Source organism: Lygodium microphyllum, chromosome 15 (genome assembly GCF_053477565.2).
Source record: "Lygodium microphyllum isolate KBCC chromosome 15, Lygodium_microphyllum_v1.1.10, whole genome shotgun sequence".
NCBI lineage: Eukaryota > Viridiplantae > Streptophyta > Polypodiopsida > Schizaeales > Lygodiaceae > Lygodium > Lygodium microphyllum.
Genome location: NC_141149.1, coordinates 64,154,515 through 64,226,603, shown reverse-complemented (window position 1 = coordinate 64,226,603; position 72,089 = coordinate 64,154,515).

Genomic DNA, 72,089 nt, shown 5'->3' with positions numbered 1-72,089 from the left:
CTTTCTTGAGTTGTTTCTTCAGCTCAATTGCTTCTGGTATGGACATTCTATAAGGTCTCTTTGCAATTGGCGCAGCTCCTAGTACTAGCTTGATCTCATGATCCACTTCTCTTTGAGGCGGGAGTTCTATCAACTCTTCAGGGAATACGTCTGCGTATTCCTTTAGCCAAGAAGGTTCTTCACTAGGCTCTTGCTTCTAATATAACTTTTTGAGCTTAATCAAGTAGACAGGAAATCCTTTTCTCACTCCTTTTATGATTCGCGATGCTTTGGCCAATTGAATTTTTGGATTTCCAGCCTCACCTTGAGTTGTAACCAATTCCCTTTCAGAGTTTCGAAAGGAAACTTGGCCAATCCATTCTGAGGAAACACTCATGGATGCCTAGGCTCATGACTCTGAATTTGACCGAAGTCGTTTTTCCTCCCAGAAAGAATTCCACCTTAGCAGTTTGCCTGGTATAAGTAACCTCACGACCATTTGCCAATTCCACAAGCAAGATAGGTGCTTCTACTGTGACTACTCCTAGTCTTTTTGCACAAGCTGGTGAGATAAAGGAATGTGTACTGCCACAATCAATCAAGGTCTTGAAACCTCTACCTTGATAGTCTGACAATATCTGAATCACCGAGAGCTGGCAATTTGGGTCTTTCTTGTGTAGAGCGGCATGGACTGTCGCCCTTTCAAATTCTGCTTCCATGGTCGAATCTTCTTCTTCTTCTTCTTCGCACATTTTCCTATTGGCAATGCAGGTGGTTCTTTCTCTACCTTAGGTAGCAACTCCTTGACCACGGCCCGTTCCCTGGAAAGGTGCTTGGCGATATCCTCCTCCAAGTTTGGGACATTGCCTCTTGAAGTGACCGGGCTCTTTACAGTGGAAACAATGGAGGTTTCGGCCATTGCTTTCAGTAGGAACAAAGTTGTTGATGTTATTAGTCCTTGCTTTATTTCTTTGTCCCTGATTATGACCTTGAACTCTCTTCATTTGAGGCCTGAATGCTCCTCTATTTGGGTCATTATAAGACCAAGTTTTGTTACCCCTTGGTCTAGCCTGCACCTCTTGAATTATAGGCGTAGCTCAAATGAGAGCGTCTTGAAGATCTGATGGATGCATAGATTTGAGATGGATATTCACTGGTGGATTTAAACCAGCACAAAATTTGGACACCTGCTGTGTCATGTCCATCTGTGGTGCATACTTTAGAAGTGAAATGAATTTAGAATATTATGCGTCAAGAGTGAGCCCCAGTTGTTTTAGCTCGTAGAACTCATTCATTTTCTGCGTGCGATATGCAGGTGGTAAATATCTTTCCTGCACGGATTTCTTCAGCTTCTCCCAGGTAACGGATCCTTCCTCAATCCCTTGATCCTTGCACCATTGCTTCCACCAAAGCCTGGCTTCGTCGGTGAGATTTAGCTTGGCGAGCATAGCCTGATTGGCAGGTGCAGTATCGGCTACTTCGAAGTAATCCTCCATGGATTCAATCTGAATTTCAGCATCTGTTTGGACAGACCTGCCTCTCCCGTAAAATTTGGGCGGCTTAATCTGCTTGAGAAGAAACTTCTTCTCCTGGATTACAGCAGTACTTGATGTAGGAGGCGAACTAGGAACCTGTACATGGGGTTGTGCCTGGATAAAGGTTTCTTAACATTATTACACAATAATCGTTATTGGTTTATATTACATCTCCAATTCCGCTATCAACCAAGCAATCTAACCACTTAACTTTTTATCAATTCTTATGCACAATCAAACATTGATAAAAAGAAGTCTTTTTTTGTATTTATATGGGCATAGCCCTTTTGGAATACAACACATCCTGGGATGATAAGCCAACTGTTTAGATTTAGATTTAGTTTGGGGAGAATAATGTTATATTACATTTATCTACAGGAACTATATAATAGTATGGTTTCAGGTCATGGATCTTCAGGAATCAGTAAATCATTGGAAGTTTAGGGTATCCTTTCCTTTGGTACCCATTCTTCTCATGGCGCCCCAACACTTTAATCCTGTCGACGGGGATCACATGGGTTACTTCCTCATATACATATGAGTTCACTTCAACCCTCCTACCTCGAATATGTAAAGTTGAATTTACGTGAGCTTCCACAAAAATGGACAGCTTCACGACTTTTAGGTCTTCCAACCACTTGATCCTCTTTAGGCTGGTCTAGAGGTATGCGAACCAGTGGGCAACTATATAGTAGATTCCTGAGGCACCCACCCATCTTCGTTCCATGTACAAAGGTGACGGATTATAGATTCGCTCTAAAATATTCATCATCTCAACCCTTTGTCGATAATGCGGAGAATGCATTGCAGTCATAAACATGGCGCGGAACACCAAGAACGTGTTCCATGCTTCATAGTTCTGCAAGACAACATTGGAAGTAAGGAAATATTTGGACAACAACATTTGCTTTACTTTATCTTATTACGATTTCATAAAAACAAATCCTTCATTGGTTAGCTCTGATACCAACTATAACGTGTCCACCTGTTATCTTCAGGACACCTCTTAGTAGTCCATTAGAAAGTATATCTAGAAGGCTCTGCCCAACACTCCCATGGAATGTTACGAGGTTTGCGATCTGGGACTCTCCGCATCTACCACGTAGCAGCAGTATTCTAGTCGTTCCCCCTTAGGACCGACTTGAATTAGGGTTTTTCTTATTGGTCATTTCCTAACGGCAACTAGCGTCGAACCCAAGCGAACTACTTTACGCAGAAACGCCAGGTCCGAAACGGATTCACACTGCACTTGGTTCAAGGAGAATGGGAAATGAGAGGGATGCGAAGCTCAATCTCTCTACCATAAGGCATAGTCCCATTCCGTTCCCCTAAAACAACGTAAATTGGGATCAATCATAACTCTAGGTCAACGCTTTTATTGTTTAACAAAGCAAACAATAATTCATTGATCCCAATTTATGATTGACCTAAAACAGCGTAAATTGGGATCAATCATAACTCTAGGTCAATCATAAATTGGGATCAATCATAACTCTAGGTCAATCATAAATTGGGATCCTTTAATTCATTGATCAAACAAAGCAAAACAGTGCTCTTAAATCTGTAACAAGCACAATCATTTCCATTGGTTGTTAATGTTGGCCAACTGCTAAGGAGCAAATCCTTCTTTTCAAATGCTTTAGCACTCGATCTGGGATGACTTGCGACTTGGCAAGATCCCTTATATCCTGGGTTAGGGCCGTACCCTATTAACCCGACTTGGTCAATACCTTAAGTTCATATGTTATTCCAATTTATTGGTCTGTCCTTTGCTTCAAGCAATTATCTGTACCCCAGAAAGATACAATATTAGGATGATTATTCATCCTCTTGCAAGATAACTTGCGTAAGAATCTACCAACCTCATTCCGAGAATTGGCCATTTCCTTGTGATCCAATCACAAGATCCTACGACTCTGCACTTATTGCACAAGTGTCGCATCAAACTATGGGACTATTCTACCCATCAAATGGAGTCACGAAACAATCTGTTCTTGATTACATTAGGCTGACGTTGTCAGTCCTAGGGTTCCAAGTTTCATCTTTTTAGCGTAATATTCTTAGGGACAAACCCTAGATCACTTCCCAAGTATGTTCCACTGTCCCTACATTCGGTGAATGTGGGCAAGTATTTAGGGTATAGGAGTTTCGATTTTAGCAGTACGTGCGACTAGGTCACGTATTAAATCCTAGTGAGTTCTTTGGAATTGAATTAGCTCTTTCTAAAACGAGTACTCCGTGGGTTTAGGTGTTTAGGTTTATGCAATATGTTTAATTCTTAACGATAATTATGCTATAATTTCCATAAATACATGACTCATTGTCTACGCGTAAATTGATTTTCAACCCTAACTTATCGATTTAAGATCAAGCATAGGTTAGGTTATACCTAATTCCAACTAATTATCCTATAACTTGCCAACAAGATTCACGCTAAACAAGCAACCTTTTACTAGTAGTTATGCTGTTGAAAAACGATAATTGACCAGAGTTATGCAACGTTAGAATCATTTCATGCCTTGCAATTCCCTATGGGTTATTAGCATTTCCCATGATGACTTATTGCAAAGAATATATGGCCTAATAATGTGACATGCAATTTTATACTTCCATGCCTAAACGGAGTGCACTATCTTAATTCTGTTTTTGTAAATATGGACTAAATGCATATCAATTTTCTAAAGCATTTAAGACAAAAAATGCATCATATTTCCAACAATTAACCTTGCACGATTATAAAAATACCAAATAAAAATTAGGAAGCAAAACTTGGACTTGTGGTGAGATGTCCACGTGGATGCTAGGAGACGATCCTCCCACGGTTGCGCCTTGGGCTTTCTTAGGAGCCATCGGAAATGTAGCCTTTTCGCCTTGGGCGCGAAGTTACGATCTTGTCCGTCTCCTTTGTATGTGAACACGGAAAGGAATTTAGGTGGACTTCACACGAAATTGGATAGAAGAATCTCGAAGAGTAGGAAAACAGAGGGTATAAAAGAGGTACACGGAGGGCCTTGGATTCCCGGGGCAGGGGGTGTTTTAGTAAGCCCACATGACCAGAGCTAGGAGGCTTTTCTTGAATCCCAAGGGGGGGGAGGGGATACCAACCCTCGTAGTTAAGGTTTTTGAATGAACCTCGAAAAGGGGGAAAATGGGTGTAGAAGACTCTTAAGAGTGGATTTTTGTGTGGGGGACAAAGGGTATGAAGGGCTTTAAGAAGGACTTTGTTTGTATGCAAAAAAAAACTTAAGGCCACATGAAGGCCCCCTCAAGTCAAATTTCAGGGGGGAAAGGGGCTTATGGAGCCCTTGGGAGGAAACTAGGAGAGGTAGTTTTAAAGGCTATAGGAAAGGGGGCCTAAGGGGGCCCTTAGGGGGATTTAAAAATATGGGGGGAAAAAGGCCTTTAAGGAAAAACCTTTTTGAAAGGGGGAAAGGGGGCTTATAAAGCTCCAAGGTTTAGGGGGGAAAAAGGGCCTAAGGGAGCCCTTGGGGAAAAGGGGGGGGGTAGTCTTAAGGCCACAAGAGGGGGGGCTTAGGAAGCCACCCTTGGAAGCTTCCAACGGCTTCTAGAAGCCTCACAAAGGCCACGTGGGGGGAGGATAACTCCCCAGCCATTTACGACGGCCAGGAGGTGGCCGCAGCGAACTAGTGCAACAGTTCTGAGTGGCCCCTTCTCTCCCAGCCCAGCTCTTCGACAGCACAGAGTGACGGAGATCAAACTCCTCCTTCATGACAATGTATGGCTTCAGGCGGTGCCGCAATCTGACAGCCTTTGGTCTCTCTCTTCCTCACGATGCACACATAGAGCCTCACTCTCTCCCTCTCCCTCGCCCTCTAGCAGCTGCAATTTAAATAGGGGAGGGGATAAGATCCTCCCTCCCCCATGCGTCGATGGGCATGGGTCTCCCCCCCTCCAAGCTCCAGCAAGGAGCTTAGTGCCCACCCTTCCCTCCCTCAACCCCAGCTCGATAGTCGACTGGGGGAAGGAGGGAATAAAAAAATTTTGCCTAATTAAAAACAAAATTATTATCCCTAATAATTATCCTACCCTAAGGGGGGTTTCATATGCAAATTGCATATTATCATTTCGAAGTTGTTACATTCTCTCCCCCTTGGAGGAATCGAGATGTCCTCATCTCGAGATAAGCTAGGGATATTGATGGTTGAGAGTGCCTTCATCTATCCAAGTGGCATCCTCTTCGGGATAATCTTTCCACTGGACGATGCATTCTCTCAAGGTTCTAGATCTCAGTTGTCTCTCCCTAACATCTAAGATCCTGTCAGGCCTTAGTTCAAGGACTCCTTGACTAGGAATTACAACTTGTTGGTCATCAAGTACATGGTTAGGATTAGGTACATACTTCTTCAATAGGCTGATATGGAATACATTATGAACTTTTAGGTACTTAGGGAGTTGCAATCTATAAGCATTAGGTCCTAGGCATTTGAGGATCTTGTATGGTCCACAATACCTTGGACTTAGCTTCTTGTAATCTCCTAAGGATAGGGAACTCTTCTTAGGGCATACGCGAATGAAGACCATGTCCCCTTCTTCGAAGATTCTATCTTGATGCTTCAAATCCGCGTATGCCTTCTGTCTATCCTTGGCAGCTTGGATGTCCTATCTTATTGACTTTATTTGGTCATCCAACATCTGCCTTGAAGCTTTAACTCTCAAGGTTGGATCTGAGAAGTTTAGGGGACTTCGACAGTCATGACCATATAATGCTTGGAAGCTTTCAAAGTTCAAATTATGTTTTTCATATCAACCTCCAATAAACCCTCTTGCCACATGAAACATGCTTTCAAACCCCAATGGAAAGCACCAAGACAATCTAGGTATAGAGCTCCTAGTTTTATTTTAACTATTTCCATCGATACCTTGATTTTTCTTACTCTTTGTTCTCATACTATATGTTTACTTGGCTGAAGTATTAGGCATATGGATTTACTAGTTACTGTCATGCACTAAAAGATACACGCCTTATACCGACGTTTAAGATGACGAAAATATTCATAAAGAAATTTGCCCCGTTGTCGCAAAAAATGTCGTTATTGGCAATTCCATAGAATAGTTGGTATTAGCGTCATTATCCATGTCGCTATTTGTGTCGATATCAACGTCGCATTTGTGACCCTGATACCAGCGCAAATAGAAATGCTGATAATGACACTTTGCGATGCATTTTGCCATGCTAATAGCGATGCATGCTGTAAATTTGTGATGCTAATAGTGAGGGTAACATGGAAAAAAAATTATGGCAGGGTAGCAAGCTGCCCTGCCACATATAGCACTATGTGCTTTATTTGGGCCATACATAATAGTTTCAGTAATGTGTACAATGCTCCTGTAAATAAATGCAAAGTGTACTTGAATCATAACATTAATACATAAAATAAATACATGATCACGTAATGAAAGCAACCGATACAATCATGGCAAGATACTACTACTACATAGAAAATGTCTACACAGATCATGTGAAGAGTATGTGAGCTCCAAGGATTCAAGGGCAAGCTATAGATCCTCGCCATCCGAAACCTCGTCCCGCCGCAAAGGAGCATCGAACAGACTTTGCAAAAAAAGAAACAACTACACATCAATCCACCATACAATAATGCATTTTAATTAAACTTAGTAACTATGGACAAGAAAGATGAGTGACTTACAGGGCCGTTGCGTCCATACAACTGGTTGATCAATGTAGTAAGATCGTGCCTCTTTGCATATCAAGTCTCAAGGCTGGTTGGATCAGAGTTTGTAATGGAGTGCTATAAAGAAAATAAAATACAACTGTTAGAAACACGATTGTTAGTACGAAGGATATTGCAAAAAAATAAGCAAGCAAAACAAAAGAAAACTTACAAAGTCCTCCAGATATGTCATGTGGTCGCGCCACTCCCAAGATAATGGACCACTCCGGCCTCCAATCATGCCCTCCCCACGTCGTGATGCTGTCTCTAATGTCCTGGAGAATCTGTAGCCTTCTCCCTGAGTCAGTGCCAGTCATCCGCATCTAGCCACTCTCGGGCTTTGAATCCCCACTCTTGAGTGCCTTACGTGAGTCTGATTGTCTATGTGACATGTACGCATGCATGCACTCCATCATCCAGCTTATGGAAAACCTATCTAGAGTGGCTGGTACCGAAAACTTCTCATGCAAGGATGCTACTATGTAGTCCTTGCTCCCCTCTGTTATGTTCTTCCAATGATCCAAGACGTTGTGCCGGAAAACTTGTTGGCACAACTCTCTCATATGAGCCATCACCCTCATCCCCTCATCATTCATGATGATGGCTCCTATCCTATCATCTACAAGGTAGGTATACCCCTCTAGGATATGCCTAAGATGGGTCCTCTCCTACCTAAGACCACGCTTCTAGGCATATCCAAGAGACCCTTGTACATCTTGTGTACCTACGGGGGTAGTATCTCTTGGAGTAGCACCCATAGGGGTGCCACATGTAGACGGCTGGCAAAAGCTGGAGTGACTAAAGTAGACGCCCCCACAGGTGTGAAAAGTCCTACGGGTGATGCAACTCTAGTAGAATGACGAGACGGAGACACTGCATCGGTATCTCCACAACAACCACTTGAGCCACGCTCTCTCGAAACCCCACGAGAGCGAGGAGTAGCACATGTATCCCAAGTGGACTGCGGGCTCACTGCATCTAGGTCTCCGTAGCATCCCCTTGAACCACTCCCTCCATCCGGCCCAAGTCTGGAGCGTCGACCTCGTCTGCTGCATCAAAGTGTGCCACAATAGATCTAATAGAATGGACTGATGGTGTCTGAGACAGCTCTTGGTCCGCCATATCTTTGAATCTCGCCATCTGATCTGGAGACATATGTGTGAAGATCTCCTGTAGCTAGTCATCGCTCATCCCTCGACTCATCATGATGATCTAAATATCCACAAAGGTCACCTGCACAGACAAAAATTGATGTTAGCACAATCAATATAAATCATACAAAGCATGGTAACATAAATCTTAAAAAAATGATCTTACTTAAAATACATATCATATGTACCCTTATAAGCGATTCGTCAATGAATTGAATAAGTGGATGCTCCAAGTATGAAGTACCCTATGGTCCCATGTCAATCTCCTGACACAACTCCGCATACATTGGAAGTTTGATAGACATGTCACCACAAAAGGATGATTCCACCTCATCCTCAAAGAATTATTGGACTCTTGTATTTCCATCATTGTTACTTGATGCTGGCTCCTCTACATACTCCAAGCTTTTGGTGGCATCCACCCCTTGCAATATTGACCCCTCTATTTGCATATTGTCCTCATCTATGCTCGGAACATCGCTTTGATCATATACTCTCGCACTTCGGGGAGTTGAAGGTATAACGTACCACCATCGAGGTTGTCGGGGGTTTGGATGGAAAATTACATGTTCACAATCACGTACAAGGGAGATTGAACTATTGTGACATGAACCATGTTGTAATACAAATAAAAAACACATGAGTTCATGCACATGTTCACAATGGGCTGGCAACACAAATGTATCGCGCAAATCCATCCATTTTTTTTCAGAATCTATTTTGAGAAATCCAAATCGACCTCGTCGACTATTACTCCAACTCCTTCAAGTACCACTTTGAACTGCTGCACATCGAATAGGATCATGGAGAAGCTATGGTAATCTACCATGATAATACTTTGCAAGTTCCCAAAATATTCCATCTCATCTATAACCGTGTTTCGATCCATTGCTCATCGTCAGCTCTCTTGCTCAAACCTTGCCATGATACCACAATCTATTGAGGAGTGCATTTTGTCAATACAATCCATGCGGAGATGCCATCCATGTGACCATGCCGCACTATATATTTTGTACTATACATTGACACACTCAATTAGTTGTCACATATACAATATATATACAACAAATCCTAAACATGTCATCACCTTTGGACTACATCCCCTCAAGAATTCTCACTCCTCGGTTGAGACCTCCGCCCCTTCGCAAGACACTGCGGTCAAAGCTCCATGCAACCATCGCATTGACATAAACCGCAGCATCTCCTCCATGCCTTCCGGATATTGAATTGGTCGATGGCATGTACTACATCCAAATTCAGATCACACTTCCTCTCAATCTTTCCTAGCTTGCTCTGGTACCTAGCGAGCCACGTCTCCATAGAGGCACAGTGCAACATATAAAAGTGATTCACTTTCTCCTATTGCAACATCCATTCTTTTTTCTACCCCATTTCCAACCACCACATCTTTGGTTAGTCTATCATCATCCTTCAGCAAGACCATAGCATACTATTGTCTGAATCCATGGTTGGTAGCCATTGTGAAATATGCATTAATGCCTCAGATACCAACCAACCTTCAACCATGCTATCTTTTGGCCGAGCTCATTGTCGCACAAAGCCTTTTAGGGTTTTCATAAAGCGCTGCAAGAAGAACATTCATCATATATGAACAGGTAGGGAGCAAATTCAATAGAGGATATCTTAATCTCCTTTTGTGAGATCCATTGCACTAAAGTTGACAACCTATAAATCGCCCTGCACATTTATGGAGTAAGGCACGATCGATAGTACAAACTGCCACAAACGAGAAAGCATTCCGTGTGGACCATTTTCAGCCGTACCAGATTTGGGCATTCATACGTGCTGGAGGTTGCCTAAGAAAACCTTCCCTGAGTTCATGATCCTCTAGCAAGAAAGCGGTGTGTCCTTGATATACCATCTTCTTCATGGTTTGTGACCTTCGAGAGTCTAACTGTAGCCCACACAATGGACATGCATGATAACTCAAGATAACCAGACCTGTCCCAATACCTCTATCCAGTGAATACAAACTTGAACGAGCTATGATAGATATTACCAATGAGAACAGAAGCCTACTTACCTGAGCACTCTCCAAAACTCGAAAAGTCATGCATGGTCCACACGAGAATGGCTCAAATATTGGCAGACTGTCAACCATCACGTTTGCTCATATCTTGCACGGTGACCCCCTCCTCCCACAAAATATTAAGCTCATTGACTAATGGACGAAGATACGCTTCCATATTTTTGACTAATGAACGAGCAAGCTAAGGATGAGATGTCCTTTCTTCGTAGAAAGCCATGGAGAGGTATAGTAGTTTATAAGGACTATCGGCCACACATTGTAAGAAGTTGGGTGTAGACTGAATGGGTTCACACCATCCATAGCAAGACTAATCCAAAGATTCCTTGGCTCTTGGGCAAAGCCTAGGAAGGTAGAGTCAATGTGGCTCCATGCGTGGGAATCCGTTGATATTCATTGAGCTCCATCTGTGGACCCATTCTGCGCATGCCACTTGTCAAGCTTGCCATGCCGGACGTATGAAACATGTGGTTTATGCAGGGGATAAGCGGAAAGTTTCTAAGAAATTTTTGAGGGATGGTTTGCCCTTGCAAGTCCTGTCAATACTTGTGAGCATCACACTTTGGACATGTCTCCATAGTCTCGTATTCTCCTCAAAACAATATGCAATCATTGATACATGCATGCATGCTGTTGTAGTCCATGCCAAGCTTTCATAAAACATGTCGTGCATCATCACGAGACTCAAGCATGGTATTTGCCAGTGGTAATATATGATACTTCGGTAACCTGAAAAAAATCATAAAACACCTTGAAAAAGCACAAATGTTTCTTATGATAGTGTCGAAAAGAAAGCAACGAAGTGTATGTATAAGGTACCTGAACAACTCGGTCACACTCACATCACTCCACCCATATTTTTCTTGTACACCTAGGAGCGCAAGCAGTGTCTTTAGAAAAGATACTCAGCACCCATCATATAATGGCATGGATGCTTCCTGTTTGAGCAAACCAGAAGTCTCAACATCAATGGGCATCAATGCATTGATCATTGCCTCCATCTCAGGCTCCAAGATTGTAGGTAAGTTTGGAAGGCTGCTTGTCTCCTCTGGATTGGGTAGTACCTTCCAAGTGGTGGATCGGCTCAGGCACTCCATCCATTGCATGTCCACAAACTCTTTTAACTGGCCGCAAACGGCGAACTCCTCCTTGGGATGAGACGTCACCTCTGGGATAGAAATTTTGCTAGCCACACCCAATGTTTTTGTATATGGTATTCAATTAGCTTTCGAATACAGTGCATGATTGGTATACACTTTTCTTACCATTTGCTCAAAATCTGAGATCGTTTGATCAATGATCTCAAATTGAAACTCGTCGAAGTGTTGTACATGTTCTATAGACAATCGATGTTTTCGTCTAATTGCCAGCTTACATTGAGAGCAAGGATATGGGACACGCTAATTAAGATACACCTTGCAATCTTGAACATCAAGACCTTCATCGTTTTCCATTTGGTCTACATTACGACAAATAATTTGTTTGTGTTATCATTCTTTTTTTCTTTCTTAAATATTTTGAGAAGGGATTTCTTCTCTTGTAACTCAACAAAATTAATGTATGTAAAGTCTCCACCCACCCACAAATTAACGTATGTCGGAGTGTTTCCTGTCTCGTAATATTGCATCGGACCTCAGCGGACGTCACCACCACTCTCTTTTTGTTTTTTATCCATTCATTCTCTTCTCTCCTTCCATCTCTCTATCTTCTTCTCTTTCTTTATTATGTTGTATGTTTATTTCCTCTCTCTCGTTCCTTCTTTCTTTTTCTCTTCCGGGGCCTTAGCTTTCCCTTTCTCTGGTGTGTCCTCATGGGACATAGTTGCGACCTGCTAGATAGCCTTGCTAGATTGTGAGGGTACAATTGCCTCTCTTTTTGGAGAGTCTAGCTCTTCAGCTAATTCCCCTCTATTTAGCTCCTCAAACTTAGGCTTCAGGTGCTTTGGAAGTGTTGGAGTTGTCAAGGATGTTGGTTGGGACACCTCCTCCACAGGCGAATGGCTAAAGGACATGTTCTGTAAGGGGCATTGTCATGGCCAAGGGCTGTGATTTCTATGATCCCTGATTGGGATTAGTAGCAGCTAGTTCAATGGGCTGGCTACTATTGGTGGATTGCGATGTCAAGTCCTTAGACTGATCGGAAGTGGTCATGTCTTTTGTTGCCCTTTGTGCATTCACTTGTGTGGATCGCGAGCATCAGCCAATCTAGTCACATTAGGTTGCACACACATATCCTTGGGCCGAGAACTAGGGACGGTGTCATGTCCCACCTCTTGGACATCTCGAAGCTTAGACGGAGATAGAGGTTGGGATTGAGCAACTACACTCGACAACTGCTATTGTGCTTCCTGCGTCCATTTAGGGAAAGAGGGTGTAGGAGATCTGGGACTCTTAGGTGGACTTGGCAGTGGCTAGAAGATTTGCTCGCGGTTGTTAGATGATTGTGCCATTTGCTTTGTTGAGCAATCAACCTTCTTATGAGCAGTGTTGTGCCTATGGTGCTCATGATCCTCTTGGGAAGTCAAAAGCTCCTTGAGCACTAGTGGTCTTTGTGCATGCTCAATGATTACATCTGACATCTTCTTATTAAGCATGCTAGGCTCTTCCTTTTTAATACTCATGTTTGGTTTCTTACCCCGAGACCTGGATTTTCTCATAGATTTTCTCCTATGCCTCTTTGCTTTTGATGCAATCTGGCCTTTAGCTGATAGAGGTGGTTTAGCAGGGGGTTTTGGTACCCAAATCTATCGGTTACCTGAGTAATACCCTTGAGCACGTAGCAACACTTTGGATATCCATCGACGTTGTGCTGGCTCTCCATCAATGCCTTCCTCTATAAGGCTTGGGCTTCTTTTGTAGCCTTCCACGATATTTGTAGGTCCAAAGCTTGTCCTTGGCATTGTCTCCTGATCTTCTTGTTTCAAGCATGGCCTCCCTCACTGGTTCTCTCTATTCGGCATGCGCTTGCATCAACTCTTTCACAAGTCCTTACTCTTGTTAGTAGGCTTGACTGTTATGTCAGCATCTTCCTTGCCTTTCCCTTGAGGTTCAATGAGGTCACCCTTGCTAAAGGTTGTGACTATCCTCACACCTAGTAGTGTCCAAGTGTATCCTCTGTGCTACGTAATCAGCCTCACACTTGGTCACCCTTTTGAAGGGTCTTCCTAGGAGGGTTTCCTTCCTGCAATTAGCACTATTTGGAGGAACATAAAATAGGATAGGCAAGCTTTCAGTTTCAATTGTCGCAAGGATTTTGCACTTCCCTATAAGTGCTTGTGGGTGTCCCTCGTGAGGGCTAAGAGTTGCCTTAGTCGATGTGAGCTCTGGTTGGCCTAGTCGGGTCCATGCTTCATAGGTCAAGATATTAAAATTTGCTCCTTCATCAATCAGAGCATCAATAGTGTGCTCTCTTTTCGCGGTGAGTTTGACCCTAAGATAAGCAGGCGGTACTATGTATTCATCTTCCGAGTCTTGGCTCATAAATTTAAGCCTTCTAACAAATGCCCTTGAGTCCCCAACTGCACGACTGGATGTGGATTCTCCACTGTTGTCTTGGATCATCTGTGCAGTGCTATTCAAGGTGAATCTATTGTTAGGACTATCATATCTAGTCATTCTCGTAATGAAGCCTGGAACTAGTTCCTTGTTTTTCGCCCTGCCCTAACCCATGCTTAGCAAGTTTTCAAATGCTTTTCCAAGTTTGTTTAGACCTTAGAATTTGTATCGACAAATTCTTATCAATGTCCAACAAGTCCTACAAACTTCCGATATTTATTTAATTTCCTAATACTGATAGTTTCAGGGTTGTCGAGTATCTTATAGTTGTTTTTGCTTCAACATTCTTGATATTTTAGGTTAGGTTTTCTCGTTGATTCATACGTGGGTCATCTCATGTTATTGACGCTCTCACTAATATAATCATTAATATTAACATTGTGTGGTTTCAGCAAGAAAATATTTTTTATTTTATTCTACTTATTTTCTATGGTTTAATGGACAATGTCTAACAATTTCCACCTTCAATGTTATCTAGAAAGATCAATTTTCTTTTAGCTACGTCCTAAGTGCAATGTTGATTGTTTTTCCGAAAACTTTATTCTAGGCAATGCAAAAATCATAAGTGCAATTTTTCTTTCATCTTTCATATATCGAATTAATTTTTCACGTACCTAATGTATATGCATCTAGTATATATTTTCCTATACAATTTTCTGTTGATTTAATGCATTGATTATTTCATGATATTATCTAAATGATTTTTCATAAATTATTATAAAATTCATATACATATGTTTATCATTAGCAAAATTAAATATAGATAGTTACTTTCAAGGAAAAATTATAAAATATTTCCTTCCCTAACAAGGTCTACCATTTTTCTGTTATTTTGATCACATACATCATTAATCAAATGGCAATAAATATCACAAAATAAACCATAGTTAATATATTTTCTTAATGATAGACATATAATCCTTTTCCAAGTGAAATAGTCTTTTCATTAAATAGCTAATTATTATATTACTTAGGTTATTTTCTAAGCGGCAATTCATATGCATTTTCTTTCGAATGTGTTTATCATCATTTAAAGCCAAATATAGCGATAAGCTTATAAAACATTAATTTTTTCCAAACCGACGAGATGTTACCTCTCTTAGGTTTGCTGTAATGGGGGTTTCTCCAATTCCTACCGCGTCATTTTCTCCATCGGCCGCGTTCCTTGCTTCCCTTGCTTCAAATGGGCTTTTTGAATTTTTGCGATCTCGCGGAGCCAACGGATATCAGGCCAAATTGACGTGGTAGTTCGTCGAAAAAAATTTCGCCAATGTTTCGCTTAGTGATATGGTCGTATAGAGTGAAGGCGTAATAGGGGGTAGAGAAAATAAAAATGAGATAGAATTTTAGCCAGAGGGGATCAAAATGGCCACTGCCCCTGACGTTTAAGAAGGCATATCTCTCTCCTACACTCTCTTACTCTCCAATTTCCACAATATGATGGCCAATGAATCTCTCTCTCTCTCTCTCTCCATAAAGGGGAGGGAGGGGATATTTTTCTCTTTCAAGATTCAAGGCTTCAATGGATAAGAGAAGTCGATAAATTTTTCCATTATCAAGGGGTCTTCTTTCTTGCTTTTTTTGTGAAGGAGAGGGGGTTTATTTATAGGTATGAGGGGGAGCATGCAGTAGACTCATTCTTTTGGCTACTTGTCAAGAGCCAATTGAGCTTTATTAAAAATGCATTTTGATTACCTACCTGTCGGATGGTGGCATGGGGATGATTATTTTATAATTTCTCTCCCTCCAACAATCAATGACGTCATGAATTTTAGCCTATTTTTTCAAAAACGTTTTTTTTTCTTCAAAATGACTTCATCTGGTGGTCTTTGGCCAAGCTACCTCGTGACTTATCTAGTTTATAAAGTCATGTCATACTCTTCGATACTTAACTTACTTAATATCATGCTCGTTCTTGCATGTTATTCGTCTACTGATTAAGGCTTTTGCGATTTGTCTTGCATTTATGAAATCAATCCAATCTTTGATGCATTAAATGAAATCGAAAATGCTAAATCAAATATAATACGAAAAAAATTATGGTCAAGCCATTGTAATATTATTTACAAGGCATCTTTGCTTTTTATTAGCTGGGAACATTGAGGCATCTTCTTCTGATGTTAGATTGTGGAATTGATTTAATGCAAGACTTGATATTAAGAAAATTACATGTAGTCACTTATGTGATAGCTCAACGAGTAAATTTTAAAACGCCTCAAGCCCGAATTTGTTTCCTGATATGAAGTGCTGTCGCAGGAATATTACAATTACTTAAGTAAAAAGTAAGGAAGATATACTAGAAAGTTCTTACTTGATATATTAAATGTCTATAAAATAGAAATGACTGATTATACTCAGGATAACCTAGCTATTATACATTATAGGGCTTTACCAATGGTACATACTATGGATGCTAGGGAAGAAGCACTAGAATCGAGTGCAAGGCGGCATGGTTTACTTGAAAATGTTTCAATGGAAATATCTAAGGATGTGCCTATAGTTAAACTGCGGAAAATAACTTCCTTATTTGTTGAAGAGCCTAAGGTGGAAGTAGTTAAAATGGAAATGGCAGAAGGAAAATACTTAAATCAAGGGGCTCAATTGGAACCTCAAGATCGAGAAATATTTGAAAAAGTATTGTGAGCACATGTTAGTGGATTTGCTTGGTCTTATACTAACCTTAAGGGTATCAAAGTTGAACTTTGTCAACATTATATTGATCTAGAACCAGGCACACAAAACCCATATGTCAACGACAAACAAATTCTGTGTATGTAGAACCAGTCAAGGCTGAGATTACTAAACTTCTAGATGTAGGATTCATATATCCCGTTGCATGTAGTGAATGGGTATCTCCCATCATGGTAGTGCCAGAGAAGAATAGCAAGAAAATCCACATCTATGTTGATTATAGAAAGCTTAATAGTAAAACATGAAAAGATCATTTTCATTTGTCAGATACAGATCAAGTGCTGGATAAAGTTGCAAGCCATGAGCTATATTATTTTATGGATGGGTTTAGTGGCTATAATCAAGTATTATTTCATCCTGAAGATCAATCTATAAAAACTACTTTTACCACTAAATGGGGTACATTTGCTTACAAATAATGCCTTTTGGTTTATGCAATGCACCTGCAATGTTCTAAAGATTATGATTGTAGCCTATCAAGATTTTCTACGATAATGAGCGGAAGTTTTTCTAGACAACTTTTGTGTCTATGGGATGGTAAAAGAAATGCCTCGTCTATTGGCACAAGTATTTGACCATAGTGATGAAGCGGATATTTTGTTGAATCCTGATAAGTGTGTTTTTAGAGTTCAAAATGGGACTCTATTGGGGCATATTGTTTCCAAGGAAGGTAGTATTGCTATGGATCCTACTAAAATTGCTACGATTTCTACACTTCCACCACCTAAATCTTAAACAACTCTGTAGATTTTGGGCATTTAAATTATTATTGGTGATTCGTTTTTTATTTTGCGAAAGTAGCATCACCTTTAACAAATTTGCTACGAAAGGACAATCCTTTTAATTGGGATGATGCTTGTTAGAAAGAGTTTGAGTTTCTTAAATAGAAGTTAAATGAATGACCAGTATTATTACCCCTAGATTGGATAAAGGAATTTCATATCCATGTAGATGCATATATGTATGCTATGGGAGTTATTTTATGTCTAGCAAATAACAATAAGGTGGATCATCCAAGTTATTATGCAAGCCATAATCTAAGTGATGCGGAAAGGAATTATATCGCCACTGAGAAATAGTGTTTGTCAATGGTTTTTGCCGTGAACAAATTTTGTCATTATTTATTGGATAATAAATTTACTATCTATGTTGATCATGAAGCATTAAAGTATTTGCTTAATAAAGTAAACATTTCAAATGTGTGATTCATTGGATGTTATTATTTCAAAAATTTGATTTTCAAATAGTTACTCATCCTGGTAGAGGTCATGTTCTAGAATATCATCTTTCTCAAAGGAGGAAGGTGTGGAAGATGATTTGCCTTACTATGGAGACACAAATTCCATGGTATGCCGATATTGCTACTTTTCTTAGTACTGCTCAGTATCCACGTGGTGTAAATAAATGAAGAAAGCGACAAATATTAATGCAAGCACACTTCTATGAATTATTAGGGGGTTATTTATATAAATCCTTTCCATGAGAGGGTATTTATCTTTGGTGTGTAAGGAAATATGAAATCCTAGTGGTTCTTAAGGCATTATATGATGAACCTTGTGGTGGCCATTTTGTTGGCGAATTAACAGCAAGAAAGGTTCTATTAGCTAGTTATTGGTGGCCCACCTTATTTAAGAATGCTTACTATTATTGTAGAAAATGTGACGTATGTGAAAGGATTGGTCAACCTTCTAAGAGTTTTGCTCCACCTTTGATACCCTTATTGGCATTAGCTCCTTTTGAAAAATGGGGCATTGATTTTGTGGGTCCCATCGATCTACCTACAAGATATTTATCTAATCAGCATATCTTGGTTTGTATTGATTATATCACTAAGTGGGTGGAAGCAAAAGTGCTTAACACAAATAAAGCCATTGAGGTGGCTAAATTCATGTATGAAAATATCATTACACATTTAGGTTGCCCACTACAACTAGTAAGTGATCAAGGTTCCCATTTCTTGAATAGCCTGATTAACGAGTTGACAAAACTAAATAAAATTAAACATCACAAATCAATGCCTTATTATCCCAGAGCTAATGGCCAAGTGGAAGTATCTAATCGCAGTATTTGCTAGATTTTAACTAAAATGGTTGCTTCTCATAGATGAGATTGGGATGAGTGCTTGCATGAAGAACTTTGGGCCTACAAAACCACCTATAAGGTGACCGTGCAAAATACACAGTTCAATTTGGTTTATGGCACTAATGCTATATTTCCTATTGAGAAAGAGTTGTCTACTTTACAACTAGCCCTCTCAATAAGATTAGGTGAAGTTGAATCCTTGAAACATAGGATTTTTCAATTGGTAAAGTTAGATGAGGAGCGATTATTAGCTTTAAAAAGTTTGGAAGCAAAGCAAAAGCATTGCAAAGCTTGGCATGATCAAAATGTCAAGGTGCAAGAGTTTGAGGGTGATTTAGTTTTAGTTTATGACAGTCGCTATTAACATTTCTTGGGAAGCTTAAAATTCACTAGTTGTTAGGATCTTTTAAGGTTATTAAAACTTCTTATCGGGACTAAAAATGGGCTTGACACTGGCTCTAGGGCTCTAGCTAGAGCCTCCTAACCACATCAAACAATCCCACAACCTTGCAGCCAGAAGTGTATAAACACTATGAATTGATTTCACCAAAGAATGTGTTTGTAGATACTATTTCTAAAGTGTAATCCAACATGTCACCCATCCCGACTCCAAGCAATTGGAGTTCCCAAACAAATCGGCGTCTAGCACCTCGTATCACATACATAGGGAGCACCCCCAGTAGATTGTTATGGCCCCACTACGACTCTACTACACCCCAGGGATTAGCCCCAAGATGCATTGTCCAAACATGTAGCACATAGTACGAAACATAGTCCTCTCATTATATTCCTTCCAGGAGATAGTTCAATCCTTACCCATTCATGCCCCAAAGGGAACGAACATACTATCCCATAGCGTGGGACTCCTTACACTCTCAATGCGGGTCAATTATTTTAACAATCAAGTGCAATGCATCCAAGATTTATTTTTCTTAAAGTAATGCACAAATATGTAACCATATGTATTTGTAGCCATATTGTAACCATATGTATTTGTAATGTAGTGCAAAGGTGAATGCCTTAAAGTGCACAAATATATAAACTTATAGATCAAACAAGGTGAATTGTGCAAAACAATTCTTTTCATGATTTTACCCTAATACAATGTGTCATTGCTAAGGCACCACCAAAGTAATTCGTGCTACTGCCCTTCTTTAAAGACTTAAAATGAATGAATCCTATATGTCAAGATATGCATAAAATCATATTTCAATGGATTCTTAGCTCCCCGCAACCCTTTCCCCCTACCACTTATAGTTTTGCATTCATTGGTAGGTCTAAAGAGTATTTTTCATGTGTTTTTTGTATATAAAAACCAATAAGTATGCACTTAAAGATAAAAATAGGGTTGGATCTCATGCCCTAGCCCCACCGTGCATTCACGAACATATCCATAATTTTTTCGTAAAATTTTCATGTATAAAATCTAGTTTTTTATATTTTTATTGATTTTTATATTTATATTAATATTTATTATTGTATTTTTTATTTTTAAACATGTAGAGCTTGCATGAACCAAGATATAGTATTATACTTCATATGACCCCATGTGAACACCAAAAGAACCATGAAAATGCATAAAACCCTCAATTTCTCCAAAATCTTGTAATTCTCGTATTGTAGATTTTCTCGATTTTCATTTTACTTATATGAATAGAAAGAACCAACTAAGAATTCTAAATTTTTAAGCACTAAAAATAATATTCAATCATTTGAAACCATTTCTCAAATTATATGCGAAAGATTCATCATAAAACGATAAAAATGAGCACTTACGTGTTAAATTTAATACGAATTTGCACGTATTTCAAAGTTGGAAAGTTGCTGACGCTCTTCCATGGCCACTAACGCATCCTCAACCTTTGATTTATGCTCCATAATACTTCAACATCATCACACGACCAAAATATATCGCTTCAGTCCATCCTCTCTCTCACATAGAGTAGCCATTAGAACACGGTGCTGAGAGGAGAGAGAAAGATTGAAATCAAAGATTTCTATTCCTCGTGTCATATTGCACATGCATTAGTCAAATGGAAGACCTCAATGTGTAGATTGGGGATATGCCTTCCATCTCTTATCAATCGGCTTGGTTGAAAAGCCATAATCATCCAAATCGAGGGGGCATAAAAAAAACGGTGCCCCCTCCCTCCACACTAAAAAAACATTTCTTGTTGAATCCCTTAGCTTAATCATTAAGCTTAGAAGTTAAACGGTTCAACTTTTGCATGTTCACACTGTCTAAAAGTGGTTCTAACCTAGACAAAGAGCCAAACTATCTCGGAATCGCGATCCGAGTGGATGGCTAGCTTCATGGCATCGAAATCTATCAACTGGCCTCGATGACACACTTCCAAGCTCTCCAATCCAATAGTTGTTTCACAATGCCAAACCTTGCGGGGATTAAATGGGGGACCAAATGACCTCCGATTGACAAAGGGAGACTTGTGTTGGGTTCCTGGCATCAAACTGCATCTGGGAAAACTCCAACTCCTTGATCCACAACCATTTTATTTTCCATGAAAATTTGCTCTTTTACACCTCTCGGGACCACTTTTATGCTCTAAATCAAACTCCAAAAATTTGCTCTCATTTACAATAATGGTTCTCTAGATGTATAAGATATTAATGTTGAAAATGAGATCTTTAGAGTTAATGGCCTTCACCTTAAATATTTTGTAACCTAGGATAGTTAGGTACAATTAGGTTAGTAGTTACAATAATCCTTGACTAATCTGAATTTGGATTTCTTTTCTTTTGGGATGCAGATATGGCTATTCTATGGAAGGATTGCTTTACCCTCATCTTGGTGTTGATAGTTTTGATCCTATTCATGTCGGGCCTTATAGTATTCCACATTTACAGATGCATGATAGGTTCTTATATGCACGAAGGGGAGAGGCCTATTACAGTTCTTCTTTTATAATCATTTTTTGTTTATAGTATCATCCATCATTTGGTTGTAGACCATGTTAGTGGTATCTTTATGTGCATATGCAACTCCTGTGTTGGCAATAGCATACATACTTTAGATGCTATGGTACCATTGCCATGTAGGATGCTATCAATTACACTTATTAGCACCACGATTATGATAGCATATTTTCACTTGAGTGTGGCATTGCCCAGTATAGGATGGGTAGAGAGCAGGAAGAATTTGCTAGATATCAAGCTAATGTTTACTGCCTGTCTCCATCATCTCTTGACCTTCAAGTCAATGATAACTATTCATGTTGGGATTATATATATTGGTATATGGATGCAACCAAGGGTTGTTCTTTAGGTTGTTTATCAGTGGCGCCTATATCCTATTATGATGATGTAGCCATGGCTCCGCTTCATGTTATGTCATCGGTAAGACTTGAGATACCTTCAAGAAAAAGGTTTTAGTTCGCCATAGTACAACTTATGCAGCATGGATACAGAAATAGCCTAGGCCTGAGGATGCCATCGAGCCAAGATGGGAACAAAGAGGGATGTATCTAGTTTTGCAACTGCTAATAGTTCTTCATCTAGAAATGCCAAAGGATGCTCACATTTAGATTCCCATTTCCATTCAACCACTTCAAGGGCTTGCTCAAAGGCATGTGTGATTGAGGAAGAAATGTAGTCTTTGGCTTGCTTCACAACAACAACAATTTCAGTTGTGGAAAAAAGCTTATTGTTCCCAGCTTGTTCAATTTCATTTGCTATAAGTTTACTTGCTATCATTGCAATAGTCACAAATGCATCCATCTTGGCTAGTAACTACATGAAATGAGCATGATCTTACTGGAATACACTTGAATTTACTCCATTCAATTGAAGTGGCAGAGTCATAGCTTCTTTGAGTGACTTGGCTACTTGATCCATTCTTTTGATTTAAGTCCAGATTGGCAATATATTGAGATGAAGATGATTGTAATCCAGGTATCTGTAAATCCTTAGAATTAGATACAGATAGTTGATGATGGACATGTTGTGCTAAGATGTCTCCACCATTTAACTGTTGCATATGATGCAATGAAGATAGCTAAGTTGCACCTACTGCTGTGCTGGTTTGTCTCTTGTTGAGATGCTAATTGTTTGTACATATGGCCTCTGATTTCATCTATCATCTCTCATTTCCCTACATGTGAAAAAGAATTGGAGTTAGAAAAGAGGAAAAAAACACCAAAGATAAAACTTTTAAAAATGTAACTAAAGCTTACTTGTCAATGTGCTACCCCATTGCCATTCACCGAGTCATGGCTTTTGCCGCCACCGCTCCGTGTGTTGCTACTGATTCTCCTACATGCCACCATGTGAGCTTATCTCCACCATTGTGTATCGCTGGCAACTCATTTCCTCATGTGGCCCATGCCACCATACAAGTAGACGATGAAGTAAACGAGAGGGAGAGTGTGATGATGATAATGATGAGGGGGAGAGAAAGAGTCACTCCCTAAGGTTATAAAATCCTTAACTAATTACCATTAGCTTAGTCTTTTTGGCCACCATCTTGCATGATATTTTAGAGAGAAAGAGGGAGGGAGAGAAGAAGATTGTGTGTGTGTGTGTGTGCGCGCGCGTGCGTACACACGTGCATGTGCGAGTGTGCGTGTGCATGTGTGTGTGTGTGTGCGTGTGCATGAGCATGTGTGCATGTGTGTGTGTGCGCACGTGCGCATGTGCACGATCAATTCTCTATCGGATTTTTAACCTAGCAAGCATGTGCAATGTCTTGCTAATTATCTAGAATATATTGAGTCAACCTTATTATTTCTATCCTCGTTAAACTTTCTTGACTTAAAAAAAGACAATTCTAGTAAATCTGCTTGGCTATGCATTGTAATGTGAAATTTAACTTTATCTTTTCCTAGTGCATTGCTTTATATTTCTTTTGTCTACTGCAATGCAAAAATATTAGACTTTTCCACCTAATTGGAATAGGAGTAACATTTGACTTCTTTATCAATTACAATGCATCGCAATGCAATTTTTTACTTTATCTTTGCATAAGGATGAGTGTTGACTAACTTAAATGCAACCTTTTAAAATAGTACTAGATATTAACCTAATCTATTAGATGCACAAGCTAGTCTTCATGCAACAAAGATCGATTTATGGAAGAATAGAAGAACCTAAGCTTGCATGATGGGGACTGGAGTATTATCTCCACTCGTATTTCCAAATGTAGCTCTTGTGGCTTCCGCTTTCATAGCTCTCAAACTTCTCCTCTTAGGGGCCATGATGGATGCATGTTTCTTTGAGTAGAACTTTGGTAGTCTTGATGATTGCACCATCTAGATGGAGATGGTAGAGCCTTCACAAGAGATGAGAGAGAGTCCGATTCTGTAAGAGGTGATAGAGGAGGGCCTTGAGATGATAGGGTCTTCTTGTCATCTTCTCTTCATTTTTCTATCCTCTTCTCTTCTTCTCTATGCTCTTCTTCTCCCTATCTCTTCTTCTTCTCTTCTCCTCTATCTTCTTCTTCTCTTCTTCTCCGTATGCTCTCTTCTCTCCTATTCTGATGCCAGGAGGCATATTCCACGGTGGATTCCGTGAGGTTTTACGGTGGATTCCGTAAACTTAGATGACCGGGGCTCATACGCAAAGAGGATTCTTTGTGCGAGAAGTTGATGGGGACGCCTGTCCTTTTCGGGCGTTTCATTAATTTAATGTGTACATGGGTGATTCCGCAAAATGCATATTAAATTAATAAACGTTTATGAGTTTAGAGTGCGCACTCGTAATAAATTAAGGTTAGGATTTATTTCTAACCAGTTGATTTATTTATGTAGCTGAAGACTGCTAGGTATTCACTTTTGTCGGTTTAATTGTATTATTTTACTAACGATTGTGAATGCTTCAGTTGATGTGTAGAGATAGCAGCAGTGGCGGAGGAAAGCATTGGAGTCTAGCGGGTTTTCGACTTTTGGACTATATTTTGATAGGCGCCACGCTTATATTTTGTTATGTCTATAGAGACATCGATTATTTATTTTTATTTTGTATGCGCTTATGCGCCCGGATATGTTATTTCTATTTGGACATTGAGATTGGGCGTGCCAGACTCTATGGGCACCGTCCATTAGCTTTATTTTCCTATTTTTGTAGAAAGCAAACTCAAAAGCTAAAAAGCTTGTCATATTTTTGTAATTGGGCTATTATTGAGCATGAAGATTGGAAATATACATAAAATACATGCTTTGTGAAGCGCTCACACAAGGCATGGGGGAGATTGAACCCAATTTGTCTCTTGCCTCTTGTCGTGCATGCTTTTACATGGTTTTTTGTGCAAAAAGGTAGAGTACTTTGTTCTTGGGGACCTTCCGGGATTCACCACGTGAGCTATCTGCGACCGATCTGCGCACCAGTGGTATCAGAGCGGAGCAGAGATCAAGAGCTTCCAATCGCTACCAATCTCGGGCGAAGGCGGAGCTCCAGGGACAAACGGGCTCTACAGTCAATCTCATCGCGAACCGTCGATACAAGCAGATTTCTGGCAATCAAGAACCCCTGTTTCTATTGCCAGATCGCGAAGGACCAGGCTCTGCAGGCGGAGGACCACGCATACATCTCCATCATCAAGTCGTGGAGTTACAGAGATAAGCTTCATTGTTTTTATCATAATTTCTTTCAATAAGCTTAGAGAAAGCTTAAGAAGCTTATTAAGCTTCAAAACTTCACGTCGATCTGCAAGAAGAGGCCCCCGAAATTTCCGCGTGGAGAAAAAAACGCCCCCCCCTCACAAAAAAAAACGGCGGCCTGCTAGTCCTCCTTAAGCTCATAAGCTTAAGCTTAATTACTTAAGCTTAAGGCTCTCTGCAAGTTACACAGATCCGACAAGTTCGCAAACTCCGGGTCTCGCACTTTTGAAGTCAAGTTCCGCAAGTCGACGGTAATCAAGTTCTGCAAGTTCAGCAAGTCGGCCTAAGTTCAGCAAGTCAACAACTCTGCAAGTCTGCTAAGTCTGCAACTCTGCAAGTCAGACTAAATCAGAACTGACTAGTGCTTAAAACTCATAGAAGACTTGTTCGTATGCAAAAACTCTGAACTGGAAAGTTGTTCGCAGCAAGCTGTTCTACCTATCTACAAGTTCGTTGAAGTACTTTCAGCAAACGGATACAGAAATATTGCAGAATTTCTGAAAATTGAAGAAGAAAATACCCAAAAATACATAGCCTTGTAACCCCAAATTTGAGCTACGCTCATCCCGCTAACTGATTTTGAGTGAGAAAGGTTTGTTGAGTTTTACAGGATGACTACTTCACATATGGATGATCCTATGGCTGAAGACGACCTACTCGAGCCTACCATGGAACAAAAGCTGGATCTAATCATGCTACAATTGGAAGAAGAGCGAAGAGCTAGGCAAGCCTTGCAAGCGCAATTGACAAAGCTACAAAGAGCGTCCACTGATAAAGAAGAACCTCAAGTTGAAGATTTGATTCGTCGTACCATCGACGCCACTCTTGAAGCACAAACCATTCGCAAGGAATCCAAGATAAGTAAACGAAGTTTCAAGTTTCGCACTTTCAATGGCATAAGAGAAGGAAAGACTGTTTTATCATTCATTAGCCAGTTTGATGGCTATTTCCATGAGGAAACTTATCCCGAAAAAGATAAAATCAAGTGTGTTACTAATCATCTGATAGACAGAGCATCACTTTGGTGGACTGTAGTCCGCAAGAGCATAGAATGTCCTGCTACATGGGAAGATTTCAAGAAGAAGTTCATGCAAAATTTCCTTCCACCGCAATTTCATGAGAAGGCCATCAAGCAATGGGATTTACTTCAACAGCGCGATCGTGAGCCTATTCCACAGTATACAGAGCGTTTTTGGAATGCACTCCTACAGCTACGCATGCTTGAAGACGTACCAGAGACGACACATAAGCGGAAGTATATGTCTGGACTTCTTGGACATTACTACGCTGAAGTGAACATGTTCAAGCCTGCTACCCTTGAAGACGCTATCTCCTTAGCTCACGACACTGAAGATAAGTTACGCGGAAGAGATCGACGACCACAGCAATTCCAAGCAAACGGTAATTATGGATCTAAACAATTCAATTCCAATTTCAGAAGGTTTAATCCAGGTCATTTCTCATCACCATCTTTCCACAAGAATTGGCCTAAACCACCTGCATTACCATCCACTGCCAATCCAAATCCTAAGCCTATTCCACAAGCAAATCCAAATGTACCCAGACTCCCAGCCATTGCAAATAATGTGACCAAAGCCAAGCCAATCGTATGCTACAAGTGTCACCAGCCAGGGCATCTCGTAGCAAATTGTCATTCAAAGAAGCCATCAGCACATATCAACTACCTTGGAGCCATGGACAAAGAAGAGCATGAGGATATGCCAGATTTCACTGAAGAAGAAGATGATCCTACTACTACTTCCGACACTTTACCAAGTATGCCTACTCCACATTCATTATTGACTATGAAATGTATGGTGCATGGAAAAGAAAGAACTATATTGCATGATACCGGTAGTACCCATGACTTTATTTCAGCAAAATTGGTAAAGGAATTGAAATTGCATACTGTACCTACGCATTATCGCATAAAAGCTACATTTTTAGGTACTAGGTACAATGGCACACAAGAAGTTCAAGATTTAGAAATTCAAATTGGTCCATATATTGAAAGAAGAAATTTCTTAGTTGTCCCATTACAGTCAAGCGACATTATTCTAGGAATGCCATGGAGACACCAACATAATCCCAAAATAGATTATTCTACGCACACAATGAATATTAATTTTCAAGGAAAATCTATTACATTATTTGGTATGCATGCATCTCATATTTTTCCACTGCTTTCGCATACTCAAGCAAAACGTGCACTACGCAAGAATACTAAATCATATCTCATTTGGATCAATGAATTGCACGCAAAGGAAAATCATCTGCACCCTAGGCATAAGGAATTTCTCGCATATTTTAAGGACTGTTTTGCAGAAGACCTACCACCAGGTTTATCTCCATCACGTCCAGAAGACCATAAGATTGATCTAATACCTGGCACACAACCACCTTGCAAAGCCCCATATAGGCACAATCAAATAGAGCAAAAAGAAATCCAGAGTCAAGTTGAAGAATTACTCAATAGAGGCCTAATTCGACCTAGCAGTTCCCCATTCGGTGCACCTGTGCTCTTAGTCAAGAAAAAGAATAATACTTATCGTATGTGTATTGACTACCGAGCATTAAATAAGATCACTGTAAAGAATAGGTATCCTATACCTAGAGTTGATGACCTTATGGACAAACTGCAAGGATCTTCTATATTTAGTAAAATTGACCTTAAGTCTGGATATCATCAGGTGAGGTTAGATAGATCCGACATATTTAAGACTGCATTCAGGACACAGTTTGGCCATTACGAATTCGTAGTCATGCCATTCGGATTAACTAATGCACCTGCTACTTTCAGTAGAATGATGAACCGTATTTTTCTAAAATATCAGTATTGTGTGATTGTTTTCTTTGATGATATTTTAGTGTTCAGTCAAAGTGAAAAAGAGCATTATGAGCATTTATCATTAGTTTTTCAATTACTGAAAGAAAATCAATTGTTTGCGAATCTTGACAAGAGTGAATTCTTTAAGACAGAAATAGAATATCTAGGTCATATTGTATCAAAAGAAGGAATAAAAGTTGATCCTAAGAAAATTGATGCAATATTGCATTGGCCTGTTCCTAACAATGTACATGAATTACGCTCATTCCTTGGTCTTGCTAGTTTCTATAGGAAGTTTGTACGTAATTTCTCATTACTTGCTTTACCATTAACCAAACTTCTTAAGAAAGGCATTGTTTATCAATGAACTGAAAATCAGCAGAAATCCTTTGACTTACTCAAACGTGCATTAACCAATGCCCCTGTTCTACAATTGCCTGACTTTAATAGACCATTCTTTCTAGTTGTGACCGATGCTAGCGGATCAGGAATAGGAGCCGTATTAATGCAAGACAACCATCCAATAGCATATTCTAGTTCTAAGCTGAAACCCTCTGAGCTCAAATATTCCACTTATGACAAGGAACTCTTAGCAGTTGTACAAGCATTAAAACAATGGAAGCATTATTTAATGGGTTCAGAATTCATGATAAAGACTGACCAGCAAAGCATTAGACATCTACTTAGCCAACCCCAAATTTCTGACCGTCATATCAAATGGGCTTCCTTCATTCAAAGTTTCCATCCTATCATTCAATACCAACCTGGAAAAGAAAATGTAGTTGCTGATGCATTGAGTAGAAGACCTGCAATTCATAATATTTCTATCATATCTTTTGATTCTTTGATTGCTATGAAAGACACATATCACCAAGATATTACTTTTCATTCTGATTGGCAAAAATTAGTTCAAAATAATTTCATTCCTGTTGATTCATTGTCATATAATGATGGATTTATGTTCTTTGAAAAGAGACTGTGTGTTACTATTCCATTCCGATCTTTTGTTTTGAATGAAATTCATTGTCCCCCATATCAAGGTCATAGAGGTATCATTTCTACATTACGCATGTTAACTGAAGATTTTTATTGGCCGCATATGGATGCAGATGTATCTAATTTCGTTTCTGAATGTTTGATTTGTCAAAGAATAAAGAGACATCATGGTAAACAGTATGGGTTATTAATGCCTTTATCTATTCCATCTAAACCTTGGGAACATATATCTATGGATTTCATTACTGGTTTACCAAATACTAAATCTAACCATGACATGATTTGGACAATTGTAGATAGATTTAGTAAGCAAGCATATTTCATTGCATGTAAGAAAACTTTAACAGCATCACAAGCAGCACAGTTATTTTTGAAAACTATTTTTACTAACCATGGATTGCCGAAAGTGATTATTTCAGATCGAGATTCTAGATTTTGTAATAATTTTTGGATTACACTGTTTGCGAATCTAGGCACAAAGATTGATTTTTCATCTGCATTTCATCCAGAAACAAATGGACAAACAGAAGCCACAAATAGTACCATTCTAGATCTTTTACGTGCATACACTATCTCTAAACCTCAGACATGGGATACTCATTTGCATTTATTACAGTTTGCTTACAATAATACACCGCACACATCTACAAAGAAAGCACCTTTTGAAGTTATTTATGGATATAGATTATCTACCCCTGTTGCATCTTTGTCTAATAGAATACATAGTGCTGATGATATTGCTGTAATGCATAATAGTATTTTTGATGAGGTAAAGGATATGATTGCTAAAGCCCAACAATCATATACCAAACAAGCCAACAAGAAAAGACAAGCTATGAATTTCAAAGTTGATGATTATGTTTGGCTTAGAATAGAAAAGCGTAGACTGCAAAGTGTAGATAGACATCCAGTTGTCAAATTAGCTCCTAGATTCTATGGACCATTTAGAATCATTCATAAGATTAATGACAATGCCTTCAAGTTAGAACTGCCATCTCATTGGAAAATTCATAATACATTTCATATTAGTTTATTGAGACCATTTAGAGGCCAATTACCTATCCACCCTGTCTATGAAAACCCACCTTTACTAGAAGAAGAGACTGAAATACTTGAACCAGAAGCTATCATAGACACTGACTACATGACCACTAGAACTGGCCGAAGGTATTCTAGATATCTAGTGAAATTTAAGAACCATCCTCTAGAGGAAGCACAATGGATGCACGCTAGAGACTTAAATGCTTTCCCCACTCTGTTACCTCCACATTGAGCTAATAGCAACTGAGGTCAATTGCTATCCCACCTCGGGGGTATGATGCCAGGAGGCATATTCCACGGTGGATTCCGTGAGGTTTTACGGTGGATTCCGTAAACTTAGATGACCGGGGCTCATACGCAAAGAGGATTCTTTGTGCGAGAAGTTGATGGGGACGCCTGTCCTTTTCGGGCGTTTCATTAATTTAGTGTGTACATGGGTGATTCCATAGCGGGTGATTCCGCAAAATGCATATTAAATTAATAAACGTTTATGAGTTTAGAGTGCGCACTCGTAATAAATTAAGGTTAGGATTTATTTCTAACCAATTGATTTATTTATGTAGCTGAAGACTGCTAGGTATTCACTTTTGTCGGTTTAATTGTATTATTTTACTAACGATTGTGAATGCTTCAGTTGATGTGTAGAGATAGCAGCAGTGGCGGAGGAAAGCATTGGAGTATAGCGGGTTTTTGACTTTTGGACTATATTTTGATAGGCGCCACGCTTATATTTTGTTATGTCTATAGAGACATCGATTATTTATTTTTATTTTGTATGCGCTTATGCGCCCAGATATGTTATTTCTATTTGGACATTGAGATTGGGCGTGCCAGACTCTATGGGCACCGTCCATTAGCTTTATTTTCCTATTTTTGTAGAAAGCAAACTCAAAAGCTAAAAAGCTTGTCATATTTTTGTAATTGGGCTATTATTGAGCATGAAGATTGGAAATATACATAAAATACATGCTTTGTGAAGCGCTCACACAAGGCATGGGGGAGATTGAACCCAATTTGTCTCTTGCCTCTTGTCGTGCATGCTTTTACATGGTTTTTTGTGCAAAAAGGTAGAGTACTTTGTTCTTGGGGACCTTCCGAGATTCACCACGTGAGCTATCTGCGACCGATCTGCGCACCATATTCTTCTCCTCTCCTTTATATTCTCCCCCCCCCTCTCTCTCTCTCTCTCTCTCTCTCTCTCTCTCTCTCTCTCTCCCTCCCTCCCTCCCTCCCTCCCTCCCTCCCTCCCTCTGTGTGTGTGTGTGTGTGTGTGTGTGTGTAAAAAAACATGCAGGATGGCAACCAAAAAGACTAAGGTAATTGTAATCTATTAAGGCTTTTATAACCTTAAGGAGTGGGTAATAACCCTTCCTCTTTCCCTCATCATTATCATCATTGCACTCTCCCTCTCCTCTACTTCATCATCTAGTTGTATGGTGGCATGACCTGCATGAGGGAATGAATTGCCACTATTGCCCGATGATGGAGGGAGAATTGGTGATAGCACAAAGTGATGGTGACCATGATGATGGATGATGATGGGGCAAAACGTCGACAAGTAAGATTTAGTTATGTTTTTAAGAGTTTTAAGTGTCTAATTAAATTTTTTTAAGTTTTACATTTGGTTTTTCTTCCCCTGTTCTCTAGTTCTTGTTCATATGCATGGAAATGAGAGATGATAGATGAAACTTGAGGCTATAGTTCACCTGTGAAGGTGGTGATAGTAGAGGAATAAAAGAATATTAGTGTTCTACACAATGAAAAGTCTATATTTCAACTAAGATGTAATAAGATCGAAGAAGTTTGTTTTAAAAACTTGAGACATTGAGACACTACAAGCCTAGAGAAGGAGAGAGAAAGGTAGAAAGAGAGAGAAAGAAGGAGAGGAAGCCGTGGAACCTTGGAGAAGGCGAAGAGATTGTTATTTGAAAATTCTAGATTCCCTAACTAGGTATCTTTACACCTTTTATACCATGATACTCGTGGTTCCTGTGTGATCTCACTCTTTACAACAATAATTTTTGAAATCCCAAAGAGACTCCCAAATGTCTTATGGGATGTCCTCCCAAAATTTGTATGTCACAATCCTATCGGCTTGTCCTTAGCTTATTTCTTGATTGGCTAGCTTGGTCATTTTATCAATGAGTGCTTGGATACAAGTGGTATTGATGTCTAGTTAATGACATGAGTATTGGAGACTAGTAGATTTTGGTGTGAGAATCTCTCTCCCACTTTGTAAGCACATCAATTCATGAGCTATATAGCCTGATATGATTTGTTTAATCCTTTTACAAGATCAACTTTCTATATATGTTACATGGTGGTCATTGTCTTTAGGTATTACAAATATGTTTCGCTCTTGAGGAGCAATGATTGGTATGTGTGCATTTCGCTTGTTAAAACCTTAGATATAATTGTGTTTCTTCCATGGTTCTATTTCCATTGATTACATTAGGCTTATAGTTTTGGTACCTTTCCACTCTAATATATTAAGAGAATTGTTTGTGACCTTCTATGATTTGTGCAACTTGTGTGGCTCAATCAATCCTTTAATGTTCAATTTTCCTTAGCAAGCTTGTCACACAAGCTTTTGGAAAAATCTATTGGAGTTGCAAGCAATTACCCCTATTCAATGGCTTCAATGAGTATTTTAGGTCAATAGGTGTAAGTCTTTACTTGAGAGTAGCAACTTAACTTGCTCAATGTCACAAGTGGTACTAAGGTCATTTACTTAGCATGTCGCAATACAATAGAATCATAGTAGAGACATGAAGGTGTGACATGCATTGGTGAGCATGTTTATCCTTCTGTAATAAATTCACATGTAACAATGCAGGATGGCTACTTTCACAAACAACATTATAAATTCCATTTTAAACTTGCAAAAAGACATGTCATACTTTTTTGAAAATATAGAAGTTAAACAAAACACACACACACGAGAGAGAGAATGTGTGTGCTAAAGAGGGAGAGTGTAACAAGCGGGATACACATCGACTAGGGTTTAGACACCTCGTCACACTGACCGGGGTATTTAAGGTGTAAAAGCCCTAGATTAGGGCAACCAGTTATTATCAAGATCATACTCTTCACCTTCATCTTCAGCTTCCATGGCTTCCTCCTTCCTTCTCTCCTCCCTTCTCTCTTTCTCTCTCTTCTTCTAGTCTTCTTCCTTCTTCTTCTTGTTCTCTTCCTTTCTTCGAAGCTCTTCTTCTCTCTCCTCTCAACTTCTTTCATTACAAGTGGTATTAGAGCTTAAGTCTTTGGTCATTTTCTTCTTTTCCCTTAAATTCTCCCTTTTCAAATCCCAAAAACCCTAGTTACTTAGCTTACAGGTACAGGTACAGCAAGAAGGAATGCAGTTAACTTTAGCTTTTTGGAGCAAGCAGGAGCTATGGCTAGAGACTCAGACATATCTGGAGGTAAAACGGTTAAAATAGCAGGTCGTCACTTCTTTTCATGCAAATTTTAAGGGTTCCAGGCCAAGTTTAGAGTCTCATGAGTTGGAAGAGGGCAAAACCTCAGTCACTTTTTGCCCCAGCCCTCTCTCTCTCTCTCTCTTCTCCTGCAAGCTGCCATGGCTGCCAGTCCAAAGAAACCCCAAGATCTTACATGAGGGTGCTCCCCAACATCAACCAGCCCCGGAACTCCTTCCCTGTCCCCCCAAGCTACTGATCAAGTAGTAGGCTAGGGGGAGTTGTTGCCCAGAAGGCCTGCAGGACAGCCCTGCAATTTTCGATGCATTTTGTACTGGCTACCCTGCCCCTCCCTAGCCCTCCTGCCACTCCTCCACTGCTAGCTGGCCACTCCCTGCCACTCCTAGGCATTGATTCAGCTGATCTCCCTCTTCCCCCTTTGCATTTTTTATCCCGAGATTCAACCTTCAGGAGGGTGGACAACAGCTAGACTGTTTGACACAGTTTGGGGCAGCCATGGATTCTTCAAGCTGAAGCCATCCCTACCTTGAGAGCTCATATCCCACAAGCACTTCAACCGATGAATGATTTCTCTTTCCCGGATGAAGACATTGAGTTTAGCATGCATGGGAGCTTTGTGGGCAGCCATGAAAGCTTCACTTGAAGCTTCCCATTCTTGAAGCTCAAGCTCGCGGATAAGGACGGGAGCCTTCTTCATCAACAAGAGCATCAGAATACTAAAGTATTCTCACACGGATGCCCAACCAACAACCGGACTTGATCAATGGAGAAATTGGGCACCATGAAGACTTATGCTTAACGGTCATCTCAAGCATTTAAGAGGTATGCCAATCTGATCTTAATTTAACCACTTGCTGAGCTTAATCCATTGTTGGAGAGCTTAATCTCTCAATTTAACCACTTGCTGAGCTTAATCCATTGTTGGAGAGATTTGAGATTGAATAGGTTTAATACTTCACTCCTGTTCGTGTGTATGCATCATACATCTTCCTGAAATTTATTGTAATGGCTGACATTAACCCCCCATTTGTTCTTGTGATCTTGGATGAGCCCCAAATGAATAATATCCATTGAAAATTGGGTAAGTAGCAACCAGTGAGTCACTGGACTGCCAATGTAAACCCTACCCCAACCTCTATCATTCCTTGCATCTCACGAAAAGGCCCAATATCTTCTTTCCAATGCATCTCTGCTGATTTCTTATTAAAAATGTCTTCCATATATACTCCGGCTGAGGAAAAAGGCCGATGCCAGGCGAGGTGGTAAGACAAAAGAGAGGTGACCCTCCCTTACCACTTAAGACCCTGAAGGGATGCACAACCCAGCCCGGGGGGAACTTTGCCCACCTCTCGGTGATCTAGAGCCCAATACTTGTATGCAGGTGCATGTACTTCCATGAGTTCCACTCCCCTACCCCAATGATCCTTCTTGGATACCCCACAATGCTAATGGCACCCATGTATGACACTTGAAGTACATGCAATCAAAGGAGATGTATGGCAGTGAATGTACTTATGCATTAATGGCAGAGCTAATGGGTATGCAATGATGCTTGGGATTATGTTCAATATGCTCAAGATGCTATTGATGTGGCAGATCAGGCCCCTTGAATTATGCTCTATCCATGTAAGACCTTGGTACTAAGGAACATGTAGTGTTTTTGGTCACAGTCCTACAGGACTGTCACAAAGATCCCATTGCAAAAATTTTGTCCTGAATCTGGGGGTGTATACTATAGCTCACCTTGAAGAGGGATTTTCCCCCTCAAATTTGAATAAAAAACCTTCCCAATTGGAGCTATGATGTGAAGGTTATGCCCATTTTTGTGCACTAGGGTCACTATGGACAAGATGCAAACCGCTCTAGGACAGGAACTGTAAACCCATTATAGAAAATTCTGGTCATTTTCTGTCATAAAGTTTAATAGATCATCTTGAAGAGGCCGTTTTCCCCTGCGACTTGAGCCCAAAACCTCATCAATCGGAGTTTCCTACAAAGAGTTACGCCCTTTTTACTGACAGCGGGTCCTGTGGACTGCATCCAAATAACTGGCTAGAAAGGCAAAAGCAAGGCCCAAGAGGAACTCCAGAGGGAGATTAGAGACTCCCGGACCTCCATGAATGAGGAACCAAGCTCAGTGCAAGATTACCATGGTGATATACAAGAGGAAATGCCTGAAACGGACCCGTATACCCTTCTCAATCACACCCGTTGCCAACATGAGCTTCATCATATGGAACGCCACTGGTCACCAACCACTGCCAAATGATGTCCAAGTTTGATGAAGCGATCGAGCACATGGCTATCTCAAACTCGAAGACTCAACAGACCTTGGAGCAGCTCACTGCTCTTGTTGCTTAATTAGCGACTGCTTCATCCCCAAGAGAAGACCAACGACTCTAGACATGAGTCTAGACATCCTCCATGTTAGGAACCATCGCATGGCCTACAGGGTATACTTGGCGCTAAGGGAATTTCCCCTTCTACCTATGAGATCGGGGAACCCTCTCATACGCATGATGAGCCCCTATTGAATTCCCCCGTCCACCATGCCGGCAACATCCACTTGAGGCCTTCTCCCACCTTGGGTCGGATTTCACCCGCTCTACCTAGGAGTCCCCATGCACCCCATATGAATCAGCCCCATCAAGGACAATATGGTACAAATGGCCAGTCTGGAAATCATGGACAACATGGGCTTAATGCACCACAAGGGATGTATGGACATCAGGGCATGTATGGCCACCACGGGCTGCATGGACAACAAGGATTTCATGGGCAGCATGGCCCCTATGATCTGCGTGAAAAGGTCATCCTAACAAAGTAAAATGGGCAATCCCCCTCACCATCTGACCTGGAAGAATGGACATCCAAGTTGGAATCCTACTTCAACATCTACCCCCGTACTGATGATCAGAAAATACTTTTTTCCTCTCTCCACTTGGAAGGTTTTGCCCACACTTGGTGGCGCTATATCAATCGGGAGAATCACCAATTCATTGATTGGGAAGATTGGAAAATGCATATGGTCCAAGTCTTTGTGTCCCCTATGGAAAAAGAACGGTTGGAAAGACGATGGTACACTCTTGACCAACGTAACCTCACTATATGTGACTACACAAATCAGTTCATGAAACTTGACCATGTATGTGGAGAGCATTAGTGACGATGCTAAATTGCACAAGTACAACTATGGGTTGGAACCGAGTCTATCGACCGATGTCATGGCCCAAAAACCTACCACACTATTTGATGCAATCGAATTGGCTGAGAGATATGCAAGAAAGTACCGTAAGAATGAGCATTTTTAGCAAGGTGTTGGAACTCCCCGCATTTCTTCACAATCAGCCCCATACAGAGGTGGTTTTCGAGGCACCTCTATGCCTAATAATAGCCCCAAAGTACCCACTTACCCCACCTTCCATGCTGAAAGATGTTAACCCTCAAACGAACGAAGGTGGAAAATCTAGAAGAGCTAAAGCAGAAGACAAAGACAAAGGCCAAGGAAAAGAGAAACGGAAGACAAAGACGCACAAGGAGAAGAGTCCTAAATAAGGGAGAAAGGCGCACAAGGAAAAGCGTAAGTCAAAAATTTTGTAAAAGACCGCAAGCGCATCATGGTTTAATTCAAGGAGCACTGGGCTCTCACTCGTGCAATTTGTAAATGTAGACAGGCGTTGGAAAGGAAGCTAGAAAGATAGAAGAATAATGGGAAAAAGGGCCTAGGCTATGGCCGGCCATGTAAAAAAGGGGAAAAGGGGATGACCGCCCAAAAGGGATTTAGGGTTTTGTATATAAAGTTGAAAAGTAAATGAAAAGCTCATTCTTGTGTGTGGCCAAAAGTAGCTCTCCTCTTCTTCTTCTTCTTCTTATTCTTGCTTACTTGAGCTTGTGCTTGAGAGAGGGAGTGTGAGAGTGTGAGGGAGTGAGTGTGTGAGGATGAGGGACTGAGGAGGAGAAGCTCTCCATCTTCTCCTCTCTTCTTCTCTTCTCTTCTCTTCTCTTCTCTTGCTTGCGGCAATGGAGCTTGGAGCTTGGAGTGGGAGGATCGAGCTTGCTTGAAGCTTGCACTTGGATCGTGGAGCTATCGGAGTGCGCGGGAGAGGAGGTAACTCGAACGGCACGGAGATAAGCTCACTACACCCTTAGATATGTATGGTGTGCCGGTTATGTGAGAGGTAGCCATTAGTGCTCAGCTTGGAATGCTTGAAACAATAAGCGGTCTGTGGGTCTTGGTGGTTGAGTGAAAGCTCCCACATTTTGGTTCCGTTACCAGGACAAACGGATTCAAGCCTTAAGCGCTTGCGCACTTGAATTGAGCATCAAAGTAAGGGTTTCCCTGAACCGGTGCTTGAGATATGTAGGAAATGAGGGGGTTGAAGATGGTATTCGATCTCCTTGGTAAGTGGGTTTTTTGCTTTCTTGAGATTTGTGTGTGAAATGGAGTAGTGTAGGAATTTACCTTGTGATTTGGATGCATTAGAGTAGGAGAAAACAAGGAAAAACAAAGGTGACAAGCACCATGGTTTACTGTTGCACAACAGGGCAAAAATCATGCAAGAATTGGTAAAACGCTTGTGAGTGATGCCTAATATCGGCATGTGAGTGATTGGGGGCACCAATACCATGCCTGGGAAGACGTATAAGAGCCAAGAGCTCATTTGTGATTGTTCAGTTTGAGAGAGAGAGAGAGAGAGAGAGGGAGCCATTGCACGATCTGCCCCAATCTAGCCATTGACGAGCCTACCGTGCTAACCAGGTACATAAAACCATTCCCCTATCATCCTAGATAGGACCTGGAGGTTTGTGCTTGGAATGGTTGGGTAAATCACAAGAATCGAGCAAGATCGGCATCGCGCTATTTCCGTCGCGCCGCATTCGGCCCGTCCGAGCGGTCGCTTCTGGGCCGAGTCCCAGAATCGGTCCTCGGCCCCTTACCATTCGGCCACTCGGCCCCAAACCCTGGTCGCCCTCGGACCGTCCGAGGCAACTGTTCGAGTCAACCCACTCGGCCGTCCGAGTCAAGCTCTTCGCCACGTGGCATATTCGGCCCTCGGCCAACTGCCGTTTGGCCCGTCCGAGTTATCCTGTCCGAACCTGTCATTCGACCCGTCCGAATAAAAATCGCCCGAGTTAGATTTGGAGATTTGGCCCTTGACCTTGAGCCATTTGGCCCATTCAAGTGACCCACTCGAACCCTGCAATTCGGACCGGTTGGTCCGAGTGCAATTTTCTGTCAAATCTGTCAGAAATTTGACCCGACCCGGCAACTATGCAGTGGCGTAACTTGTCAAAATCCTTTGGGTGCTCAGAACTTGATTCTGGCACACGTAATAGGAAAAAACCATAGCGATAGCCGCTTAGCAGCTAGAGGTAGGCAATTGCGAGACACAGAGACTTAGATGCAAACCGCTGAGTTGCAAAATTTGATTGGCCAAAAACGAATGCTGCAACATATTAGAAAGCCACTGAACCCGCCAAGACGACCAGAAAATTGACCAACAAACCTATCAGGCCAAAACGACACGAGAGTGCATAAGATGCTTAGAAATTAGTTGCCGCACTCACCCTGAATTTTCGCATTTGAAGTACACTTAAGGAAACTGAAAGCCTGATTGAGCACAAGTGCACAGGAAAGGACAAACACGTTGAGTGGCCATAAATTGAGGATTGTATTCGATAAAGGAACTCACTCAGATAAACCACTCAAGGACCCCACCAGTAGGAGAGGACCCCCACAGAGTGGGCCTTACCCCCTCTGCACCTCCCCCAAGTAGGTTGGAGAGAAAACATGCATCGTGATAGGTCCTCCAAATTGGACCCTAGCGTAGCAATAGCTCTACATGAGCATGGATTCGTCCTGGCAAAAGAGCAACCAAAAGCCCCTGCCCAAATAGAGACCAACAGAGATCCTAGAACCTCAATAGGCCCATCTAGCCAACAGGGGCAAAAAGGCCACACCGCAAAAACACATACGTGTTGCATTCGAACTGCATCTAGTCAAGGTGGAAAGCAACAACATCAAGCTACAATCATGAGAATGACTAGATATGACAGTCTTGATGATAGATGCTCCTTGAATAGCACTACACCGATGATCCAAGGCACCAGTGGAGAATCCACATCTGGTCGTGTAGTTGGGGGCTCAAGGGCATCTGTTAGAAGGCTTAAATTTACAAGCCAGGACCCGGAAGATGAAGACATAGTACCACCTGCTTATCGTAGGGTCAAACTCACCACGAAAAGAGAGCATACCGATGCTCTGATTGATGAAGGAGTAGATTTTAACATCTTGACCTATGAATTATGGGCCCTACTAGGCCAACCAGAGCTCACACCGAGTAGTGCAACTCTTAGCCCTTATGGGGGACACCCACAAGCACTCATAGGGAAGTGCAGAATCCTTGCGTCAATTAAAATGGAAAGCTTGCCTATCCTACTTCATGTTCCTCCAAATAGTGCTAGCTGCTGGAAAGAAACCCTCCTAGAAAGACCCTTCAAAAGGGTGACCAAGTGTGAGGCTGACTATGTAGCACAGAGGATACACCTGACACTATCGGGTGTGAGAATAGTCACGACCTTTAGCAAGGGTGACCTCATCAAACCTTGAGGGAAAGGCAAGCAGGGTGCTGACATGATAGTCAAGCCTGCTGTGACAAGAGCGGGGACTTGTTGGAAGAGTTAATACAAGCGCAGGTCGAACAGCGAGAACCAGTGAGTGAGGCCATGCCGGAAACAAGAAGGTTAGGAGACAATGCCAAGGATGGCCTTGGGACTTACAAATATCGTAGAAGACCCCAAAGGAAGCCCGAGCCTTATAGATGCAGGCATCGATGGAAGGTCAGCACAACGCAGCGATGGATATCCATAGCGTTGCTGTGTGTGCAAGGGTACTACGCAGGTAACCGATGGATTTGGGTACCAAAATCCCCTACTAAACCGCCCCTATCAGCTGAAGGCCAGGGTGCATCAAAAGCAATGAAGCACAGGAGGAAATCTAAGAGAAACTCTAGGGCTCGAGGCAAGAAACCAGACATGATTGTTCAAAGGAAAGAGCCTCAACCTAGCTTGCTAAATAGACAGATGTCATGTGTAGCCATTGAGCATGCACAACAATCGTTAGTGCCCAAAGAGCCTTTGATTTCCCAAGGGGAGAACAAGCATCATAGACACAACATTGCTCAAGGCAAGGCTGATCACTCAACAAATCAAATGGCACAATCGTCTAATAGCCTCGAGCAAATCATTCAGCCAACGGCGTCAAGTCCACCTAAGAACCCTAGATCTTCTACATCCTCTTTTTCCAAACAGACACAGGAAGCACAACAGCGATTGTTAAGGGAAACTGCTCAATTCCTATCTCTATCTCCATCTAAGCTTCCAAAAGTCCAAGAGGAGGGACATGACGCCATCTGTAGCTCTCAACCGAAGGATATGCATGAGCAACCTAATGTGTCTGGATCAACTCATGCTCAATCTACACAGATGAGTGCTCAAAGGGCAACAAAAAACAAGGCCACTTCCGGTCGCCCTAGGGACTTGACACCGCAATCCACCAAGGGTAGCCATCCCACTAAACTAGCTGCTACTACTTCCAAATAGGGATCACAGAAGTCACAGCCCTTGGCCATGGCAATGCCCTGTGTGGAACGTGTCCTTAGTGGTTTACCTCTGGAGGAGGTGTTGCAACCAACTTCCTCGAAAACTCCAGCACTTTCAAAGTGCCTAAAACCTAAGCTGGAGGAGTTAATCACAAGGGAGTTGACTGAAGAGCTAGACTTCCCGAAAAGGGAGGCAGTTGTGCTCTCACGGCCTGGTAAGGCTATTCAGCAGGCCATGGCTATGTCCCATAAGGACACAATAGAGAAAGAGAATGCTGAGGCCCAACCAAGCACATCAACGGCTGAACTGGTCCAGGGTCCTGAGTCGTTGAGCGATGCACCTTCACTGACCAGGAAAAAAAGGAGAAAACAACAAAGACAACAGCACAGGTGGTTGTGGACCCCAAGTGCATTGAGACCAAGAGTGACGGAGAACTGGGGAATAAAGCATCAAGTCCATCCACCAATGAACCCATCCATGCCTCTCCTGATAGCGGTGAAACCACAGTCACATCTGTGTGCTCTGAAAAATTAAAGCAGCCGTTGCCATCAACAGTTGCTTCCAGCACGCAATCCACCGACAATAAAACTCACGTCGATCAATCAAGAGTGGATACAACGTCGTCACAACAGGGTGACAAATCTATACCAGTCACATCCATGAAGAACCATGACAAAATAGCAGCAAAACCCCAGGAAAAACACATGATCCTTGAGAGCATAAGCAATCCCAGCGTTGACCAATCTTGCTTATCTAGGCCTGAACCCCCAGCTAGGCTAACTCCTAGACAAATTCCTAGAACCTTGCATGAGATGGCAACCGAGCAAGCCCTCGTTGAACATAGAAGTGTCCCAGACTGCTTATCTGAGTTGGATGCTAAGCTCAAGGTGTTCGCACGAGTCTATGTCCTTGCGGACGTGGGCACAATCCCCAAGGAGCACCTTGGAGATTACTTGCCCTTCCCTCTATCCTGGGAGGAGCAAGAACATCTTAATGAGCACTACGATAGGCTTCTGCATGAAGGCATGCGACTCATCGCTGACGAGGAAGCCGACGAATTGCGCTTAACCGTCACGTTCAATGAAGTACTCTGTCGACCGAATCTCGTAGACATAGAGCAACTAAAGCGATTGTCAGTAGGCCAGAGTCAATTTGAGCAGCGTTGGTGGGAATGCCACGTTGTAATGGCCAAACTAGGGGCTCGGATCATGACAATCTCTGAGGAGCGATTGGCCAAATGGCGGTCTCAAAGAGACCCAACCTATGTGGCACCAACTTCCCTTCGAGCGCTAATTGGCATTTGGGGTATGGACTTAGCTGGAACTAGCCTAGAGAGCCCCTTGATTGATAAGGTTCTCACTGAGGAGGAGTTACACATTGCCAGTAGACTCGGACAAGGTTCCATGCTGCTCGATATGGCAAAATATCTATCGGTACTAAGTAAGCTGCCACGAGTGCTGGATGTGTGTGCCACGCTCCAGTACAACCCTGGGTTCTACAATTGGTTCTTATCCTCGTGAAGTGACATGGATCCATGAATATGTATATAAATAAACACTGATGTTTGTGTCACCATGTATAAACAACATCAACACACACAAGCAATGATAGTCAAGTGCAGGGAGAAGAGTTGGATCGGATGGGCCAAGCTTCTCAAATCCTCCTCTCATCACACATTTAAAAGCCGTGTGACCATCCCCATCTCCAAGTGAAGGGCATGCAACCCACATTACCGCCCTAGGGAGCCTTGACCAACAACTCTGATGGTGTAGACAAGGAACAGTCCCTTCCTATACACCTTCTTCCCTTTCCGGTCTACCCTTCTGAGGAGGAGCCCTACCTAAATCCATGACCACTAGCCGACGTAACTCGGCGTGGCCATCCCTCTATAACAATCACTGCATGCACTACCCCTCCCCTTCTCATCCTATGCGCTTGACGACCCAACATAATCCCTTACATATAAATGATCTTATCATGAAACGAATCCTAATCCTTCATTCGTATCTTACAGGTCCCCCTACGAGGAAAGCATGGAGAGCCAAAAACAACTAGCTTGCAAGGACGCTCTCCGCAAGCCGACCAAAAACGTGCGGCACGTGCCCCTCCACCGGTGCGCTACGTGCCCACCCTCAAAAGGTACGCAAAGAAGCGAGGCCCTAAACAACACCATCCCGGACGAAGGCCGAAGAATCCCCGGGCCAAGAGTATCACGACTCAAAGAAACACAGCATGTGGCAACGCCAGTTGCACAGACCCCCAACACACGCTCGGGCACTAGGTGCTCACAAAGTGACAAAGCGGCCAGGGATAGGGCAAAATTTAATAAATTTTTTAAAGACATCCTGGAAATGGTAGCGATCCAGGACTGCACCATTCATGTCCCGGCCGACATGTTCCCCGCCCAGCCTCATGAGAGCCCCGCCCTAGCACCGCCCCGGTCGCCTAGCCAATTGGACTCACCCCGCCTCGTACCTATCGACTGAATCCCTATAATGTACAAGTAGCTCGACAACTCAGCATGCCAGAACATTTTGTTTTTTTATGAGTAAAGGAACATCCCCACTTGTACACATTCCCGTTACTTCTCGTTAATGTATGCGACCTTAACAAGCAATGAAATAGGCATCCCAATGGACATCATAGAATTCTAAAAAATTATGTCTTATCATGATTGCATTTGTTCGATGCACTTAACACAAACGAGCATATACTCTCAGAAAGTGACAAGTGGATGCAGGATAATACAGGTCCTTGTGCGAAAGTGCTCAATGCCCGATCATCGCAAAACCATTGACCCCACGAAGAGCCGCGACAAAGCCATGCTGTCGAAAGCAAAAATCACCCTTGCCAACCCCCCACATCGCATGGCACAACACACATTCATGGGCCATGCCCCCTTTCTGGGTCAAGCTCTATAGTTGGCTCACGACAGTCGTTACCTCAATTGTACCAACATCGCGTGTGTCGCAAGGAGGTATGCAATATCTCAAGTGTATCTCCCCATCTCAACAACTGCTTCTCTAACAACGAGGCTAGGGCACAATCATCACTCTAATGTCCATTTCCTGAGCCTTCGAAGCTTGACATTTTCCAACCCATTGAAACTCTAATAGCCTCAACATATTATAATGGTTGTACTCAGGCAAGAGAAAGAAAGAAAGAAAGAAAGAAAGAAAGGAAAAAGCACAAAAAAAGCACCTTGGATCACAGCATCGCACCTAGGGGTCCTCAAAATTAGGTACGTCTAGTGACCTTGATCAACTGGCTCCGTCCCTAGTCCCCTAGCCCTTTAGCATCACCCACAATTGTTCAGGGCACATCAAGGGCAAGACATACCTAGGGAGCTTGTCTCGCCTATGGTTAGACCTGTCACCCTGACCCACTTGCACAATTCTCTAATCAGTGGTGGTAACCACCGCATGATTGGCCATGAAAAGTGCGCCGTCCTCATCAAGCAAGTCCAATAGCTTCCAGCTACTGAAAGTGTGGTGTCCCTGTATTCAATTATGCTACATCGTGTAGTCACAATGCAAAGGTGTGTCATATACCTTCATGTGTACTTCTTCTCAACATGGACAACATTGCTTCATCCACACATCGTTACGAGAAACTAGCCCACGGTCTTCTAACTACATAATATCTAAGTATGCACGAGAACTTACATAATATCTGCACCAAAGTATATACACAGTTCCTCAGCTTGCTTAGAGTTTGACCTGTCTCCCAAACAATTCAAATATGTCTTTTGCACGATAAGAAGACTAGCACTACCCCTTAGGGAGAGACCACATGAGAGGTTTTCAATTGCAGGTATTGAAGACTCCAATGAAGGTTTCATTCACTCTTCATTAACATTCAACTCTGAATTCCTATCCTTATCACCCTGTAAGCCTACCAAGAACCAGCATGTACAGAATCCCCAACAAACCGCCACTTGTACTCCATCAGTGCAATTCCCAAAAAAAAAAACCCCTACCACCAACTCCCATCGCCCTACCACCTACCACTTAACCCACCAACAGGCCCCCAAGACCCTCTTTCACACCACCACCAACACTCCTCCACGAAAACCATAGGCGTCCTTGTCACCCATGCCTTCACTGCATGCTACCCCCTGCTACCTACAACAGTGAGTGCCATGGGACTGGCACTCATCTAGGAGGGGCTAATGTTAACCCTCAAACAAACGAAGGTGGAAAATCCAGAAGAGATAAAGCAGAAGACAAAGACAAAGGCCAAGGAAAAGAGAAACGGAAGACAAAGACGCACAAGGAGAAGAGTCCTAAATAAGGGAGAAAGGCACACAAGGAAAAGCGCAAGTCAAATCTTTTGTAAAAGAGCGCAAGCGCATCATGGTTTAATTCAAGGAGCGCCGAGCTCTCACCCGTGCAATTTGTAAATGTAGAGAGGCGGTGGAAAGGAAGCTAGGAAGATAGAAGGACAATGGGAAAAAGGGCCTAGGCTATGGCCGGCCATGTAAAAAAGGGGATGACCGCCCAAAAGGGATTTAGGGTTTTGTATATAAAATTGAAAAGTAAATGAAAAGCTCATTCTTGTATGTGGTCAAAAGTAGCTCTCCTCTTCTTCTTCTTCTTCTTGTTCTTGCTTGCTTGAGCTTGTGCTTGAGAGAGGGAGTGTGAGAGTGTGAGGGAGTGAGTGTGTGAGGATGAGGGACCGAGGAGGAGAAGCTCTCCATCTTCTCCTCTCTTCTTCTCTTCTCTTCTCTTCTCTTCTCTTGCTCGCGGCAATGGAGCTTGGAGCTTGGAGCGGGAGGATCGAGCTTGCTTGAAGCTTGCACTTGGATTGTGGAGCTATCGGAGTGCGCGGGAGAGGAGGTAACTCGAACAGCACGGAGGTAAGCTCACTACACCCTTAGATATGGATGGCGCGCCGGTTATGTGAGAGGTAGCCATTAGTGCTCAGCTTGGAACGCTTGAAACAATAAGCGGTCCGTGGGTCTTGGCGGTTGAGTGAAAGCTCCCACAAAAGAAAAATGGGAACTTTTGGGACAACATCGGGCTCTACTGCTGAAAATAGGTATGCTGAAAATAAACAGTCCACTAAATCACCTTCCCATGGATCCAATAGTCAACGGTTCATCTCCTTAAATGTTGTGAAGGAACGGAAAGAAAAGGGCCTATGCTTTAAGTGTGGAGATAAGTACATTGCTGATCATGCCTCCAAATGCTCATATAAGACAGTTAAGGTTAAAGTTCATAGCATGTATGTCATGGAAGATTGGCCCAATGAGGAGGATGACCTGCTCATTGACCAGGCTGAGCCCATGGAGGATGTTGATCATGAGTAGTTCTATGACCCGAAGGATGGGTTTCCCTTTGACCCGAGCGGTGCTCCCTCACAGATACTTGATTTAACATCCCACCCACCTCCCACTTCCCTTTGCTCGATCTCCTTGGATGCTTGGACGGGTTTCTACAGCCCCAGTACCCTTCGCATTCAAGGAAGTATCAATGGAAAACGTGTTTTTATCCTTGTGGATAGTGGAAGCACTCATAGTTTTGTTAATAAATCATCCATTGATCGGTTGAAATGTACCCCTATGGCATTACACCACCGCTTGAAGGTCCAAGTAGCAAATGGAGAAGAAGAAATCAGCACACATGTATGTCCCGCAATTCCCTTATGCCTGGCTAAAAATTATGTGGCACTGGTTGATCTGATTTCCCTCGATATGGGCCCCATTGATGTTGTCTTGGGTTGTGATTGGTTGAAACAATTGGGGAAAATTGCTATGGACTTCTCTTAGCTTTGCATGGAGTTTATGATGCATGGACAGCCTATCCACCTAGAGGGAGTTCAAGATCATGCTGATTTTTAGCTCATTACAGCAAAGCAACTCAAACGGGAGTTTAAGAAATGCTCACAAATCTTTGTTTTGCAATTAAATAAGGACAATTCTGATCAGCCCTCTACAGTATCTCATGACTCTGCCTTGCAGGCCTTACTTGAGGAATACAATGACTTATTTCAGATGCCTACATCCCTCCCTCCCAAGAGACAAGTGGACCACCCACTTGACCTAGAGCCCCATTCCAAGCCAGTAAATAAACCCCCCTATAGACTCTCCAAGTGTGAGCGTGAAGAGGTTGCAAAGCAAATTAAGAAGTTGTTGGAGATGGGTTTCATTGAGCCGAGTTCTTCCCCCTATGCATCCCCTATCCTCTTAGTCAAAAAGAAAGATGGCTCCTTTTGCATGTGCATTGACTACAGAGATTTGAACAAAATTACAGTGAAGAACTGCTACCCCATCCCACGAATTGATGATTTGGTGGATGAGTTAAAAGGGGCATGCTTTTTCACTAAGATTGACTTGCTCTTTGGCTACCATCAGATTCGTATGTGGGCACGAGATGAGGTCAAAACAGCCTTCAGGACTAATCGTGGACTTTACCATTTCCTTGTGATGCCTTTTGGGTTGACTAATGCCCCGGCCACCTTTCAAAGCCTCACGAACAAAATCCTACAGCCCTTTCTGTTCAAGTTCATGCTTGTTTTCTTTGATGACATCCTCATTTACAGCAAGTCATCTATGGAGCACTTAACACACGTTCGGAGGGTGTTTGACATATTGAGAGAGCATCGACTCTTTGCTAAGGAGAGCAAATGCATATTCATGTAGACATCTGTGGAGTACTTGGGACACATTATGAGCAAAAATGGTATATAGGCTGACCCGAAAAAGGTGCAATGTGCTAAAGATTGGCCCACTCCTTCCACTACCACTTCTTTGCACGGCTTCCTTGGTCTCTCTTCATTCTACAGATGCTTCATTAAGCATTATGCCACCATTGCAGCACCCTTGACTTATCGCTTGAAAAAAGAGTCATTGTTTTGGGATGCCACTGCAGATCATAGCTTCAAAGAGTTAAATGATGCACTTACTTCAACCCCCATCCTTGTTTGCCCTGACTTCTCTAAGCTATTTACCATTCATTGTGATGCCATTGGTCGGGGTATTGGTGCATTATTGTTGTAAGAGCATGGTGTGATTGCATTTGAAAGCCGCAAGCTTGATGAGAAGGAGATGCAAATGAATGTATATGACCAAGAGATGTTGTCCATCCTCCATGCCATCAAGAAATGGCACCACTATTTGTATGGCAGCCGCTTCCGAGTAAAAAGCGATAACTGAGTCCTCCAATACTTCTTGACTGAGTCTACTTTGACTCCTAAGCAAAGGCGATGGGTGGAAACCTTACAGAACTATGACTTTGACATTTCACACACGCGGGGCAAGGATAATATTGTGGTTGATTCTCTCTCTCGAATGTGGGCATGCAGAGTGTCCTCTATCTCAGAATTGCACAGTGATTGGGTTGAAGAACTCCAAGAGGCTTACTTGTTAGATGATCATTTTAGCCACACATTTTAGAAATTATAGCATGGGGTTATGGCTGAAAACTCCCAATATCAGCTCAAGCATGGCCTTATTTGGTCCCATGGCAAGATTGTCATCCTGCACACTTCCCCCTTCATGCAAAAGATCATGGAAGAAATGCATTCTTGCCCCACTGTCAGTCACTTGGGTGTTTTCAAAACATATGACAGGATTACCAAGAGCTTTCATTGGAAAGGCTTATGGAGGGACGTCAAGGACTTTGTGACCAAATGTGTTCCATGCCAATAGAACAAGGATAGTACACTCAGGCCCACTGGCCTCTTGCAGCCTCTCCCTATCCCTGAAGGGAAATGGACGCACATCACAATGGACTTTATCACTGGCCTTCTTGCGACTAAGAAAGGGTGGAACATTATCTATGTGGTAGTTGATCACCTCACCAAAGTTGCCCACTTTATCCCCACTAAGATCCAATATACTGCCTCTCAAGTGGCCACTCAATTTATGGAAAATGTCTTCAAGCTGCATGGCTTACCACAAGTCATAGCACATGATCGGGACGCAAAGTTTATGAACAACTTCTGGCAGACAGTTTTCACCTCCATGGGGACCAAGCTTGCTCCATCCATAGCCTACCACCCTCAGACTGATGGCCAAACTGAGAGAGTGAACAAATGGCTTGAGACATATTTGAGGCACTTTTTCCATGATGTATAGCACAGTTGGGATATGTGACTTCACTTGGTTGAGTTTGCATATAATAACTCCACACACTCTAGCATTGGAGTTTCCCCTCTTTAGGCCTTATACGGCTATAAGATTCCCCTTCCCACAATCTTGTTTACTGATAAGATCAACCCTCAGAGTCAAACTGAATTGGATCTCATGCAAGCTTTACTTCAGCAATGCAAAATGAATCTTCAGAAGGCCCAAACACACATGAAACTATATGCTGATGAAAAACAAAGACATTTGGAATTCCAAGAGGGGGAATTGGTCCTTTTGAAAGTGCCTAAGTCCCACTACTCAACTCTCAAAGAGGGCAGCAGTAACAAGCTAGCCCATTGCTTCTATGGCCAATACTAGATCCTGAAGAGAGTTGGCGACTTGGCCTACCGCTTAGAAATCCCCCCTACCACCAAAATTCACAATGTGTTTCATGTCAGCCAGCTGAAACCCTTTGTAGGCTCCTCAGTGGACTATGTGGAAGAACTTCCCCCATAGATGAAGAGGGCATCACTCTTGAAGCAATCATTGGGCAGCAAGATAAGCACTTACGATCTCGATCCATCAAAGAATACCTCATCAAATGGCAAGGCCTACACTTGGAAGAAGCCTCTTGGCACTGAGCAACCATCCTCAATGAATTTCCCTACCTCCTTGAACACCAATGGGCTGGAAGACTAGCCGGTCATGCCCCAATTGCCCGCCCTCTGCCCGCAAACTGCACACTATTTTAGAACAGTTTTGTACTTACTCAAATCACATGCATGTGCATTCTACATAAGATGAAAGTACTCGTCATAAGCTCCATTTCGACATATGATGCACCCTATTTGGAGCAGCCTATCAAAAGTTATGACTAGTTTACTTCAACAAACTGGTCTCGGACTGCATGATGTCCCTAGTCTCTCCACACCTAATCTTCATTGTCAAAGGGCTCTGAGTAGTACAACCCTCCCTTAGCCCACCCATCACTCCCCTCTATTTCTCCTTGTTTTTTAGGGCAAAAACCTTTCGAGTGGGGATGGATTGTAACAAGCAGGATACACACTGACTAGGATTTAGACACCCCATCACACTGACTGGGATATTTAAGGTGTAAGAGCCCCAAATTAGGGCAACCAGTTATTATCAAGATCATACTCTTAACATTCATCTCCAGCTTCCATGGCTTTCTCCTTCCTTCTCTCCTCCCTTCTCTCTTTCTCTCTCTTCTTCTAGTCTTCTTCCTTCTTCTTCTTGTTCTCTTCCTCTCTCCTCAGCTCTTCTTCCCTCTCCTCTCAGCTTCTTTCATTATAGAGAGATTAGAGAGAGAGAGAGAGAGAGAGAGAAGAAATGGAAGAGAGCTATAAAGTAAGGGAGGATAGAGAAAGAGTACATATATTAAGCTAGAAAGTTAACATGTAATGTATTCAATGTTTTTCATGTGTATGTAGATGCAAACTGAAATCCTTATGCACATCATTGTTGGAGAAATTGTCCTTTATGGAGGAATATCATGTATTGTTAGTCAATTTTTTACAAGAAACAATGGAGTCCAACTTAGAGAGGGAAGAACCTCTTACTCCATGTACTATGCATATGTCTTCATGACGGGATCTTGACACATCAACATTCTCTCCCAATAGAGCAAGCCCTATGTGTGCATCTCCAAGGTGCTCATGATATTAAAAGTTTGTAAATTAATATGTAAAGTATATCTTTTGTGTACTTTTTAGAGTCATAGAGATTGGTTAATGGATTTGACTTTGTACATGTTGTATTATTATTGGCATTCTATGTTTTATTTTGGAAATGGATAAAGTGATCGTGTTAAGTTAATGAGTACCTTCCAATCATATAGATGGTCAATGTCTAATAGGATAGTAGGCGTGAACACTAGTACTTTTTTAACCTCCCTAATTACATTGATATACACACCGATATGATAAAATTATGCACATCAGAGTAAATTTTACGTTATTAGTGATTATTATAGTTTGCTATACTAATAATTGAGTTTTATATTATGTAATGCTTGTAATATTAGCTTTACCTTTCCAATATGTAAGATAGTCCCTAGAGCATGAGCCATTCCACAAGAGGAGTAGTAGCAGCATCCATGGGCAAAAGCACTGTGGTAAAGGCTATTTTGTTAGAGGCTCTTTTACTATGGCTTGACATATGGATGCACTTGTGGCAACACGCCATCATCACATAGCAACAATGGCATGAAATCATAGTACGAAGAATTTATTTAGTCATTTCTTTTGTTAAATACATTGAAAGTTCTAAGTTATTCTAAGCTTTACTTTTTTAAATCTATAAGGATACTGATACAACAAGGTAGCTAGAGAGAGAGGGAATAGAGTAGGGGATGATGAAATTTAGAGTAAAAAGCACCACGATTAGGAGTGTGATGGTCGCGATGATGATGATGAGATAAATGCTACAAAGCAAGGGGGGTGGTATTAGCTCATTGTGGGATGTAAGATCTTTGATATACATAGTATTGACATGTTAGGTAGTAGAAGCCCTACTAGTGGGCATCAAAATCATGTATACATCTTTAATATATTTTAAGTAATACAACTACTCTTTGTCATTTTTCTTGTATGCATTCAATTGTCTCAATATATATTGACATTTGTAATATTTTTTAATATCTACTTTCAATTTGTAAAGTTGACACTCAACCCAATGAGTACACAATCTAGGCAAAAAGAAAAACTAGGGAGCTACTAGCTATAGGTCTTTTCCCCTACCCAGAGCATGTTTATAGTCGCAAGAAATGGTACACAAATATTGTAAGTTGGAGTGCTTTTAAATTAATGAAAAACTTGCACGTTGAAGTGTGTTTAATTGAGAATTTAAATGAATGTGAAAATTTTAGGTTAAATCACGTATAAAAGTGCAAAAAAAGTTGTGTTTATGTTTTGTGAAATAATTGTAATTTTGGATGCAAGTCCCCTTGCACTATTTATCATGACCTTAGACATGCTCATACAATTTTTTTCACAATAAGAAGATCCGTCAATGTGGTTGCTTGTGGGCCTAATCCCTTGTAGTGTTGGTGGGAGTGAATCGAGCTTAGTTGAGTTTAGCTTTGAGAGAAAGGTATTTGGTTGGACCTTAGAAAAGAAAAATTAGCAACTTAAGTCGTGATTTGTAGCTCGTCAAGATTAGGCCTTGGGATCTTGATCCCACAAGTCTAATCCTTAGTGATATTTGAGATCCAATCTTTTGAAAGGATCATAATGTCCACAAATTTTATTATCCCCCTAGTTTTTAGTCCCACCACCTAAGGTTTTCAAACACTCTTTAGTGCTCAATGTGAAACCAAAGCCATGCCCTATAGGGCTAAAGTTTGAGTGAGTGACTCAATTCAGCTTAGTGAGCTTGCAATTTTAATTAACTAACTCCCAAGGTAAAGTGGATTCTAGGAATCTAAGCACCTAAGTGGGGCATGAGTTGTGCCCTAATATCAATGGACCTAAGTGTTTAGTAGCTAAGTGGGTCGTATCTAGTGAGATGAGTAGATCACTAGGCTAGTGATGTAACAACCTAGTGGCTAGTCAATCTGGATGAGTGAATGTGTAAGGAGGCTTCTTAATAGGATTAGATGTGGTGGCTATGTTGAATCTAATGTTTCTAAGTGTAGAACACCTCTAAGTGGTTAAATTTAGAGTGGTATATAAGTATATCTAAACCTAGAGTGTTGTAGTGGTGTTAGTATGTGACTTAAGTGGCTTGATCTAAATGTCTCTTTGGTCTACATAAGAATGCATAAGAAGGGCAAGAGAGTTTGTATCTACATGCACAATTTTCCATGTATGTGAATGCATATTTCTCCTAGGATTGAGAAAGCTCAACATGCAATTGAGCTACGAGTGCTAAGGGCTTACCTTAAGATGAATTATTAGAGGGATAAGCACACCTCCTTGCTACTATGTAGGTGAATGCGAATCTCCTAGGAGTTATGTGGATTGTGGTGCTAGGGTGTCTTTATATTTGATGGGTTGTATATTTAGAGACAAAATAATCTTAGGTAGTAATGAGTTTACTATTGTTATATCCAATCAAGGTAATGATGACAGTTTGCAACACTATGACATAAACATTTATATGAGAAATGACACACACATCATTGTGTCCAAACTACATTGAAGTTATACCATTGTTGTACATTCTTTTTTTTCCCAATGGAGAAGGTGGGTGGCACTTGAAAATCCCTTACTCATACAATGGGGATGATAATATGCCTCCAAAACATGTGCCTAGTAGACAAGTTGTGTTACACAAATGGAGTACTATGTATATTATTTTTAAGTTCAAGATGACACTGTTGCATGCATGCTATGAGATGGAAGACTATTGCAACAATTTATGGTGGATAAATATTGTAGTATTGTATAGTGTAGGTTAACATGTTGTCATATTAATCAATTGACTTTGAGTGTTGAGTTTATTTGAGCCTTGCTCATATGATTATTGCTAATGATAGACAAGATGTTGTTTTAAGAAAATATGTTGGTAAGTGCATTGTTCTTCTATCATCCTTTAAATAAAGGCCTTAGCATATATCAACTATATCAAGATTCTATTGCCATACTTCGTAGTAGTAGGGATAAACCTAATCTCTTCATTACCCTCACATATAATCTAAGGTGGGTGGAGGTTAAGGATGCTTTATTGCTTGGTGAGGCAGAATGCATGATAGGCTAGACATAACCACTAGAGTCTTCTTTCAATAAACATAAGGACATGATAGAAATACTTGTGAAATGTTTTTTTGGCAAAGTTGCAACCTACATGAGAGGCAAATTTAGAGGAAAATTTTATGGGATTCTATAACTTTTTAGGTAGATCCAAAGGATGTTTTTGTTCGAAAATGAAGATTTAAAGCTCTAAATTAGTCCACAATTCAAAATGTCCAAGGCACAATCCATGGGGCAATTTAGAGACAAATGTGGAATGAAGGCTAAAGTCATTGTGGTGGCGATCTTGCCAGTGTTCAGCATTTCAAATGTATATCTTTGCATGCAAAAGTTTATCTAACTACCTTAATTTAAGGGAAACATGAAAAGAGGACATTTTTTTGACCAAAAAATGGCCCAATTTCAAGTGGGCATGGAACAATTTGAAGAGGCACATGGAAAGGGTGCATTAAAAAATGAAATTAATCATGGAAAAGAGAAGAAGAATGAAAAAAACATACATAAAACATGACATCATCATGCACCCTCTATGTTGATCTCTTCCTTTGCAAGGATCACTATTAGACACTTCTGATCACATATTCGGATCCTACTTCTCTTGGGCTTCGAGGTGATACCACTTGTACACACTAATTCAATGAAATAAGAATGCCAAAATTTCAATCTTACTCTGTCCTTGCAAAAAGCTAATCTTTCTCTCTCCTTCTTTATATATAAAGTGCTTATTCTCATGAGAGAGGGGAAAGGGAAGTGGGCATGTGAGAGATAAATGGAATGTGATGAAGAATGATTGAGATATGTTGCTAAAGTATGTGGGAGTTTTCCAAGAGGGTTAGTGGCTTGTATGAGTGTCGAGCCTTGGTTTTTGCACACGGCAACACATGCCTCATGGTGTAGAAGTAAGTGTGTTAATTTTCATAGCAAATAATGGTGAAATAAAAAAACTATTTTAGAGGAAGAAAAGGAAGGTTAATACTTAATTTTTAGCACTTCAAAATTTTTGCTATTTTCTTGATCTATATGAAATAAATGGATGAAAATAGAAAAAAATAAAAAATAAAAAATAAAAATATATTAACAAGTAATAAAATATTAAAAATATCATAAATTTTAAAAAAATATTTAAAATTCCCATCTTCAACTTCAATTTTCATTTTGAAAAAGGTTTTTATGCTCAAAAGAGGCATTTCGATAGCACACAGGGATGGCCCTGTGGTGCCATGTGTCATAATTTAAATGAAGCAATGAGTTACAAATTTGATAATTCCTATTAAAAAGTATTGCTTTCTAATACATACCATAATTAATATGTTTGTGTGCTATTTGTATGCCCATAGATAGCATGAGTTTAGAAGAGTCATTACCTTTGGATTTGTGGACCAATGTCGCAAAGTATATATAGAACTCATGGAAAACTAGAAAGAATGTTTGTTCAACTTGCACTTTGTTTTTCACATTACAGATTCTTGATCACATTTTATTCACATCATGTAGTTAGCATTAGTTTGCATACACCATTGCATTACAATTGTCTTTCTTTGATCAAGTGTTGAGGTACATCCAAGCCGTTTAGGTATGAGGGCCATAAGGGATTTGAAGTGAAGAAGAGTGGAATAAGTGTAACAATTTGTAAAATAAAACAAGTACCATGGGCCAAACACTAGCTAGTATAGTACGCTTGTTTATTAGAGACCATGGCACTTAGCTAAGGAGGAGCGTAGCCATTATCATGCCCATTTTAGGTCCGCATAGGTGGTGCATTTGCCAAGAGTCCTCTAGGATTTCCAATAATGGCCTTAAACTCTGCATCCAATATCGTAGAGGAAGAAGTCAAAGACATGATAAAACATTACACTAATATGGTCACATAACAATATTGATAAATAATCATAGATGTCAATTTCTTAAAGTATCAACAAAATCTGATGGGCACTAGAAAGCCCAATAATGTGGGTCCATCAAGATTTAGTTGCAAGTGGTGTGGTGGTCAAGCATCTCCTGTGAAATTGTTGTCATGTGAAGTGTGACATATGTGGAAAGTCAAGACATATGGCCAAGACATGTTGGAGTAGGATTAGTTCACTCTAGCAAGGTAATCAACAATTGGGCTAGTAAATCATCATGCACATGATGGGAATACTCGAGGGGAGGGTGCTAAGGAATTTCTGCAAAGGGGAAAAGCCACCCTTCATTGAGATAGTTGCTTTTAGGATAGCTACAATTCTTTTGCTCTTGAACTTACAAGTCAAAATGTTAAGGTAATAGATACATACCTATTTATCACTTATTCATTTTCCCTAAGCACAACACACCTGGTACTCCTTGGAATAATGTAGGGTTTATCACCTAGGCTCTCTCAAGTCCACTCCACAATAGAACGTTTTTGTCATAGCCCACAAGGATCAACTTGAATCCAGGTTTCTAAATTAATTCTAAGCTCACCTAATAGCTTATCTAGAGTTGGTCTTTGAGCCATCATATTCTTGAGTCAATTCAAACAAATACAAATCAATACTGCACTTTGTTCATAGTGAGTGAGAAACGAGGGAAAATGATTCGTGTCAACCCCTCTATCCATAGGGTATAGTCTCAACTTCGGTTCCCTAAAATGACATTAATCCACATCTAAGATGACATGCTAGGTAGTCAAGTACTTGGCCATGTCCTAATGATATCCCCTTGAAGGAAAACTCCTAGCTCACTAAGACCACCCTTTCGTAGGATGGACCGTCAGGGATCTCACCCTTTCGCTTTTCTCGAGGGTGTATTTTAGTTATCTAATTATCCTAGCACATTTATATTTGATATGCAAAGATAATTTCCCTAATTAATCATTAAATACTAGTTCCTTCACATAATTTATTGTCACAAACACAAAGACAATGTCAAACAATTCCTTTTAAAAAATTTCAAAACAATGTATTTATCATGCATCTTATCCAAGTTTTAATGCCAACCTGGCATTCCATCCCTTAATCTGGAACTTGTATCCAAATATCATGGGATAAAATCCACTAATCCCCCTTATAAAGTATTAGAGCCTTCCAAGAAGTCCATCTTGGGCTCTTAGGGATTAGGTCAATCCTTGAAATACCTAAGTGATTTATGGTCATAGCCCCCTAGTACCATTATCACCTGCTAGCCTAATGTCATCCTTACAGAGAGACCTCTTGTATCTAGGGCTAGTCCTAGCCTCCAACATGATCAAACTAGCCCCTTGGTAAAGGGCTCTTACCACTAACCTTGGGGTAGCTTTAGTACATAATAGAATTTCCCCCCATAAGGGCATCAAGTCACTTTTTTAAAATACACAACCAAGCAATCAACTTATCATCATCGTACAGGAAAATATTTCTTTTCATAACATCAATCCAAACAATTATATTGAATATTCCATATAAATCAACCAACTTATCTTGGTTAGAAAGGCCATCTCTTCCCCATAATAATATGCCCTATCTTGAAAAGACCAATTCAGTTTTTAAAAGGGCATCAAGTCACTTTTAGAAAACACATAACCAAGAAATTAGCCTATCATCATTACCTAGAAAAAAAATTATTTTCCATAACATCAATCCAAACAAACACTTTGAATATTCCACATGAATCAACCAACTTATCTTGGTTAGAAATCATCTCTTTCCCAAAACAATAAGCCTTATCTAAAAAGACTAGAGCCCCAAGAGGAACACAAAGAAAATGGGAAAGATAATACAAGAAAGTATATCTTGTCACACCAATAAGCATGTTCTTCATACTTTAATCAACCACAAGAAGAAAAAGAACATCAAGAACAACCAATCTTCATGTAGCATCATATAGCGAATCACTCACAAATTTATTACAACAAATCTTCAACACATTCTTCACATTCTAAATAGAAACCATCAAAGAACCAAAAGAACACAAAGGAACGATCAACTTTGAATTGAATTCACCACATAATATTCATATTTCATCATCTTCATAGTCTTTCTCTCAATCTCTCTCATGTAGATACAAATTTTCTTCATAAAAATTGGCTATTTCTCATACACTATCTCTCTCACATATTCTCTCTCTCAATAGTACATTAGAATAACAAATAATAGCTCTCAATAATCCTATCTTGTTCATGGATACCCCTCCCAAAAGGTATGCTTGATATGAAGGGGCATCAGAGCCACTACAGTGAGCCTACTATCACTTCACTTTAGTCTTCACTTCAAGCTTTCATCAGCTACTTCTTTTGCTTCTTCAAGCTATTAAGATCTTCCATTCATATCTTTCTAAGATTACAAAACATTCCCAAACTAAACATCCATCTAGCAAGACACTTACAGAAGCAAACAAAACAAAACAGAAGATTTACAAAAGCTCTATAGAACACTCCACAGAAGGTCTACAGAAGACATAAAAATCATATAGCTCATACTAGAACCAACTCAAACAATAAAAAAACATCCAAAAAACTCTCAATAATTTCTCAAACCATTCATCTACAATCATAACCTCTCAAACAGAAAGAAAACATGTCAAAATAGAACCAAATCAGACCTTAATAGAATGAAACAAACACACCACCACAGAACCAATCAAAACATCTTAACTCAATCAAAAACTATCATGAGCTTCTCAAACCTACTCAATCTATTCCAACACACTTACAAACCATCAAAATTAAATCAATCAACCACAAAATCAAATAAAAACTACCCAAAATCCATCAAAAACTACCTAAAAATATAGTCATTTTAGCAATCAACATATCCCCACACTTAATCATGGAGTATCCTCACAACCTTGGAAAAAGAAAACAAAAGATCTAAAATAGCCATCTTCAATCATCAACTCTAGCTCAAAAAAATCCACGACCCAAACATGTCTTCTACAAATAAACCTGGATCTAATAATGTATATGAAAGGAAAACCATAATTACTATGAATCATTTCTTTAATAATTATATAGATAAACTCAAACTATTAAAGTATATAAGAGTTTTTTGTGCATCTCAACACATATTCTTCCAAGAGATCTTTAACTTCAACCACCATCCACCTTTGATCATCTTCAACTTCATTTGAATATCCACATGATAAGGATAAAACATACATACACACCTCACATAGATATCTTGGAACATAGAATTTACATATACACTACAATGATCTATTCTAAATGGCACATGCTCCCAAAAAATAGAGAGAAAAAAGAATGACATTTTTCATTTTTTTTAAAATACAATCAAAAACCTCCTCCATTGCTATGTAGGACAAAGATATTTCTTCTTAAACTTCATTCTAAGCTTGAGACGTTCCAAGGATTTTCTCTCATCTACAAAATATATACGCATGTTTCAAAGAAATTGAAGACAACACGTCCTTTCCAACAAGATAATGAATCTAGTAGGAAAAGCCTATGAAAAGTACTGCAACACACCCATCTAAGCCACTATTACATCCTCATTAGATTAATCTGCAAATTGGGTATTTTCTTTTGAGTATTCAAATTGGATTGTTGATGCATGAAGACAAGATACCAACAAAAATGAGTTGCAAGATGTACAAAGGTAACCTCAAATGAGCAAATTAAAGATAGGAGTTTGAATATGTTGAGGGACTCTCCCAAGACTTAGGAATGAGAGGCTAATTAAACACAGGTCTTATCAAAGAATCATGTAACATCCATTACCATTGATGAAGGACATCACTATCATAACCAAGAGTATCCATCACAAATTGTGGAGGAAGATTCATATATTTAGTAGGTGGGGATACTAGAATAATAGGAGAACATTGCAAAGGCAGGTAAGATAAATCATAAAAAGATGAGAAGTGAAGGGACAATGAGGATGGCAAAGGAGAAAAGATAATAAGAACACTTAAAGAGACTTTGCTGAAAAGACAAAGGGAATAGGTGGAACAATAGAAGGAGGTTTAGAAGGGGTAGGAGAAGATATAGGATCAACGATGAATGGACAACTAGTAAAAACAAGAATTTGAGGAGAGTTTGTAGGAGTGAAAGATAAGATAGGAAAGGTATCTGGATTAGAATTGAGAATGGAAATATACAAACATAGGTGATAGGAAATGAGGGAATAGGAAAGGAGATCATTAGGATTAGAAGGATAAATAGAACAACGAAATTTGAAAGTTTGGAAGAATTCAGTTGTTACCAAAGGATTGTCTTCAATATGTGTTAATACTTGAGAGTGTAAAGGCTAGATATCAGATTTATGGAAAACACTCTGTGGATGGTGTGGATCTATGATATCATCAGAGGATCCAAGCATGTCCTCTGCAGCACCAAGATATCTGTTGATTATATTTTCTCAAGCCGTCTACCAAAGTCATTTTAACTGAATGTGCATACATGAAGCTTATAAGACCACATCACCCACATAAACGTGTATGTCCTCCTCATCAAGGATTCACAAATCTCTTTTAAGATACATGAAAGAAAGTAATTCTGCCTCACGAGAAATCAAATCATCCACAAATCTATCAAACACAAATTTCAGCTAGTCTATAGACCACAAATTCTACCACCCATCCCCTAGAGCCTCTAGATCCACATTGCTCAAGGAAATATACAAGGCCAACCACTGTTGACTATACTTAATCGAGAAAGAAGGCAGAGGTGACACCAACTCAACATAATGAATAAAATCATCTTGAACATTGTTCATGTGCTATTAAAGACGCTCTTTCTTAAAAGACAAACCACCACATAACTTAGCCTTTACCTCTAACTATTCAAGCTCCTCTTTAGAAGATAGCACAAAAGATGCATAGGAGCTGGAGAAGGAACACAGATTGGGTAGCTATTTTACTATGGAGTTCTTCAATAAGCTTCTTCTGTGGCTCTATAGTTTCTTGAGAGTGTTGTAATTGAACCTCACATGTACCAAGCTTACTAGCTAACACTACCATCTCCTAGCACCATATTGGAAAATATGGGAATTTCCCATAAGTTTGGGACATGTGGTCAAATCTTTAGATTTTTCATAACTTGAACAGTATAACTCCAAATTGAGCACTCTATAGCTCAATAGATTCCATTTTTCAAACGCTTTCCAATGATAGGTCACATCACATGGTTTTGAGAAACTTATGGGCATGTTATCCGGGTGCCACCTTTTTAGTATTCAAAAAATGGAAATTGGGAGATTCCCAAACTCACTAATATTGGACCTTGAAAACATAATTTTTCTCTTTGGTTACTAATACATTCTTCTCCTCTAAAGTAGTTATCTTGGTTTTTAGCTCTTTAATGGTGGTTTTTTTGTGAATCCATTAAAGTTATGGCACAGTCATCTATTTATGGATGTCAATCAAGGTAGCTCTCTTAGAGGCTAGATTCCCCAAAGCCTTGCTAAGCTGGCTGGTTAGGGAGTCCACCTTGTCTTGCAAAGAGGTGTAAACACCTATATATATGGACTGAAGACAAGAAGTCATGGAGGTTTTCATAGTAGACATGACACTAAAAACCAACTATGAAAGCATGGGTCCAAATAACATTGTCTGCAACAAGGAGGAAGGGATTTGCAAATCTAATTGTCCTTCCCTTTGAGTTGCAAATAGATTTGTATAGAAGAGAGCTGCTAGAAACATCAAAAGCAAATTCTTGTACAAGAGAATCTAGAATAGAAGGAGGATTGGAAGGACCCTTTATGCATAAACATTTTTTTCGAGGGAACCTAGTAGGAGGCACATCTTTAGAATCGAAGTTTGGTTGCATTGGAAGAGGAGAGGTTGCTTTTGGAAGAGGGGCAAGATCAGGTACTGGCCCTCCACCTGGAGGAGGTGCAAGAGTAATAACATTTTGGAGAAAAGCTCTATATGACACATTGTTAAGCTATTCTTTCTTGACATGCTAGAAGTACTGGCCTATTTTAGCCAAAAGAAATGTTGCCTAATTAAACTTGACACCTTAAATAAGTACCTTGATAGATACAATGAATAATTATTTGGAAATGCACTTTGATGCAAGCTTACTCAACATGAAGCGATCTTGTAGGAATTCGCATAACTGCTTCCATACAAGAAAAGAGATATGGACCACTAACACTCGTGAATTGTTAAAACTTTGTTAAGTACCAAGGGGATTGAAGTCTCCTTCTATAAAAGGGCAAGAATCTATTGTTGTTAGCAGTTGGTTACCACTAGGCACAAAGGAAGCAAAAAGGGGTAAAAATGGTGCCTCAATGATGTTAGCAGAAGATGAGCAAAAATTACCTTTCTTATAAGATGCTAGAGAGGAATAGAAAAGTTTTGCATCCACGGGCAGAAACTTGAGGGCAACAAATTGACAAAGGCCAGCTCGACAAATACAATCAACTTCCAGAAGGAGGGAGTAGTCATGGATCGGTAGTGGGACATGCTGAATCACTATCAGCAAGGTGGAGAAAGATGCCATTCAGATTACACGAGATAACACCTATACACACAAAAACCAGGAAAAGAGGAAGTTCATGCAAAGCCCACATTGTCCACTACTAAGATAGATATCAGGAAGAAAACCAAAAGATAGACATGACTAGACCAAACTTCCCCAAGCAGGCCACATCCTACAAAAAAATTTCAACATAACCTATGCACACATGTAACAGAAAGCTTCATGATATTCAAATATGCATGCACCTTGAAACCCCATAGTCAAGCACTCAAATCAAATATAATCTTAATATCGCATCCCTAATATTGAATACACCAAACATATCAAAACAAACTCATAGCAAAACCATTGACTAATAAAGAGAATAAATAGGGATTGAGAAGAACAACGTTTGACTGATAAAACCCCATCCTTGTAAACACTTTTCGTCAACCTATGGTGCGATGATGTGAATGAGTGAAAACTACACGATTTCCTTTTTATCAAATGATATTAACAACAATTCATTGTTAAATTATTCCCTTAATACACAACGAGTCATATTCTGTAACCCAAAACCCACTCAGACTTGACTCAACTTGACTATGGGTCTCTACAAATGCTATTCATTGTTAAAATTTACATGATGTTTGATACAAAGCGCATGCATGTGTGACAGCGAGGGATCATTTTTAATTGCAATTTAATGTATATGTAGCACATGTACGTGTGCATTGTGAACAGGGGTTGATTTTAATTTGCAAAATTATGTGGATTAATGTGCCATGTGCTCGTGCAACTGCAGGGTTCATTTTACAATTTAACAATCTGGTTGATTTTTAATTACAAAATTAGTGAAGTGCAGTGTGTTCATTTTATGGGTGCAACGGTCTGATTAATTTTATTTATAAAATAGTGTGTTATAGTGCACATGAAAGAGGGAAAATATAATGAACCTAGTGGTGTGTGGACACCCACAAGTTCTGATGACACGATGACAAGAAGCACACATCCCACGTCCAAAAATCCACAACATTATAAAAATCCATAATCAAGATGATAGCATGTCGACTAGAAGAGAGTCGTCCTCCTAGATAATAAAAATTAAAAAAAAAAACAACTAACACCAATGCAAGAAAGAACAAAAGGATGGGAGGATGTATGGGCTTTTGGGTTTTTTTTTTTCATTTGTTTAATTGTAACTTTTAGGGTTTTATTTTTTATTTGTTTTGTTTTATTTTTTATTATTTTAAAAAAATTAGCATGATTTTTATAGGACTATGGTTGTGTTTTGTTAGGTTTTTATTTTGGTTTTTTGGTTTTTTAAAACTGGTTTTTTCATCTCTTTTTTGTTTTTTTAAATGTTTTTAAATAATGTCTAGTTTGAAGTGACCAAACAAGGAGAACAATATTTAAAAATTTTAAATGAAAAATTTCGAAATTTTTAAGAAATTTAAAGAAAAATTTTAGTATTTTTTAAATTTTAAAAAACATAAATTTTTTATTTGTTAACTTTTTCAAGTTGTTTCTAAATTTTTATGTAAATTTTTAGTTTGAATTAATGGCCTCAAATTTTTTGCTAATTTTTCATTTTTCTCACTATTTTTAAGTACTTTTTTCCATTTATTTGAATTTTTTATGAGTTTTATTGTTTTGTTCTTTTTTTGTTTTTTAATAAAGAAATGTGCAAGAAAAAGGCAAGTACCGGGCTGTGCTACTTGTGAAGGGCAGGCTATGTGGCATGGTCAAGACCCCACGTGCATCCTCACGCATGAATGAGAGCATCAAAACATGCGCACGCGAGCACAAAAATCCCCACATGAATGTCGATACATGGACGAATAGTGACACACGTGAATAGGGGCAAAAAGTGGAGTGGGTTGGTTTTTGGTTGTTCACATGGGAGGGTTGGGTGGTTGGGACAAGGCAGGAAAATGGGGGCTAGGGGAGAGGTGTGGGTTGGCGATAGAAAGGGGCTAAATAGGGGGTGGGTGTTTTAAAGGGTGGTGGGAGAAAAATGGGTGGGAAGGGGGGCTAAGGAGGGGGGAGGGTGGGTGTGGGAGGCGGGTTGGTGGGAGGGTTGGGAGGAGAGAAGGAAGGCGAGTTGGTGGGAGGGTTGGAGGGAGGGTGGTGGAGGGGCCCACGTGTTGGAGGAGAAGGAGCAAAGAGGGAAGCACTGACGGGCGGCAACGCAATGCAATGAGTAGGCAGAGCAAGCCGAGCAGCAAGGATGGGCGACGATAGTGGTGGCTCCTACAAGCAGGAGGACGGGTGGTTAAGGGAGAGATGAGCAAGAAGAGGGAGGAGAAGGGAAGGAGAGGAGAGAGAAGTAAGAAGGGGAGAGCAATGGCGGGGGGAGAGAGAGGGGGTAGGAGAGAGAATTAAAAAAGAAAGAAGAAAATAAAGAAAAAGAGAGAGAGAGAGAGAGAGAGAGAGAGAGAGAGGGGAGGGGACACATGTGGTTGGGGGCAATAAAAAATTTGAAGTGCTAGGAATGGATAGAAGTGGGGAAGCATGGGCATGCCCCGATCGCAACACATTGGACCCAACGGTGCACATCTTGAGGTGAAAACCAGGGTTTCACATGGACCAAATGAGATGATGAGACAAAAAATTCACAAAAAAAATTAATTTGAAAAGATTTTAACATCAGATTGATGTGCAAGAAAAGGAAAAAGGGAGCAAGACGATAGGGGGAAGGGATTGGACAACACGAATGATACGTTTCGACAACAAAAATAGGCATTCACATGGAAAAATTATAAAAATACACCTAAAATGTGATAAAATTTTAATAACAAAAAATCTATTTGCTAGAACGGAGTGGACTTAAAAGGAAAAATATTTAGTTTGATAAGATGGATAGGGGTATGAAATCAAAACATGGTTCTGATGACAAATGGGAGTGTTCACATCGAAAATTTGTAAAAACGCTAAGAAATAGACACATACTCAAAAATTAATAACATCCAAATCGTGCATCTAAACAACAATCCCTAAAAAGGAAAAATGTCAAAGGGAAAGGGAGGATTAGGACTCTAAGGCCAAATTGCAGTTCTAGCATGAAAAAGATACATTCATATGAAAATACATCCGATGTGCATATAATCCTTCAAAAATTAATAACTTATGAACCATCGCTCAGAACAAAGGGTGGTAAAAGCAAAAAGTGTCCGGTTTGAAGGGATGAATATGATCACAAGGTCAAATTTCAAGTTCGATGAATGTATAGCACGTTCACATGGAAATACATTCGTAGAGTGTAAAAGGATTCGAAAAATTATAATGAATGAACCGTGAGTCGGATCAGGGGAACTACAAATGGAAACAATGTTTAATACAAAGGGATGTACATGTCTGGAATATGAAAGTGCATTTTCTATGAAGCAAAGATGTGTTCACATGGAAAGACGAGAAAAATATAGAAATTGCTACATGGGAAAGGGAAGACGACGAGCATAAGGTGGAACAAGACGGGTGGGTGGGGAAAGGACCCTATAAGATATAGAAGAGACATTGCATCAATGAAAGATCAGATAGCGGTGTTTTTATGAGTGCATATAGAAGAGACGTACATGGATGCATTCCCATACCTAAAACTTTTCGAATCGATTTTGTTAATTGACGAGAACCTAACACTTTACAATAAAGCGAACCTTACATCCCCATACTTAAGACATGACAGACACATAAATGACAAAGGTAGGATTAGAAACACCGGCCCATTTAGCAGATGATCAATGTGGACCGACCTTGATGCTTGAGGTGTTGAAGTCGATTACAGGGAGGTACCAAAGCTCGTCACAACACACTTTAATCAAGGCTAGGACCATGCAATAGCACCCAAGGAGGTAGCATTGTTGATGAAGACCCGTTAAGTTATCAAGGATGAAGAGTACATCACTCAGCTCAATAGCCACTCATGTGGAAATGATAGAGCAATTTCTCACCCCATAGGTCACGTTACTCAAAGAGGAATGAAGGGAACTCTTACCTCGCATCTAGTTTAGAAATCGAGAAGAGGGATGGCTCAGAGAGAGTATGCAAGTGTGCACAATTGATGGTGCATTAGTGCATCCCACCCCATCTAGCATAGGTGCAAGAAGGAAGACCAGGGAGCCTTATAGTGTAGTGCACAGAACAGAGTGATGTGTCCTAATGTGGTGATAGAGGCATGTCCCATGTGTACAGAGGGAAACGGAAATGTACCTGATCGCTAAATGTCGTAACATCCCTCAATCCTCACCTCTCTATTAAATGAAGGAAGGGCTGGTCATGCTCTACCCCCCTCTGTCTCACACTCTATTATAGATATAGTTGAGCAACTTCATTACTCAAACCTGTTGAAACTCCATATTCGGGATTTTGGGAATTTCCTATCAATATGGGAAAACCAAATCAAAATGGATTTCATGAATTTTGGAAATTTCATTAATTTGGAACTTGGTGCAATTAAACATATTACTGCTTATGGTTGTTTCCAAGAGATTGAAAAAAACTCAAAAAGGTGGTGTTAATAAACACCTTAGTTTTAATATCCTTGAAATATTCAAGGAAAATCTTCAGTCAATGGATTCATGTAGACTTTCTTTAGCCTTCAATACAACCTTTGGGGGAATTTTGATTTTTTTGGGAGATTTTGTACCTTTCTTCATCCAAAAGAAGACAATGCTATCTATTGTTTCCCATCGTTCAGGATCTTTTTTGTTGCACATCCAATATTTATCCCAACAATTAAAATACACCTCTGCATCTATAGCATTTTGACAACTACAAACTGGTGCCCAATATTGTATACGTACCTTGTTGAAGTTTTTGGAATGTCTATTTGTATCAACCTCAGTTTGTGCAACACCAAGCCATATTGGATATATTGGATTTGAAGGTCTAACAAGCACAAAGTCATCTTTCTTAACATCAAGCATTGGTTCAAATGCATGTTTGGGTCGTTTGCTTAGAGGACCACAATAGTGATCATTCAACTCTTCCAATCCAATGAAGTCATCTGCATTATCTACATCTATATTGGTTACATCACTTTGTGTTCTTGGCCAAAAATCTATGAAAAATAAATCTTCTTGGACATTTGGAGTTTGAAGAGCGTAGATCATATGTTTCCAATAATCAATCACTAGTGTTATAAACTTTGTGAACTCTGCTTCAGGTCCTTGTACATTTGACCATCTTTCCCAATACTTGAAATAATCTTTAACTCCACTTACTACTTCTTGATGATCCTTAACGTACTCAAACATGGGCAGCAACATTGGAACACCCTTCGGAAGAGTAGGCTTTCCTGCAAGGTCTCTCTTCCATAATTCAATGCCACCTTCTATTGGTAACCAGTCTGGGACTTTGGATGCATCTTGTATTGCATGACAGGTGTATCTCCTTGCATATAAAACCAAAATTGAAGAGGTTTTGAGTGACCAACAAGTGTATCTTTCGAATCACACAAGTATCCCTCAATGTATCTCTTAAAGTCAGGCACATGTGTCAATAAGAAAGGTGTAGGACTAGTCATTTGGCATGATTGAAAATGTTGCATAAGATGAGGAAAAGTGAAGGTCATTCTCGTCCTTAGCTTCTCTGAAAATTTGCTGAACATTGCATTGATGTCTTCATGTGTATGACCCACCATGAGAAACCCAAGCTGGATCATCTTGAATGTTCCTCGTGCAATAAGCAATGATAGATATGCAAAGAGATAGCAATTTTTGTTTTCTGACCCACAATTATCAAGTTGTAGAAGTAAGTTCTCTGGCAATCGTTTGAAATGATGATGGTCATCCTGTGGTGTATTATCTTCCATGCATGATTTATTTTGTGCAACACCTTGATGGTGGTCTAGTGCTTTTTTCGAGTTGAGGGCATTTAGTAGCACAGAGGTTGATCTTGACATTCCATCTACTTGTAGATCACCATTTGCATGCCTATGTAGTCACTCCAAGTTCCTAAAGCACAATGACAATGAGGCAATTGTGAAGTTAGGATCATGAGGCCATAGATCAAGTGAGAAATGTCCATATCTACCTTCTCCATGTCCATGTGTAATCATGCATGTTAAAGAAACTGGTAGTTGAGTAGATCTTTCAGTCTCTTTTGATCGAAGCCTTAACCTAGGGATAGCTGTCTTTTGCTGGTCCATTTTATCATGTATGATGCACAAGTTTTTATCTGGATCTAATGCGGAGGCCAAGCACCAACTGTAGTATATGTTCCGACAACTTTGTTGTTGTAGCATGTGACATTGACGCTTCTTTAGAAGCACATTTCACTCTTGAAGACACTTTGTTGCTGCAAGTTGCTCTTTGATCTCTGAGCAAATACTACATTTGGAGAATTCACTTGTCTTTGCTAAGGTTACATGCTTGAACTCTATGTTCCAAATACGATTGAAGGTGGACAAGGACATTTTCTTACATCCAATACCACTCAATGTTGTATTTACTTCTGCACATATATCTACCTGCCTATAAACATCTGGGATGACCAATTGTGTCTCCCTTGATCCATCTTGCATTGTTCTACTCTTGTGTGGGATTTCTCTGCATTCTTCTTAACAAAGTCTCTAAGGATGGCTCTTCCCATCTCTGTGTGATCCCAAGCTGCTCTTATTACCCCCTTGTTTCCATGCATTGCCCTCCTCATGCCATGCTCAAATTGTGTTTTGTACCTGTAAAAAGATGTCTTTGGGATTCCATGAATCTCATACCATGCCCTTCCACATACCACTTGTCCATTGAAGATAAAGCTATACTTCCTTGTTCCCAAGTAATCAATCCTGCATGATGATTCAAACTTGTCATAAACATAGTTTGTGCGGTCTTCAAATTGCAATCCCCAAAAGTATTTACGTAATTGTTGCATTGCTTCTCTATCAACAAACTGACAACACTTTTCTTGGCAACAATCAATCATGGAAACCTGTGAAATGGAGTCCATAGAAGTCCTCAAGTTTGCACCTTTAGGGGCAATAATTTGAGGCTTTCTATTGACCATACAATATGATCTCTTCTGAACAAAAATTGATTTTTTTGCAGAAACATAATCTTCATTGGTATCTTCCATGTTTTTGGCACAAGCATTTGTAGAGACAAATTGCATGTATGATTGTTGTTGTAGCAGTGATGTTCCATCATCAAAGGTGACTTGTTTAATAGGCCATCTTTCCAAAGTGACACAGTGGAGGTTGCCATCTATGTATGTTCCTGTGGTTTGATCAAGGGCTTTATCTACCACCACACCAACATCCTCTTCTCCTAGCAATTCAAAGTTTATCACATCATATGGAAAAGCCAATAATATAACCCCTGTCCCAACACACACAGTGTTGCCTTCTGCCCATAGCATCACTCTACGTTCTCTCCAACTTTCACGAATGCTAAGCACATCAATATCCTCAGAAGGTAGGACATGGTCTGATTCGTAATCATCTCCTCTGTCAAGAATTATTATTGAGTTTGAAACAACCACCACATCTTTCTTTCCCCATTTTGCAAAACCACCTACAGCTTCATGAACCTTTGTTGCATCAATTGTTGGGAATGGCAAATACGCTGCTACATTTAAACATTTATCAATAGCCACTGAAATATATCCATCTTCAAGTGTTTCTCCATGGCATGTCTCATTTGGATGTATTGCATGCACTCTACCAAGTGCAACAATCTCATGATCAACTAGCAAATTCACAGTTTCTCCAAAATAAAATTCGTTATTCATGATACCTGTACAAGTGAGAAAATGGAGATTTTATCATTTGTATGTTGTCACCTCTCAGAAAGAAGAAAATAGTGATGAAATTGCTAAATACAATGAAGTATCAAATTTCATTGAAACAAAAAAAGTACTTAAACATTAGATAGAATGAGTCCAACTTCCATAATAGAAAGTATTAATGGAAACATCGTACAGAAAGAAGGGGATAGATTTGACCATATGGCCAAAAACAAACTTTCTCATGAACTGTGCCGCCCTAAAGTAAAGAAGAAAAGTTTCTTCTATTATTTTTAGTTGCCTTGATTTTACTTTATTTTAGTAGCTACTCTTTGAGTAAGCAAAAACTTCATTGTGTGTTCTCATTGGGAAAAGATATAGCAGATGTTCAAAACTTGTACTATATCTATTCAACACGAGAACAATGATTAAAATTATTTATAATGTGTATAGGAAAAGATTTAGCCACGTGGTCAAAAATCTATTGTATGTATTCCATACCATAGAAAATATAAAAATTATTTGTGATCCCCATAGGGGAAAACATAGTCAAATGATTGAAACCTTTGTTGTATGTATTTCACATGACAAAAAGGATAAAAGCTCATTGTGGTCTCCATAGAAAAATATTTAGCCAAATGGTCAAAACTCAAGCCAAATACATATAACAAGGATAAAAGTTCATTGTGAGCTTTATGGAAAAGGATTTAGCCAGATGGTCAAAACCTCTATTGCAACTATTTTACACAAGACTTAGGATTAAAATTCTTTGTGATATCCACAAGAAAAGATTTAGCCATATGGTCAAAACATGTATTTAACCTAGATGATAGCAAGAATAATAATTTTTTGTGATGTCCATAGAACAAGATTTAGCCAAATGTTCAAAGCCTTTATTGTATGTCAACAAGAATAAATAATTTCTGTGATCTCCATTGGAAAATACTTGATCAAATGATCAAAACCTTTATTTCATGTATTCCACATGACAACAAGGATAAATATATTTTTGAGAAACTTTGACCTTGTGCTTAAATGTTAAAACCACAATGACCTCTAAAGAATAGGAGATTTCATTTACTATGACACAAAGTTATAAATATTGAGAAAATTTTAGCATCAATTAGAAGCTATTTGAGAAGGAAAGATAATTTTTATCATGGTTAAATATTTATAAATCTTATACTACCTACTTGTTGATAATAGTAAAATGTATCATATTACATTTTATTTTTAAGTTATACTATTAGTCTAAATCATGTTATATTAGTATATCATACTATGTGCATATTATGGAATATATTATCAAAATATATTTTAAAAATATATATATTAAATTATTTTATTAATAATTAATAAATATAATTTAAATATATTAAATCATATTTTGTAAGATTATGTATATTAAATGTATCTAATATGTAATGTGTAATATCATTGAGGATTTTGAACCCACCTTAGTGATAGTTCGAGAGTAGAATCTCTAGTAGGGTAGGATAGAGAGTATGTAGGAAAAATCTCTAGCTGTGGAAATAGGGGCAATATCACAATGGTGGGTTCTTAAGGAGGGGCGAGGGGGAAAGAGCTGGTCTAGGAGAAATGCCCCTAGTAAGAGTTTGAGGGCAATGTCTTTCTCAGTGGAGGTTTGGGAGCAATGCCCCTAGTTGGGGTTTCAAGATAGCACTTGTTGTAGGGATTTGGGGGCAAAGCTCCCAATGGGGGATTTAAGCTGTAGAGCCCTTGGTGGGGGTATGCGGGCAACACCCCTAGTAGGGGGTTGGGGGTAGTGTCCTTGATGGGGGTTTGGGGGAAACGCCCCTAGCGGGGGTCCGAGGGTAGTACCCCTGGTGTGGGGGTTTGGGGCCAATGTCCCTGATGGGGGTTTGGGGGCAACGCCCCTAGCGGGGGTCCGAGGGTAGTGCCCCTAGTGTGGGGGTTTGGGGGCAATGTCCCCAACAGGGGGGTCTAGGGGGCAGCGTCCCCTT